The sequence below is a fragment of the Mustela erminea genome, chromosome 19, assembly GCF_009829155.1.
Source record: "Mustela erminea isolate mMusErm1 chromosome 19, mMusErm1.Pri, whole genome shotgun sequence".
Lineage (NCBI taxonomy): Eukaryota > Metazoa > Chordata > Mammalia > Carnivora > Mustelidae > Mustela > Mustela erminea.
The window spans coordinates 36834112-36906200 of record NC_045632.1 but is presented as its reverse complement, the minus strand read 5'-3'; the positions used below and the strand labels follow the sequence as shown (position 1 = coordinate 36906200).

The following is a 72089-nucleotide window of genomic DNA, read 5'->3' as shown; positions in this document are numbered from 1 at the left end:
CTAAATAAATCCAGGGACATTGTCTTCTCCATAGTAAATACTGAAAGGATTTGTCTAAAAATGCAATAACTTGTTTAAGTTAGTTGGTTAATTTCTTTAAATCTGTCTATCTAGCTCCTACCGAGCTTTGGAAATATACTTTGAATTATTTGTGCCAGCATTCTTCCCCTGACAGTTAGGTGGTTTTATTTTACCACTAAGTATGTTAACTGTAGGCTTTTCCTAAAGCATTTTATCAAACAGAATTTTTTTTCTATACGAAATCACTAAATGTTATCATCAACGGATGTTGAACTTTTTCTGTGTCTACTAAGATGGTATGATTTTTCTTCTTTATCCTGTGAAATTCTGTGACACACATTATTTGGGTTTTTTTCCTAATGTAAACCATTCCTGCAATAAATTCATTTTTAATATATTCCTAGATTTACTTACTGATAATTTGTTTAGGAGTCTATTTATGTTTCTGAAGGATTTCAGTTTGTCATTTTCTTTTTCTTGTAATGACCTCAAATTTTAGTACCTGGGTTGTTATGCTGTTCTTAAGAAAAACAGTTGGGGAGAGTCCCCTTTTCTATTTTCTAAAGAAAAATTGGGCAGGGTTCCTATTATTTCTTCCTTAAATATCTGACTGAATTCACCCATGAAGCCATCCAAGCTTTTATTCTTCCTAGGAAGGTTTTTGATTACAAATACAACCCCTTTAATAAAAACACAGCTTTTAAGATTTCTTCTTGTGTTAGTTTTGGGGTTTGTGTTTTTGAAATTTGGGTTAAGAAAAAACATTCTCTACTTTCAACCACCTTATATTAAATTTGAGGAATATTGGAAAAAATCCATTCAAAAAAAAAATTGTCCAGGAAAAAAGGAGAATTATTTTGGAGGAGATAAATTTTCTTTTTTTCAGATGATTCAAAAGTAAAATATGAGTAAATTTAGGTCCCACCACCACAAATTCACCATCCGGCACAAAGACAATGATGGTCTTGTTTGACTTCAACCTCCTTAACATCACACCTAGAATGCTGTATTTATTTTAGGATGCCTCATATTAGGACATATTAGGACAAACAACTACTAAGTTGGGAGAATGAAAATTCAAAGCTATTATTGAGAGCAAAACAGAAAAAGTCAACCAGTGACATGGCCAGCATTACAGATGAAGTAAACAGTGCTGGAGACATTGAGTACCTATCCTATCTTAAAAGGGCAGTCGAAGTGACTGTTGCGTATAAAAATATACTTGAGGAACACTACCAAAAGGATTTTTACTTCAGAAGGGATGATCTTGAGGAAGCATTTACAACTGGATTCAAATATTTGCATGACCATGAAGTAGAAGGAGGATCTAAAGTATTGTGTTAGGCCCCGGCAAATGAACAGAACACTAATGTTGATAATGAGCACTTATGCACCGTTACTCTGTGCCAGACGGATCAGATCATTTAATTCTCAATGTATGATACAGGTGCTTTTTTAGATCACTTTGTGTTTGAGAAAAGTGAAACGATTAAAGTAAATTATACCAGAGGGCATAATTTCTAGTTAGCGGAGTTGAGATTTAAAAAGTGATGTCCTGGAGACACCTCTTCAGATTATGAGACTGACGCTGCGTACTGCGCTAAGAGGGTGGCTTCTGGAGACACCTCTTAATGGCTCTCAAGATGTGACTGTAGAACACCTCTTCCCAATTCTATGCTTAGCAAGGTCATGTTGATAGCCTGAACTAAACATGAAGGAACTATTTATACTGCAAAAGTTTCCAAATGCTACAAACCAACCCTTCCCCCATAACTTTAAATCAGTTAGGCTGTTGATCAACCTACCACTGATTCAATCTATATAAGCTGATCCAAACATTGTGCTCCTAAGAACTACATTACATAGGAATTACAGAGATCCTGAGGTAAGGAACATTTTTTTTTTTTTTAAACAGTAAATTTGTATTACCAAAGTAAAGGATGTCTGAGCCATTCCTGACACTGGGATATTCAGAGAGTAGGCAACTACAATTTTGGGCTCCAGCAGAGACTATTCAAACATCAGGCAGAATGGTTGGAATTTTTCATTCTAGAACTGCATGCATTTCTTTATATACTTCTTAGACATTAAGAGTCTAACACAATGGCGTAAATGTTAGAATTTAAACTGGAATATTCTCACTAAGATATGTAAGATTTTAGTTGCTTAAATTTGAGCCAATATTAAGTTTAGTTTCACAAGCATCATTATTAAAAAATACATTTTTGAAAGTTGAGAAATAACTCTAAAATCCTTGAAGTTTCATTTCCACTCAGAGAGCTGACTCATAAACCAAATTAAACATTTCCTAAAAATGCCATCCAAAGTCTAGAAGGGTCATTTTATTTTGGGGGTGCATATTTCAGAGCTGCATGACATTTTCTTAGAGTCTTGTTTTATGTTGTAAAATATTACACTAAAATTGAAGTTAAGGTTAACAGACTTTAGAGCTCATTTTTTTTAAAAAGGAATATATGTCAATTTTGGCCTTTTATGCAAAATGAAAGCCTCTGAAACACAGACATAATGTTGTTTAATAAAGGCTAATTTAAATTCACTATGTACTCAATGCTTTCACAGGAGGGGGTTTGGGGTAGAGGGGAGTTTAACAAAAAGTTTCTCCAATTAGGGTGAACTACAAAATGTACTCTGATTAATTGCTTCATTGGTAAAATTCTGGTTTTGGCCAGTAGATGAACTCAGGTCACCTGTTAAAAACAGTCCCTTTTGATGGGTCCACCAGGGAGAAATGCACTTCAACCTCACTCTTTCCTACTTGAAGTGTCTCTCGGTTAGCACATTGAACGTTATTTCACTGCTGACCTTGGCCATTGCAATTTGCAGGCAACTGACTTGCAGTCATTAGCAGCCTCCTCACAAATCTGCTTTCTCCTTGTGCTTTCTAAGGATAAGTGTGTCTCTATTCATTATGTCACTTGTCATTTATTTTCTTGCACTGAATATATTATAAAAATCATACTTGGCAGGATCATAGATGAACTTTGTCACTTAAAAACTAGCTTTGGATTATCTGCAAACTTTCTGCAAGATCTTTTTTCGGATTTTCTTTTTAAATTACTAAATGTTGTAAACAAGTTGATGCTCACAATGATGATTTTTTTTTTCTTTTTCTCAATATGAGCAGAGAGAAGTAGAAGGGGCACATGAAGAAGGAAAGGGAAGAAAAAAAAAGGAGGATATAATATATAAATTATATATTTGCTAAGTATTATGTTGATTTAATATATTTTTCCTTTTTTATATTCCTGGCAACTTATTTTTAGTTTCTTAGTTCTATTCTTTGTGCCCCCACCCTTAATTTATAAGAAATATCAGTTATACATCAATAAACTCTACCTAATTAATGTAAACAATTTGGTGAGTTTGGAGATATACAACACACACACACACACACACACACACACACACTGTTAACATCACCAATATCAAGTAATAAATATATTTATCATCTTCAAAAGTTTCCTTGTGTTTGTTCTGTTAAACAGGGAGGTGGTGTATAAGAACAATGAACATGACATCTACTGTTTTAACAAGTTTTTAAGCTCAGTGTACCTTCTTGCTCAATACAGGCACTATGATATACAGGAGATCTCTGAAATTTACTCATCTTCTATAAATTTATACCCATCTTCCTAGAAAGTACCAGTCATCTATTGTCCATTGTCTACTTCCATGCATTTAACGATTTCCAATGCCTTATTAAAGAGGAATTATTCATAATCATTCATCCCACTGTAACTAACTTACTTCGTTTTTCATGTCTTCTGGGTTTCACGAGGGCAGAACTTAGTCTAAAACACCAAACGCTGGACTTGCAAACTGATTGTAAACAAGACCTGCATGGTCTTGTTTCCCTCAACACTTCTTGTTATGGATTTTACTGGTCTTCGTCCAGTGGAGCTTCAACAATATTGGAGGATTTGAAGTAAGTCTTTTTTAGTCACTTCCGTTGGTTGTTTTTCATTTTTATTTATCACCAATATGTAAAATTCCACTATTGAATTTCTCTCTCCTTTTATCTTGCACCACAGATTTTATAGCTGTTTTATGGTACTCAGCTACTTGGCCTTTCATTTCCTTTGCTGGAATTGTGCCATTTTATAGATTTCCACCCCTGGGTGAGTCTAGGATTCAAGAAGCCTTTTATCTCTTATTCACATCCCACAGTATTCTCTAACATTTATTTTCAAATTGGTTTTCCATGTCAGTAAACAAAACACGGAGATGACAATTTGAGGAACAAATTAAAAAGACAAGCAACAATCCATTTTTAGTTTCTAGAGATATTTTGTGCTGAAGTCACAGGCTCCCATTATTCAAGACAAATTAAGATTTACAAAATTGCATTCCGTCTAAATGTATGGACATAGCGTTGGCAACTGTGGATTTATGAAATAAAAGAGATGCATTTTCCTTTGGCTCATAGCAAGGCTGTTCAAATGATAATAAACTGGAATTATCATTTAAAAAGATCTCTTATTTTCCTGTAAAATGACAGTAGCTACTTAAAAATATTTTTACTGAGAATTATTTTTACCTTAACTAATGAAGGTAACTCTTCTTTTATGTTATAAAATAGACTGATTTTTAAGTAACTTTTCACATTTTTTTATCAAGGTGTATTACATGGATTCATAATTTCAAAATTATAAAGACTATTATTTCTCTTAAAAACCTTAAGCAGAGAGTTTAACAGGATTTCTCCAAAGTTTAATTTTGACTTAGTGGTTGGTTTCAAAATTAAATCTCAACACTGAGCAACTTTTAAATTTAATTGGTTTCTTTCTTAGCTTTCAGTCTATACCACATGATCATGGTCTCACTTCATGCAAAAATATGAAATTATTTTTACTGTAAAAAGGTAACTGTAAAACTTGGCTCACAGCTTCTTTTTCATGATTTTCCTACCTTTGAGGCAGTATATAAACAAATTCATGCATAACTGTCCTGCTTCCTATAAAGAACCCTATTACTTTCTTCTTATTTAGAAGCCTGCTTTTTACTAAAGGTGCATTAAAATAATAAGTACTCCTTGATACTGTATCATAGAAAAAAAATCTTACTTCTTTCCAATATGTTTTATAAACTTTCACACTGAATTCTTTAAATGGTAATCTTTGGATAAATGAAGTCTGTGTTCTTGTTAACGACCATATCCAAACTCAACAGTAGGGTAGCCTCTCGGATACCAAAAATTTGTGCCAAAAATATTTTACGATACTAAATTCTGGACCAATTTTAGGCTGATCCAATAGCCCACCAGTGCTGGATTGTGGTGAAATTCCCATCAGCTGGAAACCTAACATTTTTTATTATTTGCATCTTTTCCTCATTCCTTTCTCTCCCACCTTGACATTACCAAATTGTTTAAGCAGACATATGTTTTGCCCTATTAAATTTTATTGCTGATTTCTGACTAATTCTTTTAGCACACTGCCAAGATATTTTTGGATCCTGATTTTATCAGAATCTGAAATATAATCATTTTCCCTCCCAGTGTCCCAAACTTATCATTCACCTCCGGCATTCCTTCTCATTCTAGCCATTTTATAGCCAAACTCATCAACATTTATGGCAATTCTAAAACCACAACACCCCTTCTGAAATCTTTCACTGCTCATCCAAAAATATTCCTTTGCCTAATTCCTTTTATGGACCACTGAAACTATATAATCAGGTTTTTTATTTTTACCTGTGACTATGTCAGAAGGAAGATTTTTTTTTTATAGGAATATACTAATTGTTTTCTTTCTAAAAGTAAGTTTTAATTATTCCAATAAAAGGATATAATTATTTCAATTACTAATAACATTTTGTATAATTGCTATAGTCCCTGTAATTTATAAATGCTTAAATTTTAATTTGTAACAAATTCCTGAGTAGGTTTTAAAATACAGAGAAGCTCAAGGTGTGTTGTTGTTGTTTTAATCTATGGAGTAGGAGAGACAGAAGCAGTATAAATTCTTACTGGTTTTGCATGTTCATTTTTGTTTCAGAATCGATGTATTTTAGATTCTGCCTCCTCCCTCCATTCTGCCTATAGTTTGCCGGATTTTACTCATCTCCACAACCTAACTTGGGCTTAAACCCACATCACAGATCTCCCATAGAGTTAATATTCACCTAACCAGTCTCTTCTGAGATTCTTCTCTAGGCTTTTAACGTCTATGTACTCTTTGCTCCCAGTTAGCAGGAAATAATGTCATTGATTGGGATCCACCGCTCCTCCTTGTTTTCTTAGGAGACACACAATCCCCCCCCCTTTTCTTTGATTAACAGAATATACTTTTAGAGCACATTTAGGTTTACAACAATGAGCAGAAAGTAGAGTCTCCATATACACTCCCCCAGTCCTGGCTTACAGTTTCCCTTACTATTAACATCCTGAATCAGTGCAATACATTGGTTACTATCCATAGACCAATATTGATACATTATTATCAGCCAAAGTAGTTTATATTAGGATTCCCACTTTGTGTTGTACAGTTCAATGGGTTTTGATAAATGCATAATATCATGTCTTCACCATTAGACTATTATATAGAATAATTTTAGTGTCCTAAAAATGCTTTTGTCCACCCTCTCTCCTGGTAACCACTGAACTTTTACTATCTCTATAGTTTTGCCTTTTCCAGATTGTTCTGTAGTTGGAATCATACAGTATGCAGTCTTTTCAGATAGCTTTGAAGTAAAAGGCATTAAATTCTTCCATGTCTTTTTATGGCTTGATAGCTTATTTCTTTCTACCAATGAGTAATATATTCCATTGTATGATATAACTGACTTATATATTCATCTATTGAAGAACATCATGGTTACCTCTAAGTCTTGGCAATTATGAATAAGGCTGCTTAAACATTCATGTGTAGATTTTTGAATGCACATGTTTTCAACTCATCTGGATAAACATCTAGTTGCTAGGTATTAATGGTAAGACTGTGTTTAACTTTGTAAGAAACTGCCTAATTGTCTTCTAAGGAAGCTTACCATTTTTTATTCCCACCAGCAATTAAGAAGAATTCCTATTCTCCATATCCCCACTAGTATTTGATAATAGATACTAGGATTTTAGCCATTCTAGTAGGAGTTTGGGTGATATCTTAATGCTGTTTTAATTTGCAATTTCCTAATGCATGATGTTGAACATATGTTTATTTGCTGTCTATCTTCTTTGGTCAACTGCCTGTTTAGATCTTCACTTTTTAAAATTGGTTAATTTATTTTCTTACAGACTTACAAATAGTTTCAAAATATAAATTTAAGGCAAAATCCTTTCTAAAGCACACTCCTATCAATAGTCCTCTGTCCTTGGAAATGCTCTTTCAATTCTACATATTCTATTAAAATGTATTAACAACTGCAATTATTTGCTTACACATTTGCCTCCTCCATAGATGATGATGAAGTCTATCAGAAGAGAATCATATCTGTATTCCAGCCACGTGCATTTGCAGGTACAGTAGAAGCATTCATGAAATGATTTTGAGTGGATATCATTACTAAATTCAGCTACAGCAGACTCTAAAGCAAGTGCCTAAGACACCGTCTCAGACATATGGTAAAATTTGTTTCAAAAACATAAAGTAATGATTGATGGTTTTTGCAGGAAAAAGAAAACATCTGACCCATCTATTAGACGTTTTAAAAAAAATTTGGTTCTTTATTTCTACTTCATCCTCTGATTTCCTAACATTAGGAAGACCTGGGAGTTAGACTTTGGCTCTACCATTTGAAAATGAAAAATCCATTTCCTTTAACCTGAGCTTTTACTAAGGATTAGGAAAAAGGAAGTTTTAAGCACATATTGATCAGTTCCAGCTAGTCAGTAATTGATTCTAATGAGAGGATATGAAGAAAGTGGAGGAATCATTTTGACCTTCTTAAGTAGATCCAAGTCAAGAAACAAAGCCCTATCATTATCATTATTGTTTAATTCAGATAGATTTTTACTTATAATTTTGGAAAGTGGGAAAATAAAGATGAATTTAGTAATATTTGGTACAATTGAGAATGTGCATACATCTTCTGACTCAGAATCCACTCTAGGCATTCACTGTATGTTAACTTTCATACAAACCCACAAGTAACCATATATATCTTTTATTTTATTTTATTTTCAGTAATCCAAAATTCATTGTTTATGCACCACACCCAGTGCTCCATGTAATTCATGCCGTACTTAATACCCATCACCAGGCTCACCCAACCCCCCACCTCCCTGCCCTCCAAAACCCTCAGTTTGTTTCTTAGAGTCCACAGTCTCTCATGGTTTGTCTCACCCTCTGATTTCCCCCAGCTCCCTTCTCTCCATCAGCCAATGTCCTCTGTGTTATTCCTTATGCTCCACAAGTAAGTGAAACCATATGATAATTGACTCTCTCTGCTTGACTTATTTCACTCAGCATAATCTCTTCCAGTCCTGTCCACGTTGCTACAAAAGTTGGGTATTCATCCTTTCTAATGGAGGCATAATACTCCATATATATCATTTTTAATTGAAAAATACAAGAAATAGTACAAACAACAACCAATATATTTATATGACAGAATGCTCTATGCCATAGGAAGGGAGGGAAGGAGGGAGGACACACCAATATGAATAGATCTCAAAAACAATGTTAGGTAAAAATTCAAGTTGCAAAATTAAAAGTACACAATGATATAATTTTTCTAAATTAGTAGTCCATATAGTTTACCTATATATGAATATGTTCTAAAATTGTTAGTAATAAGATGCTAATTAATATGTTACTAAAAATTGACCAGGAAGATACAGACTATATTCAAACTAGCATGCCTATGTGAAAATGTGATTGAGGAACATCTAAAAGAAAACCTTATCTCTAATTTCTGCGTATTATTTTTTTAAATGTTCTGAATTCCCAAATATCAAGATTTTTACAAGAATAGATATTATTATATCTCTATGTTTAGTTATAACTTTTGTTTTAAATACAAACAAATATTTTTAGGGAGAATTCATTTTCCTCTAATATATACTCCATTTCATAGGCTGTAAAACTGGTTGAGGAAACAGAATATCACACTAGTTGGAAGCACCTCAGTGAAAAGTGAGTGGTCATGAAAGTTGTGGAGACCAATCCAAAGAAAGGAAATAGTAGCTAGCTGCCAAGAAGAAGACAGCCCACGTCACACCAGAGAGGACAAGATATGCTAGCATGTGTCTTATTATGTATGGGACCTTGGACAGGATCTTTCTTTCCTTCTGTAAAATGATGGGTTTAAATATATGTATCTATTCTATATCTTCCATCTTTAGAATATAATGTTCCTCTGAATATGTTCTATATGTTTTACCAATCCTCTCCATTCTTTCCTTTTAAAATTTTGATAATATAAGAAAAAGAAGAAAAACTATTATGATTTAAATCACTGGTTGCTACTCAAAAGCCATCCCCTTTTTCCTTCTCCAGGGTGAGCCGCCATCCGATAGTGGCCAAGGAGAGGTGAAGGAGTATCTGTTGAGATGAAGGTGGTTCTGAAAGGATCCCCCATTTTGACCAAGATACAAGCCTTCCTATGGCGGATGCCATTATAGGACACATAGTTCTTGGAGTTATATAGCAGAGCCATTTTATGACTATGCAGTGGCAAGCTGGAGTATAAAATGTTAGCCCACTAACATGGTCTGTGTTCAGTCACTGCAAGTTTATGAAATGAAGTCATCAGTTGCCTTTTTTCCTTGAGTTATTGTTTTTCTTTTACTTGCATCTTAATGGTTCTACATATGTTCTCTTAGTTCTCTCCATTGAAGCACACTACTTTCCACCATAAATGTTCACTCAAATTGACCCATATTTTGATTATGTCTCCCTATGACAAGATGTTTGAGGCCAGGAAACTAAATAAATAGCCTAGTACTGGGTTGTTGTTTTTTTTTTAATATTAAAGAAATAGGACCTACCTCACACTATTTGAAACTCAGGTCAAAAGAAAAATTTAATTATTTTTGGTGATCCTTAGTACAAAATAGATTCTCAATACAGATAAAGTACCTCTATCTTTGTAACACAGTGAAAGGGAGATATATGAAAAGTTAGCTCATGGTAGTAGATCAAGACAACTGTGGACATTACCAGTAACAAGTTGATTATGGTCTGAGTGGGCAAAAACAAAAGGAAAGCAAACAACAACAAGCAATAATAAAGATTCTAGAGCTACCATCTTTCTCAAAGAGAATGGTTAAGCAATCAATGTTTCTCCCATGCCATGACCCTCAATTCTATGAAGCTTAAAGTACACCAATTATGTACATTTTCTTTGACCCCACTAGTTAGCTTTAATAAACCCAGACAATTTAAACTTCCCATTCATAAAATATGGATAGCAATAATTGTATCAAGATTAACCAAAAATAAGATTAGAGAGAGAAACAGAGAGTGAGCATCTAGAATGACTAGTATATTATAAGCACCCAATAGTATTCTCAGTTTCCTTATAACATTTGTTTTTTATTCATGCCACTTTTTACTTTCTATTCCTCTCAGCTTGGTAAGGGACTGCAGAAGAAAATGAGAAACAGTAAGTATAATTTTATACACACACATACATACACTAGATTTGAGAAGTAAAGTAATTTTTTTGGAATTCCTCCAATCACCACACATATTGGCACCTTCATATATCACCTTACACACACAAGCTAAGACAAAACAAGCTATAGTCCCTGAGCACAAGAAACCTAGGGTAGCTTCAAAATCCAGAAAAAAATGTCAATCTCTTGTCAATTTTTTCACTCTTCCCTTTCCTTACCATACACCCTTTCTCCGATAGGCATCTCTACTATTAAAAAAAAAAAAAAAAAGACTCAGATATGATGCAGTTCCTTTGCTTACCAATATCTATCTATGTAAATGCACCCAATTTTTCTATCTCTATTACTATAAGGCGTTCCCTGAACCTTCCACTAAAAAACAGCATCTCTCCAGTCTATACCCAGTGTACTTTACTCATGACCCTTAGAAAAAAGAAAAGTACTTCTCTACATATTACTATGTATTATCATTATTTTGACATATTTTTCTTTCCCTAAAAAAGAAAATAAGATCAACATCATCATCATTTTTGAGGTTTACCATATATAGCCTGAATTGTGCACTACTGGAAATTCAGCATGTATATGTGAAAACGTGAATGCATATGCAGAAACTTGATGATAATAACTATATTGCATTGAGGAAGTTCAAAGGACTGTGCCAAATGCTTAAAAATCTTGTGCAATGTATTATATAAAAGATATAACCAAAATATTATATTCATTTTATAGAAGAGGAAATAAAGTCACATAACTTATTAGCAAGAAATTCAGAATAGACACTCAGAAAACTCAGTAAGGATAAGGAGTTTGCCCACAGTCACACAGCTAGGACAGGAATTTGTCATTTGAATATTTCTCTTTGAAGTTATCAGATAATCCAATTTAAATCATTTTACTGAAATGAAATTTATTGGCTCATTAGACTAAAATGTTGGGAGGTCAATCTTGGGGATGATTTGATACAAAGTTTCATGGTATGAGCTCTGACTTATTTTTCAAAAATTACCTTAATGGTCACTTCCTCTATTTAAAAACTTCTTCATCAGGATGGCTGTCTTGTGATAGCAAATAGTTGCTGATACTCAGACCTCCCTCTATATCCCACATCTTCCAGAGCTGAATGCACTGACCGTTAGGAAGGTTTCTTATCATTTATGGAACAACAAGTTAGAAGCTTCCCTAGAAGCCCCCAAAAATCTCTCTCCTTATCCAGCCTGGGATAGCTACCCATATTTGTTAACGTTCAAGATGGCCTAGACCTCTGGCAAGAGAGAAGGCCCAACCCCATTCCTTCACTAACATAACGTGGGCAAGAATAGATCTTCTAGAAAGAAAATTAGATCACGTTTTGTGGAAAAGGCTGCTGAGAAGCAGGGATTGGATCATGTGATATCAAAGCTGGTATTCTTTAAAATTAGCCTCTGAGGCTCCAGGCTCTGTGGTAAGAGAAAAGATCATTTCTCTCTTGGCTACCTCAACCACTATGCAGGAATTTTCAGAGCCTTTAGCAGTACATAGATGTACAAATACTGTTTCCAGATTTCTCTCTTTTCCAAAACCCTGCCCTTTCTCCCTAGAGAATATTGCCTGTTCTTTTCAGCCAAGCCATCCTTCAGCAGTCGGGGCCGCATGAGTGCAGCTCAAATGTAATGCCAAACAAATCAAAAGAATAGCTGTCAGGCCTTCACCGGAAACAATATTAGCCTTGTCTATTCATACCGAGAGCAGAATGGAAGTGACACATATAAAATGTAATGGGATAAAATGTATTGCTCAATGTACAGTAACAAGGAACTATTGGTTGACATTTTTTTTTCTTTTCTTCACTACATTTCAATATGTTTTCCTCTAGGATTTCCACATAGTGTTAGTTAATCATGTGCTTCCATCAATCCTGAACACATAGGGGAGACACAATAAATGTATTTTTAGGAGCGAACAAATTAGTGGATTAATTAAATCAGGCTCAATAAACCAGTTATAGAATGTACACTGAGGAATGCAGAATCTGGAAGTTGGAAAATAATCTTGGCCTAAAAGCCATCTGATCTACCTCTTTTCCCTGAAAATGAATCTTTTCCACTGAGTTCCTGATGTGTAGTTATTTTGATACCAGTTCAGTATCTCTGGGAAGAAAATTCATTATCCCATGGATCACTTAATTCCAAAGACATTAAGCGACAATATCTGAGAGCTTCTGATACTGAAGTACAATATGGCCCCTGCAGCTCCCTCCCACTGAACCCATCCATAATGGTTTATAGGAATTTGAAAAGTATTATGGAGGGGTGCCTGGGTGGCTCAGTGGGTTAAAGCCTCTGCCTTCGGCTCAGGTCATGATCCCAGGGTCTTTGGATCGAGCCCCGCATCAGGCTCTCTGCTCTGCAGGGAGCCTGCTTCTTCCCCTCTCTCTCTCTGCCTGCCTCTCTGCCTACTTGTGATCTCTCTCTCTCTGTCAGAAAAATTAAAAAAAAAAAAAGAAACCTTAAAAAAAAAAGAAAGAATCATGTCACCTGCGAAGAGAGAGAGTTTGACTTCTTCATTGCCAATTTGGATACCTTTTATTTCTCTTTGTTGTCTGTTTGCTGTTGCTAGGACTTCTAATACTATGTTGAACAAGAGCGGTGAAAGTGGGCATCCTTGTCTTGTTCCTGATCTCAACGGGAAGGCTGCAAGCTTTTTCCCATTGAGGATGATATTTGCTGTGGGTCTTTCATAGATAGATTTGATGAGGTTCGGGAATGTTCCCTCTATTCCTATACTTTGAAGCGTTTTAATCAGGAACGGATGCTGGATTTTGTCAAATGCTTTTTCTGCATTAATTGAGAGGACCATGTGGTTCTTCTCTCTTCTCATATTAATTTGTTGTATCACATTGATTGATTTGCGAATGTTGAACCATCCTTGTAGCCCAGGGATGAATCCCACCTGGTCATGGTGGATAATTTTTTTTTTTTTTTTTTTTTTGACAGAGAGAGACAGCCAGAGAGGGAACACAAGCAGGGGGAATGGGAGAGGGAGAAGCAGGCTTCCCGCTGAGCAGGGAGCCCGATGCGGGGCTCGATCGATCCCAGCACCCTGGGATCATGACCTGAGCCGAAGACAGCCACTTAACGACTGAGCCACCCAGGCGCCCCATGGTGGATAATGTTTGCTAGGATCTTGTTGAGAATCTTAGCATCCATATTCATCAGTGATACTGGTCTAAAATTCTCCTTTTTGGTAGGGTTTTTGCCTGGTTTGGGGATCAGGGTAATGCTGGCTTCATAGAAAGAGTCAGGAAGTTTTCCTTCTGCTTCAATTTTTTGAAACAGCTTCAGGAGAACAGGTGTTATTTCTTCTTTGAAAGTTTGGTAGAATTCCCCAGGGAATCCGTCAGGTTCTGGGCTCTTGTTTTTTGGGAGGTTTTTGATCACTGCTTCAATCTCGTTATTAGGTATCGGTCTATTCAGGTTGTCGATTTCTTCCTGGTTCAATTTTGGTAGTTTATAATTTTCCAGGAATGCATCCATTTCATCTAGGTTGCTAAGCTTATTGGCATGTAACTGTTGATAATAACTTCTGATGATTGTTTCTACTTCCTTGGTGTTAGTTGTGATCTCTCCCTTTTCATTCATAATTTTATGAATTTGGGCTTTCTTTCTTTTCTTTTGAATTAGTGTGGCCAATGGTTTATCAATCTTATTGATTCTTTCAAAAAACCAGCTTCTAGTTTCATTGATACGTTCTACTGTATCTCTGGTTTCTACCTCATCGATCTCAGCTCTAATCTTGATTATTTCCCTTCTTATGTGTGGAGTTGGTTTGATTTGTTGTTGATTCTCCAGTTCTTTAAGGTGTAGAGACAGCTGGTATATTCTGGATTTTTCAAGTTTTTTGAGGGAGGCTTGGATGGCTATGTATTTCCCCCTTAGGACCGCCTTTTCTGTATCCCATAGGTTTTGGACAGAAGTGTCTTCATTCTCATTGGTTTCCATGAATTGTTTCAGTTCTTCTTTGATCTCCTGGTTGATCCAAGCATTCTTAAGCAAGGTGGTCTTTAGCTTCCAGGTGTTTGAGTTCCTTCTGAACTTTTCCTTGTGATTGAGCTCCAGTTTCAAAGCATTGTGATCTGAGAATATGCAGGGAGTAATCTCAGTCTTTTGGTATCGGTTGAGTCCTGATTTGTGACCCAGTATGTCACTCTATTCTGGAGAAGGTTCCGTGTGCACTTGAGAAGAATGAGTATTCTGTTGTTTTAGGGTGGAATGTTCTGTATATATCTATGAGGTCCATCTGGTCCAATGTGTCATTCAATGCTCTTGTTTCTTTATTGATTTTCTGCTTCGATGATCTGTCTATTTCTGAGAGAGGCATGTTAGGATCTCCTACGATTAGTGTATTCATATCAATATGACTCTTTATCTTGATTAACAGTTTTCTTAAGTAATTGGCTGCTCCCATATTGGGAGCATAGATATTTACAATTGTTAGATCATCTTGATGGATAGTCCTTTTAAGGATTATGTAGTGTCCTTCTGTATCTCTAACTACAGTCTTTAGTTTAAAATCTAATTTATCTGATATGAGAATCGCTACCCCAGCCTTCTTTTGAGGCCCATTGGCATGAAGGATGTTTCTCCATCCCTTCACTTTCAGTCTGGGTGTATCTTTAGGTTCCAAATGGGTCTCTTGTAGACAACATATGGATGGGTCCTGTCATTTTATCCAATCTGCAACCCTGTGCCATTTTATGGGCGCATTTAGGCCATTCACATTGAGAGTGATTATTGATAGATACATTTTTATTGACATCGAGTTACCTTTGAAGTCTTTGTTTCTGTAGACTGTCTCTATATTTCTGTTCAATGCTATTCTTAGGATTTTTCCTCTTTTATAGAAACCCCCTTAAAATTTCCTGCAGTGTTGGCTTGGTGGTTGCATAGTCTTTTAAGCCTTGCCCGTCTTGGAAACTCTTTATCTCTCCATCCATTTTGAATGTCAGTCTTGTGGGATACAGTATTCTTGGCTGCATTTTCTTCTCATTTAGTGCCCTGAATATATCTTGCCAGCCTTTTCTGGCTTGCCAGGTCTCTGTGGACAGGTCTGATGTTTTTCTGATGGGCTTCCCTCTGTAAGTAATTCTTTATATGGAAAACCCAAAAGACTCCACCCCAAACTACTAGAACTCATACAGCAATTCAGCAACGTGGCAGGATACAAAGTCAATGTACAGAAATCAGTGGTTTTCTTATACACTAACAATGAAAATACAGAAAGGGAAATTAGAGAATCAATTCCATTTACTATAGCACCAAGAACCATAAGTTTCCTGGGAATAAACCTAACCAAAGAGGTAAAGGATCTGTACTTGAGGAACTACAGAACACTCATGAAAGAAATTGAAGAAGACACAAAAAGATGGAAGACCATTCTATGCTCTTGGATCTGAAGAATAAACATTGTTAAAATGTCTATACTGCCTAGAGCAATCTATACTTTTAATGCCATTCCAATCAAAATTCCACCGGTATTTTTCAAAGAGCTGGAGCAAATAATCCAAAAATTTGTATGGAATCAGAAGAGACCCCGAATCACTAAGGAAATGTTGAAAAACAAAAATAAAGCTGGGGGCATCACGTTACCTGATTTCAAGCTTTATTACAAAGCTGTGATCACCAAGACAGCATGGTACTGGCATAAAAACAGACACAGACCAGTGGAACAGAGTAGAGAGCCCAGATGTGGACCCTCAAATCTATGGTCAATTAATCTTCGACAAAACAGGAAAAAATATACAGTGGAAAAAAAAACAGTCTCTTCAAAAAATGGTGCTGGGAAAACTGGACAGCTATAAGTAGAAGAATGAAACTCGACCATTCTCTTACACCGTACACAAAGATCAACTCAAAATGGATAAAAGACCTCAACATGAGACAGGAATCCATCAGAATCCTAGAGGAGAACATAGGCAGTAATCTCTTCGATATCAGCCACAGCAACTTCTTTCAAGATATGTCTCCAAAGGCAAAGGAAACAAAAGCGAAAATAAACTTTTGGGACTTCATCAAAATCAAAAGCTTCTGCACAGCAAAGGAAACAGTCAAGAAAACAAAGAGGCAACCCATGGAATGGGAGAAGATATTTGCAAATGACAGTACAGACAAAAGGTTGATATCCAGGATCTATAATGAACTCCTCAAACTCAACACACACGAAACAGAAAATCATATCAAAAAATGGGCAGAAGATATGAATAGACACTTCTCCAATCAAGACATACAAATGGCTATCAGACACATGAAAAAATGTTCATCATCACTAGCCCTCAGGGAGATTCAAATTAAAACCACATTGAGATATCACCTTACACCAGTTAGAATGGCCAAAATTAACAAAACAGGAAACAACATGTGTTGGAGAGGATGTGGAGAAAGGGGAACCCTCTTACACTGTTGGTGGGAATGCAAGTTGGTGCAGCCTCTTTGGAGAACAATGTGGAGATTCCTCAAGAAATTAAAAATAGAACTTCCCTATGACCCTGCAATTGCACTCATGAGTATTTACCCCAAAGATACAGATGTTGTGAAAAGAAGGGCCATCTGTACCCCAATGTTTATAGCAGCAATGGCCACGGTCACCAAACTATGGAAAGAACCAAGATGCCCTTCAACAGACGAATGGATAAGGAAGATGTGGTCCATATACACTATGGAGTATTATGCCTCCATCAGAAAGGATGAATACCCAACTTTTGTAGCAACATGGACGGGACTGGAAGAGATTATGCTGAGTGAAATAAGTCAAGCAGAGAGAGTCAATTATCATATGGTTTCACTTATTTGTGGAGCATAACAAATATCATGGAAGACAAGGGTTGTTAGAGAAGAGAAGGGAGTTGGGGTAAATTGGAAGGGGAGGTGAATCATAAGAGACTATAGACTCTGAAAAACAATCTGAGGGGTTTGAAGTGGCGGTGGGGTGGGAGGTTGGGGTACCAGGTGGTGGGTATTATAGAGGGCACGGATTGCATGGAGCACTGGGTGTGGTGAAAAAATAATGAATACTGTTTTTTTCTGAAAATAAATAAATTAATTTTTTAAAAAAAAGGAAAGAAAAGTATTATGGTTATATCAACCAATACTGTCACCTTTAGATCTATAACATGTCTATATGACAGGAGAATTATTAACACATAATATAGTTTCAAATAAAAGCATATGGTGCCTTTAAATCTACAATTTGATTTTCCTTAACACCATTCTCTTCTCTCCCAATCAACTGTACTTTCAAAATTAGAAAAGAAAGATGAAAGTAAAGGGGAATTGATAAGCATTTGGGGGTATCTAATATGTCCATGGTACTGCTTTGCATTTCACATACCCCATCTCTTTATCTTTGCGATGTTAGCACCAAGTAGGTATTGCTATTAATTTGATTATCAGAGGAAATAGATGGAGTAAATTTAAGTAATGTGCTCAAGGTCACACAGCAGGTAAATTATGGAGCTGGTGCTTGAACCTATCTGGAACTTGTGTCTACCCAGCTAGAAAGTCCATGCCTTATACCTATATTCACTGCCTTCCAGCTATGTTTATCATTTCTTTCCTAAACTGCATCAGAAAAAAAAAAAAAATCCAGAGATATTCTTGGCAAAAGACTCATTTGATAAAACACACATGCCATTGGTTCTTCTCTAACATTTAACATTTGTGATACTGTTTGCTGAACGAAGAGAAATGCTAAGACTCCAGACCAACTGTTTACTGAGCAGATTATTCCTGATGGCCTTCTGCTTAAAAGTTTAAAATTAAAAATAGAACACTATTCACTATGTGCCCCTGCCAATAGTGTGGGAGCAGCAGCACAGGCTGCAGGGCAAGGCTCCCGAAGCTTGAAGCTCAGCAATACATCTTCCTTTGCCCCCGGTGTTAATATCCTCTCTCCTTTTCTTTCAGAACAGAAAATAGTAACTAATAGCTTTAATAGCTGCCACTTTCATCACTTTAACTGCGAATAAACTCAGTTTTTCTTCCATCCTTCAGAATCTACAGACCACGGATGACCACCTATGGCTGTATGGAGTCCTGGAACTGCTGCTTTGAGGGAATTACCGCAGTGCTTCCCCAAATATGTTTCACCACAAAAATGATTAATAGTAGCAAAGAAGCAAGAATAGGATCTTGGGAGACTGTAAATATGTCCCTCGGTTCTCTGAATGTACTTTGGGTTTCTTACCTCAAGGGAATGTGGCTGTAGTTGTCTTACGTGCTGGGAGTAAACGAGAGTGCTCTTTTCTCTTCTAACAAAACTTGGAGAGTGGAGGGATTTTGCCTGGAGAAGAGGTAGAATAAAATAAAATATTTCTGTTTGTCTTGGTCTATTTAGCCAGGGAGAAATGTATGTGTTGGTGGAGACACTGTTAGTGATTCTGCAGTCAAATGTGTTAGTGTGTTTTATGAGCATCAGGTCACATTGGAAGGAGAACTAGAATGGGGGGAAGCAGGCCTGGGTTTAATCTCCCTCCTTGCCACTTGCTGGCTGTGTGATCCAAGGAATATAATGAAAGTTCTCTGAACCTTATTTTTTCCAACTGTAAGATAGGGCTGCATTAGCCTACCTTGCAGAATTCCCATGGAGATACAGTCGCCAGATTTGGCAAATAAAAACACAAAGCTCCTAGTGAAATTTGAATTTCAGATAAACAGCATTTTTTTAGTATGTCTCAATATTGCATGAGATATACTTATACTAAATGATCTGTTATTTATCTGAGGTTCAAATTTAAATGGGTGTCCTATTTTTTATCTGGCAATAAAATGCTTGACACAGATTTGTTGCTGAACAGAATTTATTTCCCTCTCTACGTCCTACATTTTAGTTCCATGCTCCACCCAAGGACTCATTTTTTAACTGTCAAATGAGTCAAAATTTAATTTTTTTGAAGCCATACATTAGGAGGGCATTTTATTTTTTTCTTTGGTAAGCACCACCTAGGAATAAGAAAAGGAATTTCTGATTCTTGTCATCAAAGATTCAAGGTATCAAGATTAAATCTCTTTTAGTAACTAGGGTAGGAACTAAACCAGTCTGTCAACTAGAAAATATAGATTCGAATACCTGAGTTTATGTAGACACAGGTATTTAATCTCATACTTCATTTGATCAAACAAAAAGGAAGTAATAGCAAAAGATAATTCTCCATTTCATAAGTGGAGAAATTAAGGCACTGACTGATTTAATGAATGATTTACTCACCAAAATACAACCAATCAGAAGGTAGAAAGAAAATAAAATTAAAAGTTGATTCCCTGGATTCTAACAAAGTATTATTTTTTTATTTGACTACACAAAATGCAGAGAGGAGGAAATACAACAGAATACATAGAAGTATTTAAAATACTTCAGGAAAAAAGAAGACAATATAACTGAAAACATTGCTATTATGTAGAAGCTAAGTATGCCATAATTAAGTCTACTTTCCAACATTCTAGTATTAAATGAAGAGCTAGTAAGCCACACTTAAACAACATTTAAATTATATTAATGTACACAAAGGTTGGAAGTATGAAATATAGTTCTAATTTTCATTTTATAGTTGAGGTAGGTCTAGCATTCTCTCATTGTGTTATTGAATTTAATTAAAAATATTTTCTCTGCTACTAAAAGTAACCATTTCTTCTTTTAAAAGATAATGATTAGAAACATACCTTTATTTTTAATGTTCACCTACTAAATGTAACATACACTATAGTAAGTGTATATTTGTTTTACCTACTACCCATAAGCAAGGTAATTTTAAACTATCTTTAGGACTATTGTAAAAGAAGAATATCTAGAATTCTTAGTTGCCCTTAGATTTCAAGATACATATGTTCTAAAGCCCAAGGTGAGCAGAAAAAGAAATAATAAAGAGCAGAACAGAAAGAGATGACATAGAGTCTAAAGGAAAAAAAATAATAAAAGGAAAAAAGTCAATGAATCCAGAAACTCATTCTTTGAAAAGATAAATAAAATTAACAAACCCTTAGCCTGACTCATCAAGAAAAAGAAAAAGAATTCCAATAAATAAAATCAAAGAATGAGGGAGGAGAAATAACATTGATGTCACAGAAACACAAAAAATTTATAAGAGAATACTATGAAAAAAATATATGCCAACAAACTGGGAACCTAGAAGAAATGGCCAAATCCCTAGAACTAGAAAGAAACTTCCAAAACTGAACTAGAAAGAAACAAAAAAACCTGAATTGACCAATTACAAGAAACAAAATTGAATCAATAATCAAAAAAACTACCAAAAAATAAAAGTCCAAAACCAGATAGATTCATAAGTGAAGTCTACCAGACATTTAAATAAGAGTTAATACCTATTCTCTTCAAACTATTCCAAAAGCGAGAAGAGAAAGAAAAGCTTCCAAATACATTCTATGAGGCCAGGATTACCCTGATAAGAACACCAGAAAAAGAGAGCACAAAACAAAACAAAAAACAAAAGAAACAGGCCAATATCTCTGATGAATACAAAAGCAAAAATCTTCAACAAAATATTAGCAAACAATATACAAAAAATACATTAAAAAGATCGTTCACCATGATCAGGTGGGATTTATTCCTGGGATGATTCAATATTTACAAATCAATCAACAGTATACACCACAAAAGCAAAATGAAAGATAAAAATCATACAATCATGTCAATTGCAGAAAAAACATTTGACAAGATTCAACACCCAGTCATGATGAAAAAATTCTCAATAAAATGCATTAGATGGAACATACCTCCATATAATGAAGGCCATATATGAAAAATACAGTTAACATCATCCTCAATGGTGAAAAACTGTGATCTTTCCCTCTAAGATCAGGAAAAAGACAAAGATGTCCACTCTCATCACTTTATTCAACATAATACTAGAAGTCCTAGCCATAGCAATCAGACAAGATAAAGAAATGAGACATAAATATTGGTAAAGAAGTTAAACTATCACTATCTGTGGACAACATGCTACTACACAGAGAAAGTCCTAAAGATTCCACAAAAACTATTAGAATAAACAAATTCACTGAAGTGGCAGGATATACAATTAATACCCAGAAATTGGTAGAATTTCTATACATTGACAATGAAGTCACAGAAAGAGAAATTAGACCACCACCACCAATTATAAGTGCACCAAAAAGAACAAAATATCTAGGAAGAAACTTAACCAGAGCAATGAAAGACCTATACTCTGAAAACTAGAAAACAGTGATTAAAGAAACTGAAGATGAAACAAATATAAAGGTATTTCAGGCTTATGGACTGGTCTAGCTGTCAAAATGTCCATATTATCCAAAGCCAGGTACAGATTCAACACAATCCCTATCAAAATACCAAGAGCACTTTCCACCAAACTAGAACAATTAATACTAACATTTATATAGAATCAAAGAAGACCTCAAATAGCCAAAGCAATCCTGAGAAAGATGACCAAATCTGCAGGTATCATAATTCCAGATTTCAAGACATAATACAAAGCTGTAGTAATCAAAACAGTATAGTACTGATGAACAGAGACACACAGATTAATAGAATAGAATAGAAAACCCAGAAATAAACTCACAACTGTATGGTCAATTAATCTATGAAAAGGAAGCAAAAATATACAATAGGAAAAAGACAGTCTTTTCAATAAATTGTGCTGAGAAAACTGGAGAGCTACATGTGAAAGAATGAAATTGGGACACTTTCCAACACCATACACAAAAAAAACTCAAAACCAATTAAAGACCTAAATGTGTGAACTAAAACCATCAAAGCCTAGACGAGAACACAGGCAGTAATTTCTCTGACGTCAGCCACAGCAACATTTTTCTAGCTGACTCCTAAGGCAAAGAAAACAAAAGCAACAATAAACTACTGGGACTGTGTCAAAAAAAAAAATATATATATATATGTATATATATATATATATTAAAAAATGTGCTGCCAAAGCAAGCACGGGACTGTGTCAAAATGAAAAGCTTTTGCACAACAAGGGAAACCATCAACAAAACAAAAAGTCAACCTACTAAACGGGAGAAGGTATTTTCAAATGATATATTCAATAAGAGATTAATATTCAAAATATATCAAGAACTCCTATAACTCAACACCAAGTGTTGGAGTGTTTGACTCCAAGTAAAAAATGGGCAGAGGACCTGAGTAGATATTTTTTTTTTGCCCAAAAAGACATACAGATGACCAATAGAGAGTATGAAAAGATGTTTGACATCATTCATTATCAGGGAAATGCAAATCAAAAACACAATGAAGTATCCTCTCATACCTCTTAGAATGACTACAATCAAGAAGACAAGAAACAACAAGAGATGATGAAGATGTTGAAAAACTGGAATTCCTGTGCACTGTTGGTGGGGTTATCAAATGTACAGCCACTAGAGAAAACAGTATGGAGATTCCTCAAAAAATTGAAAATAGAAATAACATATGATTCATTAATTCCACTATTGGGGATTTACCCAGAGAAAATAATACTAACTAAAAAAGATACATGCATCCCTAGGTTTACTGCAGTATTATTTACAATAGCCAAAACATGCAAACAATCTAAGTATCTAATCAACAGATGAGTGGATAAAGAAAATGTGGTATATAAAGCCACAATGGAATATTATATAGCCATAAAAAAGGATGAGCTCATGTCATTTAAGATGGATGCTCCTAAAGGGTATATGCTAAGTGAAATAAGTCAGACTAAGAAAGACCAATACCATATGATTCTACTTTTGAGTGGAATCTTAAAAAATGAGTAAACAAACAAAAAGTAGAATGAGGACTATGACTACAGAGAACAAACTGATGGCTGTCAAGGGGGATGCAGATGCGGATTGGGAAAAAACAAATGAAGGGGAGAAGGAGAGACAGGCTTCCAGATATGAAATGAGTAAGTCACAAGAATGAAAAACAGAGCATAAGGAATACCGTCAATGATACTGTAATAGCAATGCAAAGGGACATATGGTAGCTATACTTGTGATGAACACAGCATAATACTTAAATTTGTCAAACTGCTAAGTTGCACACCTGAAACTAAGCAAGGTTGTGTGTCAACAATACTCAAAAAAAGGTAAGCATTTCCTGTATTTGATATGGAATTTGGTATGTGTCCTGGTTTGTATTCCATTTAATTTATTTTCATTTTTCTAAATCTAAAGTAAAGACTACTTTATTCTGGCAGTGGATTTGTTTATTGTAAACTTAAAAAAAAAAAGATGAGCAAGATGGAAATAGCATTTAAGTGGCTTATAATTAGTTTTATATTCAAGAAAAACTGAATAAAACTAAACATATAAATTTTATATATAGTGATCAATTCTATATTGCAAAACTGAACATTGCTTAGAGAATAGACCTTAAAAGTCCCCATCACAAGAAAAAAAAATTATAACTATGTATGGGAATAAATATTAACTAGACTTACTGTGGTGGTCATTTGACAATATATACTAGTATCAGATCATTATAATATACACTAGAAACTGAAAAAATGTTCATGTAACTTCAATTGAAAAAAGAAGACTGTGAGGGAACTTATCTTACATTGGAAATTGGCATCACAAACTAGGATATTATTAACCATTAAAATGTTGGTTATGTTTTTCCAGGTATCTGCAATTGTGCTTTTTAGCATTTTGGACAATTCTCTGCAGTCCAGGTCTTTTTAAGGAAAAAGGATAGTCGGTGGTATTCTATCAATGCCTAGTAATTTTTTTCATATTTCCTTTTTTTTCAATCTAAATATTTCACGTTTCTATTTTTCTAAAGGCAGTGTGAGGTCCACAGGAGGAAGTCTTGGCTGTTATCTTGACTTATAGATACGATGATAAAAGTTTAGGCTCACAGCTTGTTGCCCACTCCTCTGATAGAGTGCAGCCTATAGCAATGTTCAGAGACAGTTTATCCATAGTTGAATGTAGTTTGATTTTAGTAGTAAACATAGCCTACAGTTTGAACATATTGAATTTAAGTTCAAGCTGCAGAGAATAGACAAGTAAGACTATTCCAGTAAATAATATGCGCTCCAATTAACTCTGTGCCTAAGACCTTTGTTTCCACCGCCCCCTGCAATCCTTAGGAAGTTAAACTCCAAGTATAAATAAATGGTCGATATACACTACAAACATACTGATGAAATATTTAGCCTGGATGCAAATGGGTTATGACATTAATTCATCCAGAAAATAGCTTTCTTGAATGTTCCATACCTGGCAGACACTACTGTAAGGGCAAAGTCTCCAACCTTTTTCAGGTTGATGATCTAAGAAAATAGGTAACAATCACGCAAATTACAAATAATGAAGCAGATTATACTGGGTAAGTGCAGGACTCTATGAAATAAGACAGCTAAGTATTAGGTAAGGGTACTCTGATGAATTAATATTTAATCTGAGACTCTAAAGAATAAAGGAATGAGCCAAGCAAGTAGAAGGAAGACAACTCTTATCAGAGGACCCTGAGGTACTGGGCCCAGGGTGTGGTACTGACCAAGAGGAGGCAAGATCTTGGTGAACCATGTAGGCCATTAAACTGAACCTCCAGAAAGTCAGTAGCAGGAGGACAACAGATTGATTTAGAATTCCTCTCTTTATGTGGATTAAGAATGCACCAAAGCTGGCAAGAATAGAGGCAGATGAACCAAAAAAGACACTTACTGGAACTGTATAATGGTAGTGGAGATGGAGCGGAATGGGTTGTTCGGAACACAGGTGCATTTTCTAAATGGGTAAGTTTGTAGAATAAATATTCTTTGAGTAAACTTGGAGAAGCCTCAAAATCATACTGACAACCAAGAACGTTACAGAAACCCTCCAAGATGAACGACATTAAGAGATGAAATTAATGGGACGCCTGGGTGGCTCAGTGGGTTAAAGCCTCTGCCTTCGGCTCAGGTCATGATCCCAGGGTCCTGGGATCGAGCCCCGCATTGGGCTATCTGCTCCGCGGAGAGCCTGCTTCCTCCTCTCTCTCTCTCTGCCTGCCTCTCTGCCTACTTGTGATCTCTGTCTGTCAAATAAATAAATAAAATCTTTAAAAAAAAAAAAAAAGAGATGAAGTTAATATTCTATCCCCTGCAAAGGCATCATGGAACCACAACCTTCCATCAACGGAGTGAGCTCTCTGCTCCTTACCATGTACTTCTTGTATACCCCCCTGTAACCATACTACTCTGTAATGTAGAGCAATGATGCACTTCCAACATTTGCCACCCCCAAAAAGGTCTTAGTCATGCCTACCCTCCTACGGCTTTTCTATCCAGCTCCATAAACAGTACCTTTCACCGAGCAAATTTTCAATGTGAACAGGCAGAATAAATGAATGACGGTCTGTCTGTCTCTACATCAAACGACTGGAATGAATGTGATTTAACATAGTTGTTACCAAACAAGTCATACGAGATAGGAACTCGCTCATCTCTGCAATCCGCCTAAATTATAAGAAACATGTTATTCCACAAAGGCAAAAAAGCACAGCTACAAAAGAGACATAGCAGTGATGACTACATGAGAACTTGACAGAAAACGACTATAAGACATTTGTAATGCTCAAATTAGCATCATTAAAAAATTTAGCAAAGTGATTGCTTAGAATTTTAAAGGTAAAACAAACCAGATCTTAGAAAAGCTATACCGTTAAGTTAGATATTCTGGAGAAATGAAATGTTTTCTCTCTTAACAACTGATAGAATGACTTTTGCTGTCTGGAGTTATGCATCTTAGGATTGTTATCAACTCCCTTAAGTTATTAAGATTATTAAGACTCAGAAAACACTCAAAATATAAAGAGATAATAGCAATAAACTTCTGGTAACAAGTTTGTTGCTAAAACTTATTTTTAAAGAAGTTAACCATATAGTCTCGTATTTCACAACACAACGCCATCCTAGACTCATGGTTAAGTCTTAGTTTAAAAGCAATTCCAGGGCGCCTGCAATTAGGCATCAGGCATCTGCCTTCGGCTCAGGTCATGATCCCAGGGTCCTGGGATTGAGTCCTGCATCAGGCTCCCTGCTCCATGGGGGGGTCTGCTTTTCCCTCTCCCTGCCTTTACCCCTGCTTATATGCTTATATGCTCTAGCAAATAAAATCTTTTTTTTTTTTTTTTTTTTAGAAAACAGTTGTTGAGTGGCTTCAGCGAGAAAGAACAGGGGGTTTGAAATGAACAATTCAATTGGAAGTTTAGATGTTTGAACTTCGCAGGGTCTATGTGTGGTATATTCCATTCCAGCAAAACTGCTTTAAGGGTCCCTGTATTCTCTGCCTGAGCCACCAAGTTTCATCTCTTCAGAGAACCACTGATTATCCAACTAAACCCACTAGTTTTATCAATGGCAGAGGGGGGCAGAGTATCTCTGGAAAATTGATTATATGTTATATTAATTATATTCTATTATTTATATTTATTTTATATAAATAATTGTAATACTGTATATGATATAGAGTGACTGCATGACATTCCTCTAATACAAATTCTGCCATGCAGTTGCTACCTCTGCACTTCAAAAATATGGACAGAATGGGCAGGAAAGGTCAGGTAGAGGTCACTTATCACCATTTCAGAGAAACGTTAGGTAAAGTTTATGTTGTGCTAAGAACGGGTGATCTTCCTGAACAGTTTAAGAATCACATGGCAACATGCAGCAATAAAACTTAGTGGGCAGGGAGAAAGTGCCAAAAATACAGCCCTGGGTGCTATTTGTGAATGTCACTCTGACGGGCAGATTGTTTCAGGGAGGCACTGGCCATCACAACAGGGCATTCAACTCAAAGAAACCAGATTGTGTTTTTTCACTACGATCTTCCACACCTAACCAACAGTCTGCAGCGGTGCTTTCTGCATTTCCCCCCAGCCACTGAACCAGCTCCACAAATAGTTGAGTTCTCCGGCCTGATCTCCCGGTTTCACACAAAGGATGTTTCGATATTTGCAAGAACGAAATCAGGCAACTTTATTATCTATTTAGGACATTAGAGCTGCAGGGAAACTGCCTTTGCCCAAATAAACTTTTCGAAAACCCTCCCTCTTCATGTAAATCCTTAAATAACTGCATGTAGAAATTCACCAAACAAGGATAAACATCAAAACCTACTCCTCCCACGTCTTTTGCTGAGGACCTGGCTCTCAGTAGTATCCCAGCCCTTAACCAAATGGAGAGGAGAATTTAAGATAATGCCTGTCGCAGTGCTAGCACCTGGGGTACAAAGGAAAGCAATTCAAATGTGTCTCCTTCTCCCAAGGTGCTGACGGTCCCTTTCCATTATCTACACCATTGATTATTTTTCTTTAACATCCATTTCTTTCCTTTTCTAATTTCTTAACAAAATTATCATCTATAGACCTTTATCTGGCTCCTTGGTCAACATTACTAATATAAGTTGAGGTATAAATTAGGATCCATTCACAAAAGAAAAGGCCACTATCGGATAATCAACCACCCTAGGCAGTGGAACTTATTTAGAATCCATAGTATCAGGCTCCCCGAGCCGGTATTAAATAGTAAGCCTGTCTGCAGAAAGAGAATAAAAAAAGATATAAAAAAGTGTGAAGGATCTGTTGAAACACAGTTGTAAGCATCACGCAGTAACTGTGAATGGCTGAGAAATCACAGGAGTTTAATAGACCTGCTGGGCATATCTAAGGAGAGGAATGACTTTTTTCTTTGAACAAAGTAGTTGCCTATGTCTGCAAGCACCATGAGGTCTTGAGGTTGGGACTGAAAACTTTTAACAAAATAAAAAAAAAATAAACCATTTAAAGTCTGTGTAAGATGAGAAAACTGTCTTTTATGTTATTTTTCAGCCACAAGTAATAATCATAGCAATAACAGTAAGAAAAAGAAGAAAATTAACTGCCATTAGTCATTGTTTTTATGAAAAGCATCTTATTATGCATTGTAAAAATTATTTATCTGTGTGTTCTTTTCATCTTAGTATAAAATAAAACACTTATAGTCAAAGTGGCTGGTGTGAAGGGGAAAATGTGTTTTCTTAGGCCATAGAAAGGCTTCAGGTACGGCTGATTCCAGGCGTATAACCAACGCCATCAGAACTCATATGTTTTTGTTCTCTTCTCTTACATGGGGCTCCATTTACAGACAAGTTCTCCCCCTCATAATGGCAGAGGCTACAAGCAACACCAGATATCAAAGCTATCTTCTCAACAAGGCCCAAAGAAAGCTCCAGAGTCTTTTACTCAAAGGTGTTACAGCTGAAATCCAGTGGTCCTGATTATCGTTCTTGGGTCTCTTGCCTGACACTAATCCAGTGCCCTGCTGGGTCTGGCCTGATGTCTTCCACATCGGACTTAGGTGGAATGAAGAGGTAAGTGGGGGGTGAGGGTGGGGGTAAGGGGTGGGGAGGGGGAGGGTTCAACGTGGAACTTGGGATGCTGCTATGCGTTTGGATGAATGATTGCTAGACCGTCACAGACACCCTCTAGTCTATCAGAAAGAAAGAGAGAAAGAAGAGTATGGGACTTAGATCTGAAGGGTGCTAAATTCAGACCAGGAACCAATGTTTAAAAAACACATGCAAGAGGAATTGCATAGCACTCTCTTACAAAGTACACGTTTAAAACAAAAGAGGGCTTAAAGAATTCAAGAACAAACTCCCACCAAGTTCTCTTTGTTTTCATCACATTATCAAGGATGAGCTATACCCATAGAGTGTGACTCATAGTACTGGGGAGAGAAAAGTGAACAGAAAAGGAATAAATGAATATTGCACATCTCAGTCCTCACCACAAACTTCCTGAATGTAGCTATTTTATCAAAACTTCAGAGGGGAGAAAATAGAAGATAAGAGAAGCAATGTAAAGTCCCTAAATAAACCAGCTCGTAAGGCCAGAGCTAGCATTTGAACCTAGATTGGGCTGACTCTAAAACAATTTCTAACCTTAGAACTAAGACCCACACCCTATGAAACAAAGTATTGAGAAATGTTTAGTTACTCATCCTTTCTGATGGCTGAGTAATATTCCATTGTGCATATGAACCTCATCTTCTTCAGCCATTCATCTTTTGAAGGGTATCTTGGCTCCTTCCAGTTTGGCTCTTGCGGACATTGTAGCTATGAACATTGGGGTGCAGGCACTCCTCTTTTTACTACATCTGTAAAATACCTTGGCTAACTGAATTTAAAGAAAAAAAAAAGAACCTTCCATTTTGTTAAAAAAATAAATAAATAAAAAGGAAAGAAGGAAGGGCGGGAGGAAGGGAAGGAAGAAATGTTTAGCCAAAGAGTTATATTAAAGTAGGGCTCCTGGATGGTTGAATCGGGTAAGTGTTCGACTCTTGGTTTCAGCTCAGGTCCTGATCTCAGGGTCCTGATCTCACGGTCCTGAGACGGAACATCTTTTGGGGCCCCAAGTTCAGTGCAGAGTCTGCTTAAGACTCTCTCTCCCTCTGTACCTCCCCTCCACGTGATGCATGTTCTTTCTTTCTCAAATCAATTGATAATCGATCTTAAAAGGATCTTCCAAATATAAGTTTTTTCAAAACCATGAGAAATTTCTCAGGTGGAAGTTTCCAGCAAAAAAATGCATAGTGCATTGGTAAACTCATCCTGGTTATGAAGAAATTTGTAATTAAGGCAGAAAAGGTAATGATCTAGGTGCTAAGGTAAAAAAGATTACTGGTTAGTAGTCAGTGACCTCTCTATGTGTGTGCGGATCAGCACACTGGTTTAAAGATACAGAAAAAAACTTGAGCACTTCTCAAATAGAATTCATATTTAAGAGGGACAGAATCCCATTTTGCCTCCAGATACAGTAAATTGAGATTGAAAATTTGAATGCTGAAAAACCGCACTCTCTGGGAAATGCCAGGAATATGATTATTTAGAATGTGACTGTTGTTGCCTTCGATTGCACAGTATTCAGTCCCCTCTCTCCCGCCCGTCTTCTCTGTGGCTAATGTGAGGGAGTATTTGAAATGTGAAAAATAACCTTATTTTTTTCTATCCCTGATGGTGCTACCATATGGCTTTAGCATTTGGTTCCATCCTTTTCACCCTCCTACTATTTATTTATTTTAATCACTACTCGTGATTAGTAAAAAGAAGGTCTCTGAGAGTCTATTCCTGGCTATATTCTCACGCACAGTTTGGCCTCAGATCATTTGATTTCCCGTAGCTGCAGAGACTGCCATCTTTAAATGAGCATAATGTTACTCACCAGTTGAATGAAATCCTTAAAAATGATCGTTCCCTATATTTTAAGAGTTTCTATTATCTGTGGATTTTTTTCCTCCCTAAGATCCAAAACCATCTGTGCCTTCTCGTTTATGACCAAGACTTTTCTGAGTTTTGAATTTGCTTAGAGCTGACAAAACACAACATCTGGATTTCAATTCAAGGAGGAAGGCTCATTTGAAAGCTTTTTAATGCCCCTGGACCACAATGAGATCAAATTGAAGAACATTTTTTATGAGTTGAGTGCAAATGAATTAGAAACATGTGGATTAAATTTCTCTTAAACCTCAAAGGGAATTTAAATATTAAGGAAAAGTGCTTTGCAAACTGCTTCTTGGCTTCTGCCAAAGTCAGAACACTTGAAAAAAGAGTCGGTGATATCTACTGAATTCAAATGTACCCAGCATTTTCTTCTGTGGTGTATAAAGGACATTTTGATCTTTGAATAAAAGGGAATATGACTAAAGATTTGCAAGTTTCATATCCAATAATGCTTAGATTTTGGTTTAAAATAAGCATATTGCTAGAATTCAGTCTTTCCCATTTTTTAATAGCTCCCTGTTTTGTGTTAACAATATCCCAGAATAGGAGCAAATGACACAATTATACACATTGCAACACAAAAATTTTGTAGTCATTTCATGTGCTTTACTTCAGAGATGGGAGAAACTGATTAATAGGTATCAATTTGTTTCAAATTTTTGAGTACCTAAGTCTTTTCACTTCAAGTCAGTGTTATCTGGTTGGGTTTTAAACTTTTCTGATCAGTGGAAAATCACCTGGCCACCTCACCTGTCCACACACCTCCTAGTCTCAAGCACTGATTCCACAGCCAGTATTCTCAAAACAACATGTGTGCGTTTGTGAGTGTGTGTGCAGAGATGTGTAGAAACAGTGTTCCCAGTACTTCAGCTCACTACACATGACCCTGAGACCCCTCTACACTCAGATGAAGTCATTCTTCAATTACTTGCAGGGAAAACTCTGCCATGACCGTGGACCTGAGTGAAGTCCCCGTAAAGGACAGCTCTGAAGAGAGCAGATGGAGGGAAGCAGTGATCGGTGCAGGAGCTGCAATTTCCCCAATTTCCTGAGTTGGAAGCAGCTTAAAATGTTCCTTTGCTGGTAGCCACAAAGTCTGGCAGTGACGAGGAGTAATTCACCCCTTCTGCCCTTTCCTCAGAACGCCTTGATCTACTCTTATCCTGAGGGTAACCAATGTCATGACATGTCTGCAGCCTTCCTTATCACCGCTGCTAATAACAAATTCCCGCCTGGAGACAGCACCATGAGCACAATTTTAAATAGTCTCTTCTGGCACAAAATGATTTTGTAAAGCAGACTCCGTCGTTGAGGCAAATACTCACAAATGTGCCAGCGATAACTCCAGAAGTCACTTGACGACATTAAGATAAAACCTTATTACTGACAACTCTCTCTCTCTTTTTTTCCCCCTCTACTACATCTTGCATTTTAACATAAGACCTTCAGAGACATCCTTGTACTACCAGTCTCTCTACTCAGGGATAATGCTGAAGAAAGCAGACATTAATCTGAGTGAGAAAAGAAGTCCCATAGACACAAAGGTTCTCTAAGAAAACAATGAGAGCTGGGAAGGTGGGGTTGGAAAGGGGTCAGTTAAAACCAACCTTCCCAAATTATGCAAAAAATGAGAGCCTCGGACAATGAAGATGTGTTTTCTGAATAATAAAGCTGATACTTATTGTGCGGCAGTAAAATATACAAACAGGCCAGTTCAGCCTCTGTCTCACCTGAAGAAAATCTGCAAAGAGGACAAAATTGACAGGGTCACAGCCTCCCTCTTATCCGTGGTAGAAAGTACTGAAGGAAAAAGGGTAGAATGGCCCAATTCAAACGATAAAGCTCACAAGGGGAATTATCTTCCAAGGGGTAAAGAGTAAGCATGCAGCAAAAAAAAAGTAGGTGAGTTTAAGGGGAAATGCCCTCTTCCAGAGAGCAGAGAAATGAAAATGCACACAAACACACCCAGGAATTCTGGTAAACCTTATCACTTCCACACATTTGCTGGGAATCATGTGCTGGGTTATAATGAACAAATACGCACACAAAAACAATTCAAATACTGCAAAATATTCCTGACCAATTCCAGCACAGTAACTGATTTTACTAACACTTTAATTAAGGCATCTGAAATGATCTATTTCCTTTCTTATACTACCCAGTGTATACATTAAAGGAAATGCTGTATTTCTTTTTATTTTCATTTTATAAAACTTCTCTGGAATTCAGATCTGCACAGTATGCTCTTCATTACGGGAAAGTGTGTGTTATCCAGGTGGAAAGCCACATTCTTTTTTTTTTTTTTTTTAAAGATTTTATTTATTCATTTGACACAGAGAGATCACAAGTAGGCAGAGAGGCAGGCAGAGAGAGAGAGAGGAGGAAGCAGGCTCCCCGCGGAGCAGAGAACCCGATGCAGGACTCGATCCCAGGACCCTGAGATCATGACCTGAGCCGAAGACAGCGGCTTAACCCACTGAGCCACCCAGGCGCCCGGAAAGCCACATTCTACTGGTGTCTGATTTCTCACTCCACCCCAACACTCTCCTGTCTTTTGTGAAGAAATGCAAAAGAAAAATTTTATGTCATTGCTGTCAGGGTAACTGGAGAGTGTTTCTTAATGCCTATACTTGCAAAAAAGTGGTTTTCCATCATTTGCTTAAATCCCAACTTCAACACTACACAATGACCACCTATGAAGTTGTGTGTGTGTGTGTGTGTGTGTACATAAGTTTTGGAACTGGCAAATATATTTCTGCAAATGATTATTTACCAATAACAAAATGAGTAAGCAATGAATATCAATGGGAACATTAAAAGAATTCCTAAAAGTAATCCACACACCATCTTTTGTCGCCAATATGGAGTATTACAGACATTTAATAATATAATTTTATTATTAAAGGCATCACTCATTCAAATTATCTGAGTATAATGTTAGTATTACAATGTTGGAATCAGAGAAAAAATGATTTATTGGCATGATTCCAAAATCCATATAAATACCAGGCTCTCATTTACTCATTGCTTCACAGAACAATGATTTTTTTAGCTATATAGAGACAGACAGAGACAGAGAAGGAGAGCACGAGGGGAGGGGCAGAGGAAGGAGGAGAGAGAGAATCTTAAGTAGGCTCCGTACCCATGCACAGCCTGAAGCCGTGTTCCAACTCACTACTCTGAGATCATGTCCTGAGTCAAAATCGAGAGTCAGAGACTTAACTGAGCCACCCAGGTGTCCCTGAACAACCATTTTTTAAAAGCTTTATGAGTTTGGGGGTCCCTGGCTGGCTCAGTGAGTGAAAGGCTCTGCCTTTAGCTCAGGTTATGATCCCAGAGTCCTGGGATCGAGCCCCGCATGGGACTCTCTGCTCAGCAGGGAGCCTGCTTCCTCCTCTCTCTCTCTGCCTGCCTCTCTGCCTACTTGTGATCTCTGTCTGTCAAATAAATAAATAAATAAAATCTTAAAAAACAAAAAAGTTTTAGGAGTTAGAAGAACATAGTATACCAAGAAGACACAGTCCACACCAAGAGAATAATAGAAGAGGCAGTATCTAACTTCCTTTGGCCACAAATTAGGGTAGCCCCTGCCTAATCACTTTATATAGTGCCTCAATTATCAGAGCAATGTTATAAGGGAGATACTATTATTAATCTTAATTTACAGCTGAGAAAACTGAGGCATATACAGCTTAAATAGCTTAGTAGGAATGAGCAGAGATAGGATCTGAACAAAAACTATCTCAGGAACTCTCAATCACCATGCCCTAGTGCACTGGTAACAGATCTAAAATATTTCACGGACTTTTAATATATTGAGCTAAACCATAGAAAACAGAGATGGCCAAATATCTTAGCACAGCTGCCTTCACTATGTAGTTAGAAACCCTCTTTCTGGCATCTAATTTAAAATGTATAATTTCTTGTGCAATGCACTCTGTTGGTGGCACGGGTTGTGCATAGTTATATGAGGAGTCTTGGCAGGACAAGGCTGTGTAGATTGTCTGGGACTCATACATAATTACAGTGATGGAGGCTCGAGCTGCTCTTCAATGCACCCCATGCTCACCTCCAAATATGTTGATCATCAACTTACCAGCTGTGGCAATTATTTGATATACTTTTTTTAATACTTAAAAGAATTGTATTTGTTTGAGATATTCCTGTTATCTGGATTTTTTAAACCTTTAGGGGCACCTGGGTGGCTCAGCGGGTTAAGCCTCTGCCTTTGGCTCAGGTTATGATCCCAGGGTCCTGGGATGGGGCCCCACGTTGGGCTCTAGCCCGACATTGCTCAGCCGAGAGCCTGCTTCCCCCCCTCTCTCTGCCTGCCTCTCTGCCTACTTGTGATCTCTCTGTCAAATAAATAAAATCTTAAAAAAAAAATTAAACCTTTAATATGGCATCTGCTATAGTATGAGACCTCCAGGATAATCACATACTAATTAAATGTCTCTTTCTTCCTATTACCCATTTTAACACTCTGTAGGGAAAGCATGATCTAGATACAAGATTGACTTTCATTTTCTAGATTTTTTTTTTTTTTTTTTAAATCAACCTACACAAAGAAAACAAAAGCAGCAGCAGCAGAAGCAGAATCAGAGGGAGAAGAATGAGGACAGGGAAGAAGAAGAGAGGGTGATGGAGGAGGAGGAACTACTTTTCATAATTTATTCATTAAGCTCCTAATAGCAAAGAACAGACTGATCAATGAAGTTCATATTTCATATGCATCCAACAAATGCTAAGCATTCTTTAGAATTCAGTGATACACGACGTCTTCCGTGAAGATTTCCGTGACAATTCCCATCCATCCAGGAATGATGATCACTGCCTCGTACTTACTTCCTCGAGAACGCTCACACTACTCTGTAAGTTTGTTGGCTCCCTTTCCCACCACGCTGTGAACTCCTTGGGGGCACTAGATGTGTCTTACTTATCCTTATATATACTCTTTGTTCCACCTCAAGGATTTGGCAAGTTATTGTAGCTCAAGAAATGATTGTTTAACTAAAAGATGTAAATCAGCATCCTGTAGATAGTCTAAATGTTTCAAAATGTTTTCCATAAAACATTCTCCTGAAATTTTACCTTTGTGAGGTGTTGGAGGTTTGAAGGAAAGGCAAAAATAGGAAAAATTTAGAAAAATAATAATAAAAATAGGTATTTGTTGATTGAAATCTACCTGCCAGGTATTCTGCAAAGGGTTTCAAGAACTATCTCCATTTATTTTCCCAACAACTTCACGCAAAGAGAACATTTATTATATACACCTGATAGAACAGAAAACTGAGATGTACATCATTTCTCTGAGAAAGGATAGTCAGCTCAGAAGTTGTGAGACTGGGTATCAAACAGATCAGCCGTACTCCAAAACACACTCTCAGCTGGCATTTTTATTTCCTCCCTGGCAAATGGTGACCCTTTTGGTGCTTAAACCCAGCTAAGGAGCTTGAAATGCAGCCAAGGAAAGGCTCACTAAGCAAGACTGTAAAAAGACACTGGAGGTATGGAGGAGTAGAGCTGTACAGGGATGCCCACAAACCAGAAACTAGACCCACAAGCTGAGAGTAGAACCCATAAATAAATCTCTTCTTACTGCAGCAAGCATTCACTGTGCACCTCTGTGTTCCAAGTCAGTACTGGCCCCTGACACAAAGCCAAATGAGACACACTACAAGCCCTGGAGGGTCTCACAGTGTAATAGATTTTTACTCCACAGCGTCACTGTACAATATGTTAGCCACTGGCTACATATGGCTACTTAATTTAAACTGTAATTAAAATTAAATAAAACTGAAAATTCTGGCCCTTTATCCCTCTCATCACATTTCAAATGCTCAACATCCACGTGTGGCTAGTTGTTACACAGGACAGAGTAGATATACAGTATTTCATGCACTGCAGAAAATTGTATCGGACATGATTGCTCTCGACAACTTATCTTGCTCTGGTAGCAAGGAGGCAAATGCCAACTATGCCTCTTTGGGCAGGATATTTAGCCTCTCTATACCACAGTTTCTAATCTCTCTACCAAAGGAATATAATTACAATGCTTGCCTTTGAGGGCATTATAAGAATTATTTTCACTAGTTCACATAAACATTTGGAGCACCCACTTAGTTGGTATGTGCCCAATAAATATTAGGCTTTAAAATTATTGTCCTAGAGGTCACTAATGATGTTATTTATAATCTTGCAAAACGCATGATAAACCCTGAGAAAAGAGTGTCCCCTTTCCATTTCACAAATGAGAAGGATAAATTTTATGAGAAATTACCCAGACAAATCAGATTCACCTGAGTGGGACACTGAATGCACAACTCATGCAAACTTGTGCTCTTGCACACGCTTGACCACTATGGCACAGATCTTCTGGCATTTACATGCTAAATCTATTAATGTATGTTATGACATGTATGATATAATAAACATTGTATAAGTAAAGTAAAACATATGTGATAAATAATAATTATACAAAAAAGCATACTAGCAAAAGATACTACTTATCAAGAATCAAGAGTTATTTAAACTGGGCTTGGCTGTAATACAGATAATTCAAAGAAATTTTGCCATCCATACCTTTTTTTTTTTTTAATTTTATTTATTTGACAGAGAGATCGCAAGCAGGCAGAGAGGCAGACAGAGAGAGAGGGGGAAGCAGGCTCCCCACTGAGCAGAGAGCCCCATGCAAGGCTTGATCCCAGGACCCTGAGATCATGACCTGAGCCGAAGGCAGCGGCTCAACCCACTGAGCCACCCAGGCACCCCCACCATCCATACCTTTTCAACTGCATTTGGAAGTTAATAGGCTGGTTTCACTCAGGACATAAACATATCTAGAGTATATCTAGATATCTGGGTTAGAGTCTTCACAATGGAAGGTACTGGAAGGGAATAGTAGAGTCCCAGTGGGTCTTCCATAGAACACTGGAGACATTGGGTAAATAAGACAGATGCCATGGATCCACTCTGCATTCATCTTAAAGCCATTCATTGAGTATGATGTTGAGTATACTATACTCATTTATAGGTTGAACAGCTGAAATTCACATACCGATATATATTTATAAATATTGCTTAATTAATATACTGCATTTGAAAGAATTTTGCTACCAGAACTGCTATACATACATTATTCATTCAAGTGAAATTTTGTTTGATCCTCATAGAAAATTAGATACTACTCTAAAACTGATAACTAACCTTCTCACATGCATAATAATGAAAATAGTGAGGAATTATTGTGTGCTTATTCTATTCCTAGGACTTTAGATTGTATTATATAAAATCCATGTAGAAACAACAAATGCAAAACAAAAACCGTTAATAGATAGGTTTGATTCTGCTACTTGCTAGCTAGGTTAACATGAGTACATTATTCAATCTTCCTGAGGCTCTGCCTTCTTATTGGGATAATTCCACCTACTTCTATATTTTTAGTGAGGATTAAAGTAGGTAATGAATATGAAGCACTAAGTATATTGTACATCCTATATCACTTAATAATTAAAAACTAAAATTTCAAAGGATGGTATAAAACATGCCTCTCACAAAAATCATATAAAATAGGTATTATTGTTTCTTATTTGCCAGTGAGGAACTGAGGATCACAAATCTAAAAGAGCAAATCCAAGCTCAACGCTGTCAAAATGAAACCTGGTGAAATTAACCATTTACCTCTAGATCTGGCACATACCTTCCATTGTCCTTAAAATAATACTACATGTTGCCGTGAGGCAATTTTTTTTAAATGTTAATGTAATGCTGAGAAACAGGATATATAAATTCAAAATGTCTACAGGCAAGGAGTGAAAAAAACATGGGAAAAAATTCCATATCCTGGTGACCCATATTTTGTATCTCTAGCTTGGATCTTCCCCATGGATTCCAGCCTTGAACCCAAATACTCTCATGACACCAAGGCTCAAATGTCTGATAATTCCCTAAAAATTAATATCCCCCAAACTGTGGAGAGCCATGCAGCAGGAGCAAGGAGTCATGTACTAAGCAAGGCATGAGAGGCCAAGGCTGTAGATAGTTTGCCTAAGGAATGCGAGCAGATGCAGGGAGTCACGCACTAAGCAAGGCCAGAAGAGTGGGAGGAGTGAGAGATTAACCCAAGGACTGTGAGTGCATTCGCGGGTGACGTTTGATAGATACCAGGAGTCAAGGGAAAGGCGCATGATCTGTAGAACAAAGAAAACCTATGGAGTCACATACGTGCTCACGAGCACGATGCGTGCACATAGATAGTCCTTCTGATTGGTAGTTTTGTTAGTCGTGGTATACTCTGATTGGATATAGTTCGCACTTGGTGGAGATATACTTGGGGGTCTTAGACTGGGGGGGGTCCCCGGCTGAAGATTGTGAATAAAGAAGTTTGCCACTCACCTCGCCTACGGGTCGTTCTTGCGGGTCGAGAGCGACAACTGGTGCCGAAAACCCGGGGACCGAGACGCCGGACGTGGAGCGAGGATTGGGGTAAGAGCAACGATAAGGAAAGTGTGCACCCATTTCTGTCTTTGGACAGGGAAGGTTCTCTGGGGACGATCATAGACAAAGCTATTTAGGCTCCTCAGGGACTATAGTAACGAAAGATTTCCAGGATGGGAAACGAACTTGCTAGATATAGGATAGAGGGCCCCTTAAGAGACATCCTTAAGGCAAACGGCACTCCTATGAAGTCAAAGACAGCTCGTGACTTCTTAAAAGAGGTAGGGGAGATTGCCCCCTGGTTTATAGAAGAAGGGCTCCTAAATGTGCCACAATGGGAACACCTGGGCGAGGACTTAAAACTCTGCCCCTCTACATCCCCGGGGACTCTCACCGTGTGGTCCCCGGTGAAAGTATGTTTGCATTCCCCCCGAGAGCCCCTGCAGCGAGCAGTACTACAGGGAGGGGAAGTTTTTTTGCAAGTGAAAGAAGAATCCCGTAAGGGCTCCTCCCGAGACTCTGACTCCGAAAGCGAAAGCTCAGAAGGGATGTCAGAAAGCGAGTTGCAGGAGCTAGGAAAGATAGAGGCAAACAACAAGAAGGAGGAATCTCCCGGTCTCCAGACAGACTTGGAAGCCATGAGGCAACGATTTGAGGATAAAGAGGCGGAATTGCAAAAAGCATTAGGAGAGTTAAGAGTGCAGGGAGAAGTAATGGCGCAGCTGAGAGCAGGGGCGGAAGCCGCAGTTGTAGCGCAATCGAAATTAAAAACGAAAGTTACGCCGCTTCCACATTCTAGCTCCACGGCGCCACCCCATGAGTGGCCCCCGCCTTATAAGCCCAGCTGCACCAAGACGTGCTATTGTTCGGGCTGCGCCGCGGAGAATTGGAGAGAGGTCCTTGGCCCGGGAAAAGGCTTTTTTCCAGTGTTAGAAGATCAGAATCAGCAGAGGTACCACCAGCCACTAGATTTTAAGTTGGTAAAGCAGCTGAAGGAGGCAGTTACCGGCTATGCGCCCCAGGCAGCCTTTACGGTCTCCCTTGTGGAGTCGCTGGGAGCACTCTACCTCGCTCCCGAGGATTGGGCCAACTTGACCAGGGCGATATTAAGTGGAGGACAATATCTAGAATGGAAAATCCAAAATCAGGACAATTGTCTGGACACAGCACGGAGAAATGCAGCCGCGGGTAACCCGCAATGGAATTTGGAAATGCTGACAGGCACGGGGCCATATCTCGGGGCCCAAGTGCAGAGTACATACCCCCCTGCGGTGTATTAACAGATAGCCACGGCGGCCCTCAGGGCTTAAAAGACTCTGAGAGGGGCAGGAGACTTGCAAGGCCAATTATCCAAACCCAACCCGGTGCTTGGGTGGCACCGAGGTTCCCTTTGTGTTTTCCCACAGGATGTGCCTGCTCCACTCTGGGTGCCGGAACGTCTCACCAGGCTGGTGGCCGTGGAACCTGTGGAGGATGCTGCTAATGATGATGATAGCAACGACGACCGTCCTGCAACCTGTCCCCGTGAAGGCGGAGTCAATTCAACTGTGGCCGAGACAAGAGACTGCCCAGCTTCAAGCCCTTCTTCAGATGGCTCAGCATAGAGTGCAATCTTCTCACCCTAACTCATGTTTGTTACTGACGCTTATTTTAATGCAAGCTTGCTAATAGCTTTATGAGCCCTCTTCCTGTCTCATTTCCCCTCTCTGACACATGCATGGTATGTTATAGGATCTATTATAGGTGTGCCAGTAGTGGTTGTTATTTTTATGTGCCTTTTACCGTGTGCGTCTAAAATTATACTTGTAGAAGTTTACAAGTTGAGAGCCATCATGCGTAAACAACAGCAGGTCCATCGTGGGAAGCTCAAAGAGCGACCTTAATCGCCACATAGGTGCCCTCTGACCCTGGTATTATAGAAAGTGTTTGACATTATTCCTCCTCAGGCTAGAAAAACAAACAAGCCTAATGAGAGTGACTCTGATGCTCTTAAAGCTGTTGCTGCTAAAACACATGGCAGACTTGGCCATGGTGGCTCCAGAGACTAGCCATTCCCCCTCAAAATTATAGCTGGCAATGCTGGGTCGGTAGCCAAAGACGGGTAAGACTGATCCCTCACCATAGCAACCTAAGACAGGGGCTCCTCGGCTAGGGGGAGTACCCGATGACGGGTAAGCATATGTGCAGAGGATTGGCGACCTAAGACAGGCACGATCCCTGCCATATAAAAATACAAAAAGGGGGAGCTGTGGAGAGCCATGCAGCAGGAGCAAGGAGTCATGTACTAAGCAAGGCATGAGAGGCCAAGGCTGTAGATAGTTTGCCTAAGGAATGCGAGCAGATGCAGGGAGTCACGCACTAAGCAAGGCCAGAAGAGTGGGAGGAGTGAGAGATTAACCCAAGGACTGTGAGTGCATTCGCGGGTGACGTTTGATAGATACCAGGAGTCAAGGGAAAGGCGCATGATCTGTAGAACAAAGAAAACCTATGGAGTCACATACGTGCTCACGAGCACGATGCGTGCACATAGATAGTCCTTCTGATTGGTAGTTTTGTTAGTCGTGGTATACTCTGATTGGATATAGTTCGCACTTGGTGGAGATATACTTGGGGGTCTTAGACTGGGGGGGGTCCCCGGCTGAAGATTGTGAATAAAGAAGTTTGCCACTCACCTCGCCTACGGGTCGTTCTTGCGGGTCGAGAGCGACACCAAACCAAATTCTTGATCTTACTATTTCTAATTTCCACCTGCGTTGTCTTTTTCTCTACCTGGAAATTTCACCCCCCAGTTGCTCAACCCAAAGCCCTTGAGTTACTCATGATTTCCTGCCTTCTCTTATATCCCGTATTTAATCACATCATAATGTATCAGGAACCCAGTCGCTCCCCAATTCCTAAATCTTCTACTTATCCTTTTTAAAGACTTGATTTATTTATTTATTTATTTATTTATTTGTCTGAGAGAGAGCATGTAAGAGTGATGTGGAGCGGGGGAAGGAGAGAAAGAGTCTCTATCAGGCTATCCAATGAGCACAGAGCCCAACGTGGGGTCCAACTCAAAACCCTGAGATCCTGACCTGAGCCAAAACCAGCAGACTTAAAGACTGAGTCACCCAGGGGCCCCTCCCTACTCCTCTCTTAATCCCTTCCCAGCACAGAATCAGAATGATTCTTCCAACTCTTTAAAAGAAAAAGTCAACGCCCTGAGAACAATCTGAAAGATCACCTGTCTTCTGAATACTTACGCTCCTTTCATTAACTCTCTACCTTCGAATCACAGGACGGAGCCCTGCTCACTTAACTACACTCATCTCTTTGTTCTGTCAATACTAGAGGCATGGTCCCATGCAGGATTATGCACTGCTTGTTGCTTCTTCTGCCTTCCATAGTCTCCTCATCCAGCCGGAAGGTCAAAATTACACCTTCTTTACGTCTTTGTTCACAATCTCTCACTCAGCTTTTCTCCTGCCGTCCTATTTAAAATCACAGTGCTGGGGTGCCTGGGTGGCTCAGTGGGTTAAAGCCTCTGCCTTCATGTCAGGTCATGATCCCAGGGTCCTGGGATCGAGCCCCATGTCAGGCTCTCTACTCAGCAGGGAGCCTGCTTCCTCCTCTCTCTCTGCCTGCCTTTCTGTCTACTTGTGGTCTCTGTCAAATAAATAAATAAAAATCTTTAAAAAAATAAATAAAATAAAATCACAGTCCTTTCTACCCATACACACACTCCTTATTCCTCTTCTCATTCTTATTTTTCCATAGAGAGAGAGATAAATATCACCCTCTGAGGAACAGGGCAAGACAGGAAAGGAAACAGCATGAGATCTATTCTCTTTTCCCCATTAAGAAATTGTAATCTCCATGAGAGCCCAAATTCATATGTTTTATTAATTTCTTTATCCACAATACCAAGAATAATGGCTCAAACATTACAGGGGTTTAATAAGTATTTCATGAATGAATGAGTGAATACACAAGGCAAAAAGTTGTTATAGTGGTAGAGTGCTATTTTATGCTCCTTATTTTTCTCTTTTTTAATATGAGCAATAATTCTTTATATTTTAAATGTCATGGTTTCGTAAATGATAGATTTTTTTGAGTTTCCATCATTGTGCCTATGCCTATAATACTTCATTTCTGTTTCCTGTCTTGATTTTGGAGCTCTGCTTTTGGCAAGCAATGGAAGAATCTAAAAATGTCCATTGTTTGAAAACAAACATGTAATGATAAACGTAGTACTAGTTCATGATTTACTCGCAGTGGTAGTAACAAGAGCAAAGCAATCATTCATTGAGAACCTTTTATGAATTTTGGATCCTGGCTGATCTTCTACTTGTGTTGGTTTATGTGACACTCAGAAAAAATCCTATGAAATGTCCATTATTAACAAGAGATGCAAAGTGAGGTGCAGAGATCCTAGATAATTGGCTATGGTTATGGAATTAGTAATTGAGAAGTTGGAATGTTAACACTAACAAGACCTTATCTATGCAGTTCACAGCATCTTTATGTCCAAACATTAAAGTACAGTATATTGAAAACAATTTAATTTGCTCAATACAAACTTGTTAACACAATTGACTATCATATGGATTGAACATAATCAAAAGAATTACAGTTTCCCTATATACTTACTAGAGTAAGGTTTTAAAAGTAATTCATGGCTCTCAAGTGAACTCCCCTGTTTGAGCCAAAGTATCTTATTCTTTGCCTGCACGTATTTTCTGCTGCTGCTACAAGTCTTGTAGGATAAGCAAGCGACTCTTTACACTGCCTTTCTTTCTGGAGAGAGAGAGAGAGAAACTCTGAAACATGAAACTCCTTCAGAAGTAATCAAACTGGCTTAAGTGGAAATGATATTAATTGAGCACCTATTGTGTGCCAAACCTTGTATAAAGTACCTGTGTAGGTTTTACAGCATGTCTTTGGCGGGGGGGGGGTGGAATCACTGATGTCCATATTATTCCCACATAAAATTTTTTTTTGGCAGGAGCACTGTGTTGGAAGAGTTTAAATACTTATTCAAAATCAACTGCCTAGAGGCACCTGGGTGGCTTAATCGGTTAAGTGTCTGCCTTCAGCTCAAGTCATGAGTCCTGGGATTGAGCCCCACATTGGGCTCCTCTCTCCCTCTCCCTTCTTTTCCCTCCCTCTTCTTCCCTTTTCCTCTCTCCTTCACCCTACCTCTCCCTCTCTCCCTCTGAAATAAATTATTAAAAAAAAAAATCAACTGCTTACTTGTCTCATTTTCAAAATTGTGAGCCTTCAGGTTCAAGTCTACAAATGAAAGGGGAATGCTAATGCTAAGAACACTGTTTACTGGTATGTAATGTACTCTTTCCCCTTCCTCTAATCATACTACAATAACACTTCTTCTAAGGTTCTGGAAGGATAGGAAACCTTGTAAAAGTAATAGTGGTGAAACTCTCCTCTTGCTGATCAAATACTTAACATTTGCTTAATAATGATAAACTTTCCATTAAATTTCAATTTATCAAGTGTGCCATGCCAAAGTTCTTTAAAACAGAAGCTAAGGCCAAGAAGGAGTAACGGGACAGATTTATCATTTCACTAAAAATAAAAACAATGAACAAAGTCAATGAAGTACTTTTTTCCAGCCATGCACATAGGGTAGCACAGGACAGTGATCTATGAAAGAGGTGAACTCTATGATTATCCCCAGGTTATGGCCTAGTGAGGGATTTCAGATGCAGTACTGTGAAGGACCCAGTCAGAGCCCACCAATGCCACTAAGCTGAGAACATGGAGATCGGAGTCAGGTGTATGGTGTGAGGCCTAAAATTAAGATCCAATATTATGTACTGCCTTTATATCTGGTGAAACTGAGAGGTTCTCAAATGGTATAGCCACAAGTTCACCTCCTACTTCTGCACTCATCGATGAGATCTCCTAGCCAAACCACCTTCAGGCTCACAGTGGAATAGTGGGTTCCACTGACAGCTCCTGGAATTAGCCAACAAACCAATTATATTTTCTCATAGGAACGAGGGGGTCACCACACCCTCTCAGTACTACAAAGCCTGCTTCCCATAGCCTCTGGTTGTTCACTGCTCCCAGGAGCCACCTCTGTAAGGCCCTGTATGGTGTGCTCCATCCCCTCCTCCAGACTGTGAATATGTGAATATATATGACTATTAACACATGTGACTATGGTCAGTCTCCTCTGTCCAATGTTGGGTGACACAGGTTTGGTTAACCTCAAAGGTCTAGGGTGAAAATCCCTTCCTCACCAATGGGGTAAATAGGAGGTAATTAAAAGCAGGAGGCCAAGATGGGAAAGGTTTTCAGATCACTGTACAGGAGAGAAGTAATTTTACACAGAAGAAAAGCAATGGGAATCTTGGAGCATTTCTCAATCTTTGCCTCATCAATGATAAACATACATATAGGCAAGACTACTTGAGAGCAGAAAAAGAATCATGCAACCAGAAAGTTAAATCCTCACAATTCACAGGAAATCAGAATATTTAGAAAACTCCATAGTATCTCAGTAGGAGGGCAAAATTAGATATAGGTCAGTCTAATCTAAAGATACTTATCATATAACCTAAAAGCAAACTCAAAAGAGTATCTTTCCAGGTAATTTAACTGTTTTCTAGCATAAAGTTCAAGAATATTTAAAGATATACAGAAGTATCCAGTAACAACAAATTTAAAGATCATAGTGTACGATACTTCATTAATAACTGCCAGTTAAACAAAGAATCAGGAAGATCTGATCCTTAAAGAGGAAAAAAAAAAAAAAAGGCAATGAAAAGAGACCAAGAAACAACCAGATACATGCATACGTCCTTTTATCTCACTTCACAAATAATTGCATTTTTTACAAATCAAAGGTTTGGGGCAATGTTCCATCAAGTAAATCTGTTGGCACCATTTTTCCAACAGTGTTCATTCATTTCAATTCTTTGTGTCACATTTTGGTAATTCTCACAATATTTTAAACTTTTTCATCACTACATTTGTTATGGTGATTTGTGATCTGTGATTATGACTTCCTGGAATGGCTACATTTATATTATATTTATTTATATTATTTTATAATTTTAAGTATTTTGCATTAAAGCATTTTAACTTAATTTTTAAATATGTACACTTTCTTTAAGACACAATGCTATTGCACACTTAACAGGTTACAGTATAGTATAAACACAACTTTTATATGCATTGCGAACCAAATTTTATTTGACTCACTTTACTGTGATTCACTTTTTCAAGGTATTCTGAAACTGAACTTGAAATACGTCCAACGTATGCCTATAGAATTACTACACAAGGACATTAAAGATGTTATGATCAAACTCCTGTTATGTTCAAGAAGAAACGGGAAACATTAAAAATGTTAAATAGCAACATAAATATGCAAAACAAACTAAGCTTCTAGACCTGAAAACTATAGTGTCTGCCTTGAAAAACACAGTGGTTTTCAATGACAGAGTAGATGCTTCAGGAGAAAAGATTTATGAACCTAAAGACATAGCAATAGAATCCAGGCAAAATGCAACAGAGAGGAAAAAGACAAAAAACAAAAAAATAAAGAATATATCTTCAGTGAGCTATGGGATAACTACAAGTGGACTACTACCTGTGTAACTGGAGTCAAAGGAAAATAAATCAGGGCAGGATAATACAAGTAAATAAAACAAAAATTTAAAAAACACATTTCAGGAAATAATGACTGCTGTTCTTCCAAATTTAATGAAAACCATAAGCCCACAGATCCAATAAGCTTGATAAATCCCAAGTACAGGAAACATGAAGAAAACAATGCAATAGCATATCTTAAGCCAACTGTTCAGTTACTATAACAAAGGGAAAGTCTTGGAAGTAACTACAGAAAAGTAGATTTTTTTTAAACTTTCTTTTTTAAGATTTTATTTATTTCTTGACATTAGTAGGCAGAGAGACAGGGAGGAGCAGCACCCCACCAAACAGAGAGCCCGATGTGGGGCTTGATCCCAGGACCCTGAGATCATGACCTGAGCTGAAGGCACAGGCTTAACCCGCTGAGCCACCCAGGCACCGCAAAAGTAGTAGATTTTGAACAAAAGAATGAAGAATGTTAGATTTCTCACTGGAAACAATGCAAACCAGAACAGAACAACAATTCTACTAAAGAAAACGGTCAACCTAGAATTAACATAGAAAAATATGCCTCCAAAATGATGAAATAAAGACTTTCTCAGATATATAAAGCTAAAAGAATTCATCACCAGCAAGTCTATGCTGCAGGAAAATACTAAAGGAGTTCTTCATACAGAAGGAAAATTATAGCAGATGGAAATACATATCTACAGAAAGCAATTAAGGGCACCAAAAATTATAAATATGTGGTAATTGTGACATATTTTCCTTTTATTTTTTCCTTCTTTTTAATACCTATAAAAGGAATCAAATGTGTACAGTAAAAAGTAATAACTGTTTTGTAAGACCTATAACATAAAGTAACATGTATGACAATAATGTTACCAAAGTCAGCAGGGGGGAACAGAAGCATACAGGAAGTTATATAATATTACTTAAGTTAAACTTAAAGATGGTCAATGAGAAATGATGAAGACTTCTCAAAAGGACACAAAAGCATATTGATGGGACTCCCATTCTGAAAAACTCTGAGCATCTAAATAAATTATATTATAATCCATTAAATCAATTATGACTCCATGAATTCATACTGATGCAAAAAGTGGACAAAAGTAATTAGGGAAGGGAAAGTTCTTCTTTTATTTTATCCCTAGATTTCTTACTTTCCTGAAGTATAAGGCATTTTTTTTTAACCAATCATACACATGGATATTGTTCTGTAGACCCAGTCTATATTCCACTTTCTGTTAAAAATTGGTAAGCTAGTTCAATAATATGAAAGGCTCATTAAACTGCACAGACTACTTGATTGAAGGCATGAAACAAAACTTTATATATATTTGGAATTTTTCTTGTTATTGCTTTTATTGATTTAGAAACAAAATTTGATTTTTAATTTGCTTAGACTTTGTCTATATAGTTTACAATCTTTATGAAAATTCTGTTTTCATGATAGGCCTAGTCAGTTTTGAAATCCAAGGGGAAAAAAGCATATGATTTTGATAAACAGATAACTCAATTGACTCTTTAAACTTTTAAAATGCAGCTATGTGTTCAACATTAGTACTGAACTTGATCTATCTGGGAATTTTTGAATCCAGAAATAAATACTTATGTGTGAAACTCCCAGATATGTGTCCACTCCCTTCCCCCCATATTTGACAGTGATGTTTATTACTTCTCAACAAGAAAATGAAACTACTACTCTCTTAAGAATCAGCTACAGAAATAAGATAGAAAAAAATTTTTTAGTCTCTCTTGTTCTTTATAACAGCTTCCACATATATTGCAAAGATGGCTATTCCAGTAAAATAGAACAAAAACTTTGGACAATAGAGCCTTATTATTTAGGGCATATAATAAACTTCAGGTACACATATTTTGGAAAAAAATTAAAAAAATAAAAAACGCTATCAGAAAGTAAGTAACAGAACTCAGTTTCCTTCTAACCATCCCACTTATTGAGTGCCAAAAATGTGCCAAAAATGACTGCAGGTTCAAAATGTAAACTCCTTATATTCAAGTTTCATATGCTGACCATCACCATCTCACCTTACAAAAAATTCTAGTAACATTTTATGGTCAGAATTAAATATGGATTATTTTCTTAAATCTACAAAAATTGCTAAGTATAATTTAAGTATTAGACTAACAATAAATAGTAGAATTAAAGTAATTTGGAATGACTGCTGATAGAAGTTTTAATAAATACAGGTTCTGGGATTTATTTACACACAGCTCCTAGACATAACTTAGAAAATTATCTTCAAAGAATAAAAAAATAAATGAAAGCCTTAAGAAGAATAAAGTGATCTTTATTACCTCAGGAAAAGAAATTACCTGGTTTTCACCCTGGATATATTTTAATATGAAATGGCAGAAGGTGAAGACATACTGTTGTCTGAACCAAGAAGCTCAGGATTTTCAAGTTTAAAATTTATTACAAGTGGTTGCCACAAGACAACTCTAACTATATTATAGATAAAGGAAAGGAAAATTTATATTTTTTTAGTTGTTTACTATTAAATCACTGTATCTCTCCTTCATCAACAAAACACTCTGTGTTTTAAGGCCTTTTTAAAATTTTTTTTAAGATTTATTTATTTATTTGAGAGAGACAGGAAGACTGACAGAGGGGAGAGGAACAAGGAGACTCAGCACTGAGCACAGAGCCCATACTTAAGGCTTTTGTTTGTTTTTAACAGATTCAATTAACAATATGGTTAACTTAATCATAATAGTCCATACCAGCATGGCAGTACTGAACTTTTCCAGATAAAATAATCATAGACCTTGATAATCCTCAACATGCTCCTTTAAAAATTCAAACCTTCTAAGCCAAAAATATGATGTGAGTTATTTGGTTATTACACAGTAAACATGATCTCAAAATCTGAACATTACAATTAAAGGTAACAACAATAAAAAGAAATCCAGTAATCCAAAAGCCACAAGCTTGTCTCCAGGATGATTTCAAGAAGGATTAAAGTTAAAGACACACAAAGAGAACAGAGAGTATTAAAATATCAAGCTCCATCAGATGACATGAAGGAAGCTATATTAAAAACATGAAAAATCAAAATGTAAAAAGGTACTTGCCCCTTATTTAATAACATGGGAAATCATCCAAGTTATGAATAGTGCATTCACTTCTGGAGCCTAGCAAATCCTTTATTTATTTATCTGCTTATTTTGTTCATAGTAGCATAGACTTCTAAAACCTTCATGCCTGTAGAGATCTGGGTCAACAAGAGGACCAGGATGACTATGATGTGTGCACATACAACCTGATATACGCAAGGGGTAAGATCCCCAGTCTCACTTCCCCCAACGAACAAAACAGTGCACAGGACAGGGAGGGAACAGAGAGACCCAAAGAAGCCAGGGCAGAGCATGTGGGAAATGTCTTTGAAACACAGAATTACAGAAAGCTAATACTTGCTTGAGATAGTCCTCAGGCCATGCTTTCCATAACGAAGACAGAATCATCCAGATCAATGATACACAGGTGTGATTACCAAACAAGCACCCCACTGAGCACTGGGAGGCTGTGTGCAATAAATACATGAACATGAGACTTTATGTATATGTATGGGGTTCAGCCTAAGGGGAGGAGTTAGGTAGGACATTTGAATTTGGGTAGTTCTTGATTAAGCAAAATGCGAAGTTCTCAGGAACTGCGCTGAACCTGTTTTGTGTATCAGAAGAGGATTGGGGCATGAGCACTTATTTGGCCACCGAACTCCTTTTCAGGTGAATCCTCTGACCCAGCTGATGTTAATAACTCCATTTCTGTCTGGAGCTTTTATATCTGCTGTACTCTCTGAAACATCCTTTGTCCCAGATTTTTGTTAGAGTCGCTCAGGCTTCATTTCACGTATTTTCCCTCACCAACCTATCTAGAGACCCCGGAATCCTTCCCACCCCTAGGGCTCTAACGCATGACTCTGCTTCATTTAATTCGTAGTACTCATCACTAGGTAAAAATACCTCAAAAAGAAGTGCCTTCCCTGCTGAACTGATCTGCCCTCACTTACAAAGCAACCTCTTCGACTGCAGGAATTTTTATTAATTTATTAAAAGATGCTCTATACTCAACTCTTATTAGGTGACCAGTAAATGTTTATTGCACCGTATCAGTCAGAATTCAGGACAGTTTTTATTACAAAGTAACCTGCCCAGACTAGAACAGAAAAGATTTACAGAGATCCAATATGCCCAGATATGTAATGAGAACCATTTTACTCCATGTTAATCTGACAGTAAATATAGATAACAGACCACATGGGGGTATACAGCCAAGTTCCAAAACCATTATCTAATTCTTTCTTGCTAGGAAACTGAGAAGAACGGTGAGCCAATGTAGTTGAGAAAGTGGTGTCCAGATTGCACAATGAATACATTATCTCCGTGCTGGTCTGGTCTGTCTTCTCCTTTTTAACGTGTCCTCAAGTGCTGCACTGTCCTGATGTGTCCTACAACTTGGTTTCTTTCAGGCTTCAGAATCCTAGTTACTAGCATGACTTATGCCTGGTCTTCTAACTGATCACAGTATTCTTCCAGTTTGCTATGTTTATCGATTGATCACTATCGTGTTTGCTCAACTAACACACTTTGTCACCCACTACGATATATTCTCTTTTTCTAATCTAGTGATTTTCAACGCTACTTGCACATTAGAATCAACTGGGGAGCTTTTAACGGTAATACTGCCAAAGCCCCATTCTAGAGCATTAAATCAGAATTGGGGGGTGGGCATTGCTATGTCATTTTTGAAAGCTCCCAAGGCAACTGTAATGTGCAGCCAAGGTTTAGACCTAAGGCTTCAACCCAAGTGCCATGGCTCAGCATCTCCTTTCTCTCTCTCTCTCTCGGTCATGCTGCAGAGAGAGAGGTTTGTATTCTACTCCTCTGGTGGCAACTGCCATTCCCCAGGTAGATCTCAGCCAATAAGGAGTGCCCTACTATGAAAAGAAGTCGATACCATGCTATGTCATGTTTGTTCGAATATGTGTGTGTGTGTGTGTGTGTGTGTGTGTGTGTGTGTGTATATATAGCCTAACATCTGTCAAGATGGTTTCATAACAACTTATTAATACATCCATCTATCTACATATCTGTCCATAACTCTGGATCTTTTCAGACATGCTGGACTTCAGATGAGAATTACCTCACCTCCTTCCAGGTGAGACATTGTAGGGGAGGAAGCCTCTTCCAAAATGCTCCCAAAGGGGCACCTGAGTGGCTCAGTGGGTTAAGCCTCTCCCTTCAGCGCAGGTCATGATCTCAGGGTCCTGGGATGCAGGGAGCCTGCTTCTCTCCTCTTTCTGCCTGCTGCTCTGCCTACTTGTGATCCGTCTCTTTCCGTCAAATGAATAAATGAAATCTTTTAAAAAAGTATGCTCCCAGGAAATTTCTATAGATAAATTTGTGAAAGAGGCTTAAATGCTTCATTTTAACTGGAATAAACTCTGCCTAATACACACTTTAATGGGCAGATAATCTCTCACTGTAACCAGTCATCTTCCTATAACCTGTTTATTAAAAAAAAAAAAAAAAGAAAGTTTCTAGGCTGGGGACATTTCTTGTTATAAATCCCCCACTGTTATTAGTATATATAAATGTAAACTATTTTTAAACATATTATCATTGCTAACTTTAAAATTATATTCAGGATATACTGGAACATGTGACAATTGTAAAACAAAATGAAAGCAACTTAAAATAAATTTTGAAATAATGACACTAACAGAAAACTATTAAAATAATGAGGGCCGGAGGACAATTCCCAAATCCTACCTCCTTTCCCTGAGGAAAGCGCAGGGAAGTTCAGGGTATGTTTTCTGGGGCAGGGGGGTGGGGGGGGATGTCCTTATGCATTTACAAATACAAGTAAACACAAGGTCACTATATTGTGAACATAACTGGTTTGTTTTTGTTAACTCTTCCTCAGTTGTTATGTGTGTTCTCTATCATTCCAGTACCAAGATAGTGAGATGCCCCCTGCCTCTAGACCCTTACATAGCTCATTGTTGGAGCATTAATTCATGCCAAAACTCACAAGAAAACATAGCTTGAGATGAGATGCTGACGAAAAGCCCATTTACTTCTTCAGGTAATGCCTGAAGGTTTTTAACGGGACACAAATTGTTACGGTGATGGAGTCAGAGGTCAATCTGATCATGGAACAACACTGCAAGGAAAGTTCTCTGGAGCTAGAACTAAACAAACCATCTCATTAATAGTCCTACTTTGCTGTTTTCCAAGATCACACCCTGCTTTCTCTGTATTACTCCAGAGAGGAAGGAGAAAGATCTGAGTGATACACTGGAGGCAGAAGGAGTAGGAGAAAGGATATTCCAGAATTATTTACAGATATATGGATAGATAGATATATTAGTAAATTAGTAAGTTAGCACCAGAGGAGTAGAATACAAACATTATGATGTGAAATGTTGGGGTCTGGGAGTGAAAGTTCAAGAAAGAATTCTTGAGACAAGGCCTGGGCGGCTCAGTGGGTTAAAGCCTCTGCCTTGAGCTCAGGTCATGATCCCAGGGTCGTGGGATTGAGCCCCACATCGGGCTCTCTGCTCAGCGGGGAGCCTGCTTCCTCCTCTCTCTCTGCTTGCTTCTACTGCCTACTTGTGATCTCCGTTTGTCAAATATATAAAATCTTTTTAAAAAAAAAGTGTTTTGTGTTTTTGTTTTTGGTGTTTTTTGATTGTATTTATTTACTTGAGAGAGAGGGAAGGCGCAGAGGGGTAAGGGAAAGTCCTTAGCAGACTCTATGCACAGAGCTCCATCTCATGACCCGGAGATCACTACCTTAGCCAAAACCAAGAGTCAGAAGCTTAACTGACTGAACAACACAGCTGTCCTAAACAGGTGGTTTCACTAAAGCACGGGACAGGCCCCATGAGCAGAGAAGCTGCAGTGGAGTTGTGAGGAGTGACTGATTACAGATTTTCAAGTTGGGTGGGAGTTATGAGAGCCTAAGTCTCTAAGGGAATTTGGAGAAAGGTTTCCAGGACCTTGAGGGGCTAGCTATTATTAGGATAAGGTCATTTACTACTGTCTACAAAAACCTTGGTCATGAGACCCTTTAGATGCTATCAGCAGACCACGTTTGGAGGATAATTACTAACATATATCTTGGGGGAGGGGGTAGAAATAAAGGAAGCTTCCAAAGGGATTTCATATATTAAAGACAGCACAGGATCCTAGAGGTTGGGTTAATGCCAAGCTAAGGTTGCCTTTTCCTCCTGCAAAGTATTAACATGGAGATAATGGAGCTCCTTAAGGATGGTCACTCTGCCTGTCTCAAGTATTTATCAATGGGCTGTAAATTGTAAGGAAACGTAATTTTTTTCTTTATTTCTTTCGCCTTTGTTCTCCACATTACCATCCACATATAAAAGAACAGTTAACACTTATCAAAATGTGTAGGACCCTCGCCCAGCCATGCTGGCACCTTGATCGAGGGCTTCCCGCCTCTAGCACTTGACTGGGTTCAACCCGGGAACGAAAAAAGAACCTAAACTCCCGTCATACCACGGACAAACCAAATTTGCATCTGAAACTCCTCCGTGAAAGAAGGTCCACACAAAAGCAAGTACAAAAGCCTGAGGCACAATTTCACCGCAGACAGCCCACCCCACCCCCGCCCCAAGCCACCTAGAGTTGGAACTGAACTCAGAACCTGCAACTTCTCGCTGAATGCAAAGAGTTGGAATCCCACACCAGTTGCCCCAACTTTTAAGACTGGCAGCTGAGGGAAGAACCCCCCAAACATTTGACTTTGAAAACCAGGAGAGCTCCAGGCCACGAGACCCACAAAGCTCCGTAACAATCTGAGAACCGCGGACTCACCTGCCCCAGGGGCGGTGCAGGGGCAGCAGGTCCCCAGGCGTCCAGACTGTTCTGAAAGACGCTTATTTGCTTATCTGAAAGCATCTGCGGGAGGAGAGGAGGCCTGTAATTTAAGACTCATTCAAGGGATGCTGGTGGAAGGACACCAACTGCACTCTCTCCTCGTGCCAGGCTCTAGCGGCCGCCACCATCTTTATAACTCTGGGCCCCTCCCCCTGCCAGGTGCCATCCATCATCTACATACGGGCAATTCCTTCCTCCCTAAGATGTCATTAGCTGAAAGGTTGACTGTTAGGCATAAATTACACTACAAAGGAAAACCTCCTCTCAGTGGACTAAAGCTTTGAGACTTCATAGACTGTTCTTAAAACTGGTTACACGCTTGGGGTCCCAGGGTGGCTCAGTGGGTTGGGCCTCTGCCTTCGGCTGAGGTCGGGGGTCCTGGGATGGAGCCCCACATCAGGCTCTCTGCTCAGAGAGCCTGCTACACCCCACCCCTCTCTCCGCTTGCCCCTCTGTCTGTTTGTGATCTCTGTCAAATAAATAAAATATTTAAAAAAAAAACAAAAACAAAACAAAACCAGTTACATTATTAAGTCTGAACAGACTGAAGAAAAGGCTTAAATATTTATAATAATCATTAGCAGGGGTGCCTGGGTGACTCAGTTCCTTAAGCGTCTGACTCTCCATTCTGGCTCAGTCCCTGATCTCAGGTTAGGGAGATCAAGCACTGCCCCTGAGTCTGTGCAAAATGGGGAAAATCTAGTTGAAGAGCCTCTCCTCTCCTTCTGTCCCTACTTACACCACCCACCCCCCAAGCCTACCCACCCCCAAGCTGATGCATACAAGTGCTTGCCCAGGCATCCATGCTCTCTCTCCCTCTCTCTCAAATAAATCTTAAAAAAAAAAAAGAAAAAAAAAGTAATAATTTCTGTATGTTCTTCCAGGAGAACATAGTTTGCTTACTATTTTAAATCGAAGTTTAGAAACTATAAATGTGTATTTAGCACAGGTCTTCCCATTTTTCTGGTTCACTGGATTATCTAGGAAAGACCCACAGAATGTTTTCCAAAATGTTCTGGAGAATGACCGATTCATATTCTTGTCACTTTGAAAAAATTGGCCTCATTGATGGAGCAGTCTCTTGTATCCTTGGTCAGCACTTGATGTGATGATTCCTAAAACATGAGCCTTCCTGGCTCCCTCAGCTTGTTCCAGTCCGGCCCTGCCCATTGCTCTCTGTGGCAACTTCCAGGACTTTTTTTTTTAAAGATTTTATTTATTTATTTGACAGACAGAGATCACAAGCAGGCAGAGAAGCAGGCAGAGAGAGAGAGAGGGAAGCAGGCTCCCTGCTGAGCAGAGAGCCCGATGCAGGACTCGATCCCAGGACCCTGAGATCATGACCTGAGCCAAAGGCAGCAGCTTAACCCACTGAGCCACCCAGGCACCCCTTCCAGGACTTTTGATTCAAAAAAACCTTTCTCTGAGGCAGGAGTTTCTATTTGTCTAGAATGCAAACTTAAATAAAATATTTTGTGCTGAAAAGAAAAAAAAAAAGTCTTCTCCAGCATGTTGGGCACATCACCCAGCCTCTCTCTCCTGGCCCACCTCCCCGTACACGGACCCCAGTCCTGCCCTCTTCCTACTTTTGTCCTCCTCCAACTTGTCTTCTATGCCATTCTACTTAGTACACCTCTCTTCCCCATACCTATCACCCTTTGCCCCAGCCCAAGTTCCCCATACCTCTGGCCCTGTCCTCTCTACAGTGAGGGGCAGTACACGGCCACCATTCCCATCGAGCATCCAGTGGGTTTGAATCCTACTGAAGAGCTTCTGCATCAGGTCAATCAACAATCCTATAGAAGTTCCAGACCTATATTCACAGCATGGACAGGGACTTTACGGCATCATGATCCAGGCCACTGGATGCTGATCAACTAACATCAGACGAGTCTGTGACACCTGCCTCAACGGCCTGGTGCAGCCACTATTTCAATCACATTGAAATAGTGGCTGTACTGTGATTCATCACAGAGTCAGTGGTCATCATTAAGAAGCTGCTGCAGATGCAGCCAGCACAGCCTGAGGATGTCAGAAGTTGGCAAAGCTCACATTAACACCTAGGCGCTCCTGGCCTGAGCCAGCATCCTGTGGCTCATTGGGGAATACAGTGAGCATGTCTCCAATATTCACCTGATGTCCTGGGAAAAATGGCCAAGTTCCTCACAGCAGAGCAAGACATCCACAAACTCCAGGTTATCAACCTGAGCCAAGCTCTACCTGACCAAACCCAAGCAGACCAAACTGTTGACCCAGTATACACTAAATCTTTTCAAGTCCCACCAGAACTGTGATATCTGTGACCTGTCACCTGGCAGCTTATCCTCTCTTCAGAGTAGGGTAGAGCCCTCAGCCACCATGCCAAGAAGCTCTTCTTGGCACCCAAACCAGCCCCAGGCTTGGAGTCATCTTCAAAGACCAGACCACTTCCAGCTGGACTCATTATCCCACCCATTAAATGCCAAGGCCACAGGCTACCTACAGCTCCCACACTGGCCAGAGGAAGCTCCAGACACATCTGCGTGCAATGTGGAGGTACCTGAATGGACCAAGTGCTCAAACAGAGAGAAGAGGGAGAAGAGGAGGAGTCAGGCCCCACAGAGGCCACAAAGAGACTCCCAGAGTCCAAGAGTGAGTCAGTCAGTGAGAGGGCAGCAGCCAGAGCAGCCAAAGACTCCAGCAGTGAGTCTAATAATGAAGACCACGATGAGGGTGAATAGAAAGGAAAAGGAGGGAGAGTGAATACAATGAGGAGGAAGAGGAAAAGAGGAAGATGAAGAAGGTGCCAGAAGGACAAGGAGAAGGCTTGTCTTTGGATGAGGGCAGAGATTCCAGCTGTAGCTCATCAGAGTTCGAGATGATATTTGAACCCAAGGAGGGTCAGGAGGAATCTGGCTCCTGAGAAGAAGGAGGAGAAGGAGAAGAAAAACCTCCCAGTGGATTATGGACAGCCAAAGAAATGTCTTTGTTTGATCCAGAGAACTTCCCCCCTCCTACTGTCCACCTTGTGTCCCCCACCATGGCTGTGTTCACCTGCCTGGCTACTGACATGGGAGGTGTGATAGTCACAGACTCTTCCCTGATGCCCTTGCTGCTGAATTCACTGTCAGGGATTGGAAGGCAGGAGCAGCTGCACCCTGTAGCTGGTGAGGAGCCGGCCGTGGACTAGCATAGTATCTGTGCATACCCATTGCTCTAAGAACTCCCATATCCCCATCAAGGGCCTGCATGTGGTCACCCTTAAACTATCTGCTGGCATTAGCATCCTGAAATTGAGTCCCTAGCATCCAAAGAATCTGTCACTGCTTCATGGGCATTAATTTCTGTGACTCAACCTAGGTGCTCAACTTCCAGCTGTGAATCCAAACCCAACAGTTCCACATCTCCATTCAGCCACCCAATGAGTAGTGGCCCCTGTGTTCATGAGTGGGAATGAGTTCACGAAGATACGGGGAAAGCAGATGGACATGAATGAAAGCAGAGAAGCTGAAACTGCCAGATACCTGTTGGAAGTGACCACACGGTGGTACAAAAGTGCCTGCGTGGATAATGTCCTTTGTGGGACATCTGCCAAGTACAGGTTTGAAGGGAGGAAGGGAGGATGCAGACTAGTGAGAGCTTTGTCCTGCTGACCCTGGACACCCTGCCTGCTGGAGCTGCCTAGCTGACAGTCAACAGCTGTTAGTCTCTCTTTCTCTCTCTCTCCCTTTTTCTCACATCAGATAGCATATAAGGGAACCTCTCTCCCTTTCTTTGGTCATGACCATAGACCGCCTCCCAATTCCCCTGCCCATGAATTCCTAGGACCTGTGCAGAGGGAGACAACAGCTGCTCCCTTCAGTCATCCCAGCCTTCTGTAGCTATTTATGTAGCAAAATCTCAGTATTCTCCCGGATATAAAACATACATGAAATATGATACCTAGGGGCGCCTGGGTGGCTCAGTTGGTTGGACAACTGCCTTCGGCTCAGGTCATGATCCTGGAGTCCCGGGATCGAGTCCCACATTGGGCTCCCAGCTCTTTGGGGAGTCTGCTTCTCCCTCTGACCTTCTCCTCGCTCATGTTCTCTCTCACTGTCTCTCTCTCAAATAAATAAATAAAATCTTTAAAAAAAAAAAAAAGAAATATGATACCTAGACTTATGTGGCCATTTTGCAATATATACAAATACCAACTATCATCCTGTACACCTGAAACTAATATAATGGTACATGTCAGGTATATCTCAATACAAAAAAAAATACATAAAATAAAATGTGTATTTCTGGGCTATAGTTCAGGAACACTGAATCAGAGTATCTGGGGCAAGCCTAGAAATCTTCCTTTAAAGTGTCCAAGATGATTTTAAAGCAGAGTAAAGTTTTAAAAAGGCTGATAGTATGCCTTATAACCCTCCAGTTTCAGCAGGACACCCTCGCCATCCTGGGCTCTTCCACACTGGACCAGCCCTTCTGGTAAATGAGTACTAAGACACCTAAAAAAGTCACCGAGAAGGAAAATGTCTTCTGTCTCTGGAGCCTGTTCCTTCTAAGGAGCTAACTGACAATAATCAACCAAATGAGTTCTACTAAGACCAGCTCAGGAGAGGCAGTTCTCAAAACTCAAAGAAGAGTGGGGGGACCTGGGTGGCTCAGCGGGTTAAGCCTCTGCCTTCGGCTCAGGTCATGATCTCAGAGTCCTGGAATCAAGACCCGCATCGGGCTCTCTGCTCGGCGGGGAGCCTGCTTCCCCTTCTCTCTCTGCCTGCCTCTCTGCCTACTTGTGATCTCTCTGTCAAATAAATAAATAAAATCTTAAAAAAAAAAAAAAAACTCAAAGAAGAGTGAGATTTCTAACTTAACAGAGTTTATAATCTGACAGAAGACAAGACTACACATAAGTTATGGAAGGAGAAAAAGAATATATAATCACCCTAATTCCTTAGATAATTATTTTAACTTTTACATCTACTTTTTTTTAAAAAGATTTTATTTATTTATTTATTTATTTGAGAACACCAGAGAGGGAGAGCACAGCGGGAGCATGAGAGAGAGAGAACCAGGCTCCTGCTGAGAAGAGAGCCTGATGTGGGGCCTAATCCCAGAACCTTGAGATCATGACCCGAGCCAAAGGCAACAGCTCTTTCCACTTGTGGGCAAGTGGAAACTTGGAAGAGTATTCTAATCTGCAGTCCAGGATTTTCCATTAAATATCCTAAATGCATAAACATAATTTAGTCTGGATATTCTAGCCTCTTATTCTAGAAACTTCTTTTGCTTTACTCTAACAGACTATAAATCTAGAATTAAAAGCTATGTTGCCTTTCAAATATCCTGGATTATTTTCTCAAATCATTAAAAGATTCCAGAAATTCCATCATTTTGAAATCTTCTATTGCTTTTGATAAGACAGCTGTTATTTTTTTCATTAATTCACTCAAAGTAATAAACTGAAAGTAATCTATATCCTAGGATACTAAAGATCATTAAAACTTAGTCCCTGTTCTTATGGGCCTGAGAGAGAAGGCAGATATATAAATGATCACGATCATATGCTCCAATTTTAGAATATATATATCATCACTATATAGAATATATCTTGTCCCCTTTCCTTGGCAGATAATGATTTTAACAGGCATGAAAATGACTGGAATTAGTACACAGAAAATAGTTCTATCCGAGCTGGGTGGAGAGGGAGCACATATTTTAAGGCAGCAAGGATATGGGCAGGTGACAGATAAGGCAAAGAATCTTATTTTAGCAATGCAGAAGTAAAGGACCTGTAATGATCTACTCAGTGAAAGGAACGTGCTCCTTAAATAGTCGCTATCTGACATGCTTTTTCCATTTGATAACTAGATTAACCGTGACACAATAGGATTTAGGGCATGGGGAGGGAAGGAAGAAGAGCTCTCAACACAGAACAGAAATAGGGCTAGAGTTCGGGGTTGCCTTGCCCCACCAACCAGAGATATGTCATGTGTGAACGAAAGCACCCATCAAAGAATTTCCACCCCGAGATCCTGGGATGACTTCGTTTGTCACCCAGGCTCCAGCTAGCTGTGGCAGGAGTCTCAGATGCTAATTGCCACCATGAGTTCCGAGATTCACACACGGAACACTATGACATAATCCTGGAAGAAGACAAGGAGATTGGGGAAGACAGATCTCTTCAGTCCTGCTGTGAGAGTAGAGAAAAGCAAACCCGAAATGAACTTGACAACTTTCCCTTTAATTGATTTAAATTAGGAATTCCTCCAACATCCAAACTGTTTTCTAATTAAGTTCGATATGAATGATGGCCCATGTTGTCGGTGGTTGAAAGGTGAGTTTTCTAAAATAATAATGAATTAGGGATGTAATCTAGTTTTGTGGAGGAGTAATCCATGTGATTCAGATGACATCTTTTAATTCTGGGGGGGTAGGGGGAAGAGAAGTAGGAGGTGGCAGTGATTAGATTATTTGAGATTTTAGTAAAATGATAGATCCTACTCAAAAAGCCTTCCAAATGCTAAGGTTCACGTTAAAAATAATTTTGATGAGATTTATTTTTATTCATTTTAAAAATTGGTATGTGCTCATGAGAAAATATTTGGGATACAGAAAATAGAAAAATAGGGGAAAAAAAGAGTACCCATTATGTCAGATGCAGTCACTAATAATTTTATAACATTTTCGGTATACAGGTTTCCCTGCTATTTCTTGCTATTATTATCCCTCATTTTCTTTATACCACCTCGCTTTTATGAAAAACCTACATTAGAACTACCGATTTTCACTAACCAAAAGAAATCTGAAAAAATTTTTCATTTTTACGAAATGGTAATTGCATTTTTTGCTTTATGCCATTTTAGCTTACAAAACGTTTCGTAGGAAAACTCTACTTTTAAATAGTGGGGAAATATGTACTTCACTCATGCTTTATATTCTAACCTGTACATAATTTTGAGATGATATGAAGCACTGTATGTTTTAAATATGTATCTTTCTATATAATAAAAAGCAAACATGTTTCCATGATATTAAAATATTTTGCAAAGGCAAAGTTAATCCTTGCATACTATTTCTTCATATAAAGCATGCCATAATTTCTTTGTTCTCTTCTTTCAATCATATATGCCATTTCCAAGTGTTCAAAAATTTCAAGGAGGCTATACAATGTGTATATTAATGTGGATATTTTAACTTTGAGCTGATTTTGATTTTTTGTTTGCTTGTCGAATTCTCGGGATTTATTGCCAGAAATAAGATTAAGTGTTAAGGGTTATGGACATATCTACAAGTTTGAGGTATTTTGTGACATTTTCTGATACGTTTACCTCAATTTTTGCCTCACCATCAAGGTAAAACTGTAAGCATTCTCATATTAAATATTCTGATTTTTACAATTCCTCATTTTCTCTAACACTGAAGCTGAATTTGGATTTATTTGATTGCTGCGAGGTAGAATATTTCCATATGTGCTTTTCAAGCGGTATTCTCTTGCAAAATGTCTATTCAAAACTTTTTTTTAAATACATGAAAACAGGTTCTCAATTCCTTATTTTTAAATGATATAGTTGTTTTGTGGATAGCTATGCAATAAAAATGTGTATGTAATCTCACTCTTCTATAGTTATGGCCCTCACAAAATTTCAGCGACATTACCTCCAAGTAAACAATGGCGGGAGCCCCCCCCCACCCCCGAAACACAGACACTCACCCTCCTATCAAACGTCTTTCAGCATTGAGCAGAGAGAAAATATCTTCTGGGTTCCCTATCCTCATTCTTCTCCCTGCATCACTATACACACAGCTTGGCCAATTTGATGGGCTCCAGCCAGAAAGACTGATTTCCTCTCCAAAGGGGCTGAAATTAGAGAAGTTGGTTGGATTCACTGGGAAGAGAAAATAGATTTAGTGGTGGTAAAAAAACCAAAAACCAAAAACCAAAAAACCCAGCTCACATATGAAACCTCTGGTTAGAGAAATATTTGTGCTTCATGGGGAGTTCATTTGAGACACATAAATACATAAATGAGTAAATATATTTATTTTCCTTATAGGGGAGAACACTGAAAATTCAGTGAAATCATTTTTACACACCTTTTTTTTTTTCCCCTCCACACCAAATCTCTACTGTGGTCATTTTCTGCAGGGATTTCAAAAGTATTAGCTTTGTTGTTTCTGCTACTACCTAAGAGGTCTGTCCGTTAATAAAATTATCTAAAATAATATACATTCCTTTATGAGTCAACACACATGTTTATACTCAGCTAATGTAAGATTTAGTCTTGGCCAGTTCTATAGAAAGTGCCCTTCTCTATCACAAGAATGTGGTTTCCTTAGCCAACTGCTCTGTAAAATTTGGGATATGCTTCAGCAGCAGGGGGAGGGGGAGGACTGAAGTAAATCAATAAGAAAATTGTAACTAAAAGTTCTATTATTCAATTCATATTAAAAATGAAATAAAATGAAAATATAATAAGACTCAAAATAAATTTGAAGTATGAATATAACATGAACTATTAGTAATAATAATATTTTTCCCTGCTAGAAAGTGAATCAATGGAATACATTTCCCATTCTATTTCTCTCAAGCATCTCTCCTACATGCATTGTTTCATGAGGGATTTTTAAATTTTCATTTATTTTCAACCTTCTGACCTTCGTTTCCTTGATTGCAAAAGAAGGTTAATATTTCCTACCCCATTACACCTTTGTGAGAATTACAAGAGAATTACATGTAAATTAAATACCATAAAGCCTAGCATTCGGTAGGTGTTCATTAAAATGTATTTCTATCAGGTTGCCTTTCTCTTAAATGCTATAAATTATGTATGGCATGATCCATAATTCTCTATTCTTATTTAGAGTGGGGGCAATGAGAACCATCTGCTGTTTTATCATTTGAGATTTGGGAGAAATGGCAAAACCTAAGGAAGAAAGTCTTCATTTTGAAAGCTTACAGGGATCAATTGATTCATTTTCCTCAGCAATGTCCCTCTTTTTAAAGAGATCAATACAGCGAGATGCAGAAGAGAATCTCTCTCCTCTGATCACTAATAAAGGGAAACGTTAGCTATACTTTTTAAACATATGTGACTAGCAGAGAGAACAGGGAATGACATTTTAGGGTACACAGTAGACGAACAAAATGGGATGTTCAGGGAAAGGCAGAGGGACTCTTAAGGGTGTCTCACAAATCAAGCTCTTGTTAGGTGTCTCCCGGTGACTGTGGAGCTGTCCGGGTCTGTTTGGCTAATGACACGTGTTAAAATTTTAACCATGGCTTCTTTTGCTGCATTACAAAGGAGTCATAATATTCCTTTTATTATTTGTTGCCTGTTTGGAAAGATGATTTCCCACGAATATTTCTTATCATTGAACAATATAAGGACATTGTTTCAACTCTCTGGCCCTCCATCCTCCACCCTATTTGTTCTTGTTCTAGTGGACTCACCTGTCCTATTCTCTTCTAGTTAGAGTTCTAGATTTCTGCCAGGGCCAGTAGTGCACGCAGGTATTGAGGAAGTGGGACGGAGGTGAAGAGGAGGTGATACTACTTGTCATTCTGGGGCATGTGGTGAAATTGTTGAATAGTTGAACACTTTACGGAAATGTTTTGCTGAAAAATTGAGTTATATCCATTATATCAATATCCATTATAGCCTTGTGAGATAGCAATTATTTTCATATTCATTTTGTGAATGAGAAAACTGAACCTTAACAAGAATAAGCAACTTATTCAGTGTATACTAGTGGTAGGTTTCCAATAACCCTGGCTATTCTTCAGGGAAAAAAAAAAAAAAAAGAAAGAAAGAAAGAAAAAAAAAATAATAAATAAATAAATAAATAAATAAATAAATAAAAAGACAGCCTTATAAAGTTTCCTGAAACAACCGATAAGGCTTTTTTGGGTTTCCATGTTATAGATGGCAGTTAATTAATTCACCTGAGTTCACACTGCTAAGTAAGTGACATAAATGGATTTGATCACAAACCTATAAATTTGGTCTTAAGTCTCTTTCATAGTTCTTGACCGTGTCATGTATCTCTTCTGGTACCTGCCTGTTCATGGGTATTTTAAGTGATAGATAAAAATAATAAAATTTGGTCATTTCCCTCCATATGCTTAGAACCTATCAGGACAAGTAATTCTGATACTTAAAATGATGTCAAGTCTAATGTATATAGTGAGAATGGTCACCAGATAAAAACAACAGAGAGCTAAGAGCTCGGGTGAGAGAGATTTGAAAACAAACAAAACCAGGATGAGATATGGGAAGGCCTCAAGCCATTCTCTAAAGCAGTGAGATTAGGTAAGAGGGTTGGTATTAGTAGTTACGAAATCAACTCCGAGAACAGACAATAACCATTCTGACAAAATGAAGCTCTTCATTTCACCCATAGTGATACAACACAACTTAGAAACTTTACTCTTTGCCTATTAAGAGATTTAAATAATGTTGATAGTGATTGCTCTGCAATTTACCTTAGGTTTAATAAAAGCAAAATAAGTTCGCTGAGAAATTTTGGAATGAAAACAAAAATACTTGGCATGGTTCTTAATGTGTTTGATATTTCTACCTCCTTGTAAAAACCTCTAAAATACTTGAACTTACATTCCTATCAATACAGAGACTGCATTTGAAAAATATGTTAATAATATAATAACTCTAAGAAGTGTCGTTTCCAAGATCCCCTAGTTGTTAACAGGAGTTTTACTTTCCTGGTCTTACTAACTTGGTATTTTTGAAAGAGTAAAATATAGGGAGTTGTTCAGACCTGTTTAATCCCTGCCTCTTCTACATACTTGCTACATCTGCAAACCTTTGAAAACTAGTTCTTCATTTGCAAAAAAAGGTATTATGTTCTGAGGATTAGTGGAATCAATGAAATGTGCATATAAAAAGTAGCCTGTTTTCTAGTATCTAGCAGACAACTTAGCAAATGTCAGTTCTTTTTCCTTGGGTAAAATGCCTGTTATTATGCCTGGTAGTTACTGGGGAGTCAAACCATACAGCTCTCTTAAGTCTCCCCCAAGTTAACAGATAATAGTTAACAGATAAAAACGTCCATTGTCACTTGGATGTCCAGGCAAAGGCGGAAGCACTCTTGATTGCTCCTGTTCTTCCTCCTCATCAGCATTTTGCTTTCTCTCCTCGCTGTCAGCTGTGAATTAGAAGAAACATTGGTTACGGACTGAACAAAACACACATCAGCAGTGAATCGTAAATACTGGAAGTTATCACTGTAATTAAAGACTGGCTCCTCCATGAAGTCACTGATTTTAAGTTTAATGAATAAATGAGGCACTCTGCTAATATTTAACTTTAATTTTCTGGCAGGCAGAATGTAAGGAGTAGCTTTTAAAACTTCACTGAAGAAGAGTGAAACTGGGGCATATTTATCTCAGGGAAAGAGCGATGAAACAATTTAGAGAACAGACAAAACTGACATAGGAACAGAAGGACCTGTGATAAAAAGGAAAATATCGGCACCAAAAACATTGGTGACCTGGAAATCCATTCGTCGTTGTAATATGGCAAAGGTTTAAGGAGAGAGAAAATAATCACTGGTGTGTTCTTTGACTTTTGAGAGGTAATATTGTTTGTGTTTCTTGATGGACTTCTTTGCGAGAAAAACATGTAATTTTCAAAATACGTATGTGAATTTATCTTCCCACTTATCTTAAGTGTCATAAGGGCCAGAGGGAAAGAACAAAGGAAATAGAAGAGTAGTTCAAACACCTACTTGGTTCTAGGCACTTTGTATCCATGATCCTTACGTAAGGTAAAAACACTTGAAAGAATTGACTCAGAGCTATTTGACAAATTACTCAAATCACAGAGCTAATTCATGAGGACTAAGGATTAGTAGCTAGGTAAGTCTCACCAAATCCATGGTTTTCCATGATACTCTTCAAAGAAAGAGATCTGGTCTGCTTTGGCATTGGTTCACTATGACCCCAGTGCTTACATCAGAGATCAGGCACGTACTAAATACCTAAATAAGAAAACACTCCCAGACAAGATCTCCAAAGTCCAATCAACAAATGCACTAGTCAACTAAGATTGCTGTAATCTTGGGGGAAAAAAACCAAATCAGTGTATAAGAGCAAGTGGATACCACCCATTCAAACACTGTCCTGGGGAGAGAGAGGAAAGGACAAATCTGGCTGACCAGGAGTTAAAACTCCATCGTGGGGACAGAAGCATCACATTAAAGGTCCCTGACATGGGTGCCCACTCACCTCACATCACAAACCTCTTCAAGCCAAGTTCTGAGAACCTGGCTCCTGTCTAACTTGATTATATCGCTATTAGGGTAAATGTGAAAGTCCCTTCTCCAGACTCTTAAACAATCATTTGCTTTCCCGTTTTCATTTGCATATAGGCTTTCTTGGGCCCTGCTCCTGAAATCAGCACTCCTGGGAGGGATCTATATTGTATCACGGATAAAGTAAAAATGGAGCCCCTGGGCCTTCAAGGTGGAGGGCCTGAGACCGACCTACAGTGAAAGAAACATCCCTCCACGTAACTTTTGTTCTTTCCCCTTTCATAGGGGAAAAGTCCATTAGATCCTCCTCCTACTCAGAAAGATACAAAAACCTTCTGGTAAGTCTGTGGCAATATTATCAAAGCAACAGAGCTAATATTTTAGCATGTTATTTAGCAGTATATAGATAACTGTCATCCCCTAATCTAATGCTTTGTGTTATTTTAGTTTAGCATGGCTTAGCTTTGATTCAAAGTCAGCTCGTCCACCAAGGCCCAACTACACTGTGAAGACCCTTGAGAAATGGGGTGGGGAAATAGAAAGTAGGGACGTGGCCTTTCACATACAGTCTCATAAAGATGTTTTTTCTCCTCAAAAGGAGAAATAGAGTTTGGAAACCACTGATGCATTACATTGATCTGTTTCCGATATCAAGGAAATACAAAGACATTACATTACATAATGTATCATATTATTTCTATTGTACTACATTATATTATATTTTGGTCCAGATGATTTTTCAGGCACAAGACCACACTCTTGTCTCTCCTCTCCCTAATTTTTTTTTTTAAAATTGGGTTATAACTAACACATAACATTTTATTTCAGGTATACAACATCATGATACAGTATTCGGATACATCCTGAAATGATCATCACAGTTAAATCTAGTTAACGTCTACCACCTCAGACAGCGACAAAAAAAAAAAAAATTACTTTCTTGTGATGAGAACTTTATAGTTCTACTCTCTTAGCAACTTTCAAACATATAATACAGAGTACTAACTATCATCATGCTACACAGTAGTCTCGTGATTTATTTTACAATCCTTTTTTAAAAGATTTTACTTATTTGAGAGAGAGCGAGAGAGAACACAAGATCATCTTGTGTTCACTGACCACATTGTTCTGGTGGGTCAGAGAGAGAAGCAGACCCCTTGCTGAGCAGGGAGCCGGCTGTGGGACTCTGGGATCATGACCTGAGCCAATGGTAGACGCTTAACTGACTGAGCCACAAGGCACCCCTAGAATCCTCTTTTTTAAAAGATATTTCTTATAAAATATGTTTTAATATGCACACAACCCTATCTTAATACAATGTCAGAACCTGCTGTAGTCTATGGAAAGACATGCTTTCACTGTTCTGCTTTTAGTACAGAACAGCGATCTGTATATCATGATCAACATTTTGCATTTAGTGTGTTTTCTATGTTGAAATGATTATGATACACAAAATCAGTGCCCCTCCCAGATGCAGCCGTGTAGGAGACAGCATTTGACACAACTCACAGATGATCTGAAAGGTTTCCATTAGCGCTGCTTTCTGAACAATTGGAAGGGGCTGATATCATAGCTGCTACTAAGGGCCTGGCTGCTTCAGGAATTTTTAAAAATGTTAATGTAGTGACAAAATTTCCAGTTATCTATAGTATGTAAATATGAATGCATACCATCAATATCACCACAATGATGCTGGACTTATTTTTTTCCAGGAATAGACACATTGTCAGTTTTAGATTAATTTTAATAGGAATTAATGGCTCCTTAAATAAATTGTTGATGACAAGCAACACTTTTGGAATCAAGTATTCTCAGATCAGTGTAACTTGGAGCAACGTCTGTATATATTTATACCAATAGCTCATTAACTGACTCATATTTTATTTAAAGAGTCAGCTTTATGGCATATTGAGGATTTTTTTTTTTAATATATTGAATACTACTACCGGCAAGACAGTGTACTAGGTACTCAACATCCTTTCAATCAAATTCCTTAGTCTCAGTGTGCCACAGAAACTATTGTCCTTATTCTGTGTTAAAGAAAATAAAGGATAGCAAAGGCTCACGCGTTACTGCAGGACACACGGGTGTGGTGAGCGGTGGAAAGGATAGCAGAGGCCACTGTTATTTGCTGTTTCTCTGTTATATGCCAGGTGTTTCACAAGGGGCCTATCATTCAATGTTCCTAACCCTGCACAGACAGATATGCTTTTAACTAAATGGAATTTACCTCTGATTTCTTTTTCACACGTGGAAGATTGGGGAGACAATTATCATCGTATGGTATTATGTTGCATTATGATAATCTGGCAACCTGGGCGGGGGGTGTGGGAGGGGAGAATGCCACACAGTTTCTACAGAGATCTCTTTCGAGTTACTAACATTCATGAGTTTCATAGCTGATCACAACTCAACATGTGAAAAGTTTTTAAGCTTGGAGTGGTGTATCATAAACAGTCATTGTGGAAGGTCCCTCGAGGCACACAAGAGTGCTTCTAGCGAATTGAAATCAACCATATTTGCATGTACCCTAAATATCTCTAATTTAACTGACAGAAAAATTGTCAAGGCAGATGTAAAGTCAACCATGCGCTGGTTGGCGACAAAGGCCTCTGTCAGAAATAAGCTCCAAATTCACAGACTCAATCCATGAGAATTTATTTTTCATTTTTGTTGTTTTGTTTTACAAAATGTCAAATTTTAGGCCCTCGGCTAAGAATAAACGTGTCCTGTTGATCCACAGGCAGCTGACTCTGGCTTCCTTCATGGGTGGCATAGATATTGCCTCAACCGAAGTCCCAGGCATGGCAGTCAGGCATCAGGCTGAACTTGAATTACAGTCCCAGTGGTCAAAGTTCAGAGTTTTATCCACTTAGCTGTCAATCTTCTTTGCTCTAGTCATTCAACTTTATTAAGCATGGTGAAAGCTTTATATCCCGGCTGCTTTGTTTCTTTCCCTCAATACCAACCGGGCCCTGGACCATGCACAGACTTGCTTATGCTCATACACCTAGACGCACTAGTCTGCAAACATTCTCCGTTTAAGCTCAAAGTGTTCATTCATGAAAGGCTTTTTTTGATTAAATCAATAGTGCTGTGACAACCAGAGAATATTCTTAGTCTCTCTCAATCCACTACTTTAGGGAAGGAGGAAAGTTGCCTAGAGCTTTGGGTTGAGACTCAAACTAACATTTTATTAGTATCATGTGGTTTGGTAGAGCAACAAGTGTCCTTAATACACTGTTGCACATAATCTTCAAAAATTATTTTTGAAATTGGAATCAATATTCTTCTTTATAAAGAGGAGATTTTTTTTTTTTTTTTTTTTTTGTAGAAGCTCAGGGAGTTAAATAGTCACTACATTTTGGGTAATAGTGGACAGCGAATTTGAATAAATTTGAAGGTTATTCCAAAAACACAACTTTTGATTGAATGTAGCACTTTGGGAAGATGGTAAACATGAATTAAATTGAAATAAAAAGAGTGAAAAAGACAGAGATTGTTCTTTAATTCCCCAGAGCTCAAGTGTTCCTTTTCAGATTAGGTGCCAATGCCTCTACTACTTCAGATTATAAAAGGAGAAACTGATAATTATTTACAGACACAAGGCCCTTGTGCTCGCTTCAACAGCACATATACAGACACAAGGCCCCATCATTATCTTTGTAGTCAGGTCTTTCCTTCTCCTTCCTTTTTTTTTAAGATTCTATTTATTGGGGAGACAGCACAAGCAGGGGAAGGAAAAAAGGGGGAGGGAGAAGCAGACTCCCCACTGAGCAGGGAGCCCAATTCCAGGACCCTGAGATCATGACTTGAGTGGAAGGCAGACGCTTAACCCTCTGAGCCACCCAGGCGCACCAGCAGTCAGAGTATTGTTATACTTGCATATTTTGTGTGCATGTTGTGAAGTGAACTTCATATATGGAGATTATGAATTATCTGGTAGGTAATAGTTTCACATGTTCCAGATACTTATTGTTTCTTGAGATCAGCTTATGCTCCAGGCCTGACATACATGGACTGTTCCAAGGAGGCCTCCTTGCTTTCTGGAGTCCCACTGGGTACATCCATTGGGAGAAGGTGGCTGGAGATGAGAGGGCAGGAAGAGACAGAGATCATGGTATTTATATTCTTGGCTCCCTTCTTGCCGGATTTAGGTTTGGAAGTATGTATGTGATCCTTTGGGAGGGATCCCTCTGCTAAAGTTACAGCACCTTCCAGGTCTCCTTATACCTGAGAATGGTACCTCTTCCTGTTATTTCTAAACCCAGGGCAATCTACTGTACTTTATTCATTTTTTACAATCCTAGTGACACTTTTGTGAAAGTCCTAACATTAAACTCTATTGCTTTTGGATATATCATCATTTTTTCTTTTGGCTGGGATCCTGATTCAATTATTATAGAAGATCTTAGGATGCAGTTGAAGGGAAAGTGCAGAGATTCTACTGCATTCCTAATAAAACCCTAAAACAAAAAAGATGGATGAGGTGATCACCACTGAAGGAAGTCTCTTGAAAATTATTCTGTATAGTATTTTCCCTCTAGTCATAAATATATTTGCAAATACAATATGCATGCATGTCCTTCTCAACTAAGAGCATGGACTTTTTTTTGAAAATCTAATTAAATCTATATAGAAATTTCCCTCAGATAAATATGTGTAACCCTAAGAAATCTCAGTTTTATGTTTGTCTTAATACTTAAACAACATGGTCTTGCATTAAAAATAGAGTCTAGCAAATAAAAGTAATAATAGAAAGGTTCCAAATATTCCCTCCATCTCTTAGGGAATATTAAAGGTGATCCTGTTCATATCCCAAAGCAACACTTCATCATACACTTCTGTTTATACTCAAATTATCTCTCTATCCAGCAGTGCTCAAGCTGCTCTCTTGCTTAAACAATTATTCAACATACAACATTCTCCTTGAATTTCCAGCCTATGGAGACCTTATCGTTTTCTATGTCTTTCTATCTCTTCCTGCTTCTCTACCCTTCTCTCTCCTCTTTCCCATCATTCACCTA

At 38.3% G+C, this 72089-nt stretch overlaps 1 pseudogene; it reads left to right on the top strand.

The window, feature by feature from the left end:
* The first annotated feature begins 32495 nt into the window (after positions 1-32495).
* On the top strand, positions 32496-58507 carry LOC116578857 (annotated as a pseudogene).
* Positions 58508-72089: the final 13582 nt, after the last annotated feature.